General features: G+C 38.7%; 2 protein-coding genes across 4 annotated transcripts; one reads left to right on the top strand and one right to left on the bottom strand.

The window, feature by feature from the left end:
- Window positions 1-6,282: 6,282 nt before the first annotated feature.
- Window positions 6,283-20,241, bottom strand: MLC1 (modulator of VRAC current 1). Of its 3 annotated transcripts, XM_058805597.1 has the most exons (12): window positions 20,156-20,232; window positions 19,296-19,479; window positions 17,100-17,189; window positions 15,026-15,079; window positions 14,775-14,876; window positions 13,093-13,194; window positions 12,122-12,193; window positions 11,536-11,652; window positions 10,761-10,817; window positions 9,496-9,618; window positions 7,926-8,093; window positions 6,283-6,773 (listed from the first exon to the last, which is right to left on the bottom strand). In XM_058805597.1, exons 2-12 carry the CDS (start codon window positions 19,473-19,475, stop codon window positions 6,699-6,701), a joined length of 1,140 nt encoding a protein of 379 aa, XP_058661580.1. In that variant the 5' UTR covers window positions 19,476-19,479; window positions 20,156-20,232; the 3' UTR covers window positions 6,283-6,698. The 3 variants fall into 3 exon arrangements, with proteins under 3 accessions (XP_058661580.1, XP_058661581.1, XP_058661582.1); XM_058805598.1 differs by lacking the exon at window positions 15,026-15,079 and having other exon boundaries at window positions 14,775-14,861; window positions 20,156-20,241; XM_058805599.1 differs by lacking the exon at window positions 17,100-17,189 and having other exon boundaries at window positions 20,156-20,241.
- Window positions 20,242-24,749: 4,508 nt separating this feature from the next.
- Window positions 24,750-71,122, top strand: MOV10L1 (Mov10 like RISC complex RNA helicase 1). Its single transcript, XM_058805954.1, has 28 exons — window positions 24,750-24,828; window positions 25,921-26,112; window positions 27,285-27,309; window positions 28,140-28,279; window positions 28,683-28,795; window positions 29,595-29,785; window positions 31,807-31,947; window positions 32,840-33,066; window positions 33,198-33,393; window positions 35,849-36,043; window positions 37,389-37,503; window positions 38,808-38,985; window positions 39,590-39,660; window positions 40,035-40,126; window positions 40,875-40,933; window positions 41,493-41,596; window positions 42,682-42,712; window positions 43,820-43,998; window positions 44,507-44,653; window positions 45,427-45,548; window positions 46,343-46,442; window positions 46,821-46,985; window positions 48,428-48,601; window positions 49,342-49,491; window positions 51,001-51,108; window positions 51,815-51,952; window positions 52,707-52,798; window positions 71,035-71,122. The coding sequence occupies exons 1-28, from the start codon at window positions 24,750-24,752 to the stop codon at window positions 71,120-71,122; spliced, it is 3,612 nt and encodes a 1,203-aa protein (XP_058661937.1).
- The last annotated feature ends 455 nt before the right edge of the window (window positions 71,123-71,577 follow it).

The raw sequence follows: 71,577 nt of genomic DNA, 5'->3' as shown, positions 1-71,577 counted from the left end.
AGCTTTGGAAATAGGCATGTTTTTTCAAAGCTCAACACCACCAACTCTGAGAGCAGGGCAGGAGTGAGTCACAATACCTCAATACCTGTCAGCATAACAGGATGCCCAGGACTGCCTCTCTGGGTGCTGTGTTTCACACAGTCCCACTGCCCTTTGTAAGGAACATGTCAAAAACACACTCTCTGGTTGGTGTGGAGACCACATGTGACATGCCTAAGGGAGTTTTCCTCCACAGAGAGGGCTTGCTCACCACTGACAGACATCTTTCAGTAGGACCGTGCCAGGGCCCAAGTACTCAGTGCTCTTACCAAACCTTTTACATCAGTTACAGTGGGGAATTTACAACTAACAGCATCTCCTGGGATCTGGCTTTATACATAACATACAATGTCTACTCAGCCAGTGTATCTATTGCACTTGTATTTTAGATACCTCATGTGAGTCCAGTTTGCCAATTTTCCAAGAAGACTTTATTTTTTAGATAAGCACCACCAATCACCATACTGAATAAAATGTAATTTAAATGTTTTGGTTGAACAAAACAATTAAATTTTGTCATCTTATAGAAGCTTGGACATTAAGGAGTTACTTTGTTGCTATGCCTCAAACTCTGATGCTGATGGCCACTCAAGCAGGCAAGTTAGAGCAGGTGGTGGCTGGAAAGGGGGGCCCTGTGGAGGTAGGGCAGCACCTTTCTGGGGCCCACTTCCCTCTTCTGGTCCATGGTGACCACATAAAACACAGAGGGGATGACAAGAAGGAGTCAGGAGCTATTGAGAAAGGGTCAATCCAGAGGAAGTGGATTGAGACCACCTAAATACCCTCAAAGCCCCTGGCCCATTACCAAATAGATCCAGAAAAACTTGGATCATGGGCATCAATGAATCCTGACTAGTCATAGAAATGGGATGTGACATATCTATGCACAAAAATACTCAAGATCAAAAATCTGCCCAGTCCACTCTCCTGTGCCTAAGAGGACAAGAGGATGCTTAGAAGAAATAACAAAGTTAAATATCCTACTTCCATGGATTATTTTAACATGCATGCTGACAAATTGCAATGACCTGGATCTGACAGATTTACTGAGCCAAAAGCCACGTGCACATCACTGATTTTAACAGCTGCTTCTGAAACTCTCTTAAATGTATTTGTAAAACAACTCCTTTTATCTATTTATCCTTTCAGTTTTCAAATCTCCTTGGAGCTATGAACTTTACAATTAACCTGTTTATTTTCTTTGTTTGGATTTTAAAACCGCTTCCAAATAGTTCAGTTGGATTCCCCCTTGTTGCTTTAAAAATACAGAATACCCATTTCCATCTCACCTTTGCAAAATAGTCACAGCTTTTTACTATATCCTTTTGTAAGATGAAGGTCCTGCAGACAACATTCAGGAATGACCTATTCAAGGTTGTTTTACTCTCTAGCAAATGTCATTTTGACTCTCCTTAGTGTATCATTTACCTCCATTTTCCACAGAAATTAATGGTGTGACTTGCCTTAAGAAATTTTATTCTCTTACTGTTTCTGGTATTTCTTAGGGCACCTCTGTCACATTCTGAATAAAGCTGATCAAAGCACGGACCTAACAATGTACTCTTTCTATGCAGGAACTGTGTTTCAGTCAAGAGAGTTTCTGAGTGGACTCAAGCTGTTAAGTTCAACAGGCAACAATTTTATTGTTATTTGCTTCGCTTGAACTTTTTTTTTAAATCACGTCTAAACTAGCTACTTTACTGTTCCTGCATGATTTGTATCCTGGAATTACTGTGTTCATCCACTGTTTATATTACATCAGGTTTCAGAACCCCCATTAAGATTCTCACTAAAAGCTGGGCAGTATAATTGACGCATGCCACACTTTTTTGAAAACTATCAGTTATGTAGAAGCATGCATTTGAAATTCACAGGGACAATATCTCTTAGGCTCCGTTCTTAAATGGGACTCCAATTCTTGACCATAAATTTGAAATTTTTTTTCTAACAGATGTCATTTTATCCTTGCTAGTCACTATACCTTACCTATATTTTAATCCACATTTGTCTTTAGTTTGATACTTTCATTACTTTATCCCTGAAGATAGCAAAAAGTATTGTTCTGTTTCTACCAATGCTCCCTCCATCTTCAGAAAAAAGACCCTTTAAAAACCCTTAATAGGAAGGGCCTTCTTTTGCACTTTGGCAATAGAGATATTTTGCACCCTAGATCTTTATTAAAGCACTGGTCAAGAACACAGAAAAGCCAGAATGTAAACATTTCAGTCCAAGAAGGTTTGGGTCCAAATCTTTCACATTTCAGGATGGTAGCTTGGTGGTTCAGGGTGTTTTTAATCAAATGCACAGGTCAACTTTAGAGTACAGAGTGAAATCCAGTATTTTAGATTCCCCATTTTCTCTTGGGTCAAGCTGGATCTCTGGACCATCAGCTCATGTACCTTTTTCTTAATTAGTCAAGTATTCTTGGATACATACTTGGCCCCCTTCAAAAGAGAAAATCATTCCAGCACTGGTCAAGTTTGTATGGGAAACGTTTGAAAATGAAAGTTAGGACAGATGTATCACCAGACATACCGAAGCAGCCAGCAATGGATGTTGTGACCTGATGTGTTGGAGTTTAAGCACAAAACTCCAAAGAGATTTCTGCTTTGGCTACATTACTTTTTGACTTTGTTAAATTAACATCAATGTCCATGCTGGAAGGCATGTCCCTGTCACATCCATGTTGGAGAAGTCCCAGCCTTCTGTGCAGCACAATAGCCACATTCACACTACATTTTGCAAGAGGATCCTGTGAGATATCACTATGTTCTTCCCAGTTTCACCAACACAGGCACACATGCAATACTAGAACAGTCCCCTGGCTATTATTTTAACCCTGTGTGCAGTTGTATTGATTTCTCCAAGCAACAGACATTGTGCCTCCAGATCACATACATCAAACATAAGATACTGTAACTTAGCTTCTTGTCATGCTCTGGAGTGGAGTGGTGTGAGGTGCTACTGTCATCACAACAAAATACTCACAAGGGATTCAGAGCTGCTTGGGAACTGCACTTTTCTGGGACTGTGTCTGTATCTCCTGTCCGGAGTGAGCCTGTGCAGCCAGGGCAGGTGAGCAGCAGAGGCACCTGTACCCCAGAGAGACACAGACAGGCTGGTGAAACACAAGCTGCCCAGGGCTTCTGGACTCAACAAGTTACTGATTCACAGTCCAAAGACAACCACTACTCATTTCATCTGTGTGATTCAAGGGGACCCTCACTCTCCTCACCCACCATCCCTTTCCTTCAAGAGTCACGAGCATTCAGCAATGACAGCAAACATAGGCAGCACCTTAGCTGCCCTGCTTACGACCCAGGCACAACCCACAGATGCTGAAGACTTCCTAAGATTGGAATCATACAATCATAAAGTGGGAATTTTAAAGATATTATAGTTCTAAATTAGGTTGTTGAAAGTCCTGTGTATTGTTAAAGAAATAAAATTAAGAAAATGTATTTTTAAATTATTAAAGAAAATAATTTTAGACCCCTCTGAAATTGTTAATAAAATTATTAAAGAAGAAAATTAAAAACTTGAGTGTTAAAAAAAATCTGCTTAGAAAAAATTAAAAGAATAATAAAAAATTATATTCACAATTATCCAAAATTTTTGTGGACAATCTATACTTTTATGAACTTAAAGCTCAGAGAAACTGGAATTATTAGCACATGTGGAAGAGTTGCAACTAAAAGTAAATCATTCATGCACCATGTGCACACAACTTATTTTTTTTCAGGAGGTGCTTCAGTCTGTTTTTTTCATTTTACTCAGGTAGAATTTTTCTTAGTTTTACCTATGTATTTTTTTTAAGCTAGGAACCTAACTCCTGGTATAAGCTAAGCAGTCAGCCATGGCATTAATTCCAGTGATACCCAAAGGCAGGAAATGGCACATTTCCAAGCAGAAACCCTTCTAACATGGCACATAGACATTTCCCTCACCAGGCTGACCTCAGAGAGGGATATGATTTTTGTCCTTTAACAGGCTTTCTAGCTTTGCCGTGGAAACAGATCATCTACCAGCAGACACTAATTAAAACTTCAAGCTATCAAGATTTACTGTGTCAAACATCAATACAAAAAGTCCTTTGGTAAAGAAGGATGGGGGTGCTGGTTTGAGTTACGAAAACATTGACACACGGAGTGAGATTTACAGTGAAACTTTCTCTGCCTGAGAAATGCTTTTCATTTCAGCAGCCAGCCCTACATTAATTATGATTTTAAAAGGTTGCCTCTTGCCTCCATGATTTTTCTTCTTGCAGGGTGTGAGAAAATTCAGCCTCCAGAGAGGTATCCATGGTTGGGGCTCCTTGTTTACCAGGCATGCAGGGAGATTGTCCAGTCTCTGCTGTGCTGAACAGAGCAGGAAGGGAGCCATGGCCAGGCAGGGAGCCCTGGGATGTTCATCTTCACTGGAAAGCAGAATCGATGGCTGGCAGCTCCATTACAACCTCTTTTTTTATTCCCATCCCTTGCTAATCTAAGATGACTAAAAAACCTCAGATACACTCATATGTCTTAAATATTTCTTATCTCAGGTTCAATTCAAATTTTAACTCAATCATCCTGTTTAGGCTATTTAATTTTTCTCTCTTTTTTTCATTAATGCTATTTTCTTCACTTCTTATTAAAACACTTTAGTTCCCCAAGAGAAATGCAAACATCTCCTATTATATATGCTTTGTTTCTTCATAGTCACTCCTGACAGAAAAAAAAAAATTTAAAAAATCAGGAGCTGTTTAAAATGCTCTCACTCTTTAGAAGAGAGCACCTCAAGCCATTTGACTCAAAAGGAAGTTAAAGTGCCTTTGTCTGCTTTGTTGATATAAGCATTTTGTGGAAAGGAAATTCCATCACTTGTGCAACTTCCCTTAATTTCTTTTCCCACCTAAATCATTTACAAAAGTAATATCTACTTATATCTAACCTGAATAACCAATGCCCATCTTCACTTGACAGAAAACATAATCTATTAAAGATACAGATTTAGTTAAACAAAGTGTTTTACCATATAAAGTAAAACAAATCATCAAGGAAATGGTTAAGTTATAGTCACACTATTCTACATATTAATCTCTTTTTACTTTAAATGATTCATGAAGAACTTCTACACTGTCTACAGTCTTTTTCCAGTTTCATGCATGAGATTTAGGAAGTTAGATGTTTATTTTTAGGTAAAACTGTAACTATTCCTTTGCAACTTTCAAAAAAATAGGGTACCATCAAGCTAACTTTTCCTACTTGTAAAATTGGTAGGATTGTATTAGATATACAATTAATTACCTGTTACATTGAGAGAATGGTCACACAAGTACCACCAATACAGGCATGAAATTTTGCAATATTTAAGAAACAGCAACTGCAGCCTGTGGTTGTTGATGTAGTAGACTGGCCCAAAAGCACACCCTATTGTTTTTAGGTGGACCGGGAGGTTGCTGTATACATGCTCTTAAAAAGCACTGCTCTAAACTTGAAAGAGTACCCTCTATGTATTTAATTCCAGAATAAATGTCAACTTTCCCAAAATGAAAATAAACATGTTCCTGTGCCTGAAAGGCTCCACACACTACACACCCTTCTCTCTTTCTTTCCCCTTCTCAAAGAGCGAAGCTTTGCAGCATGCTCTGAACAAACAGAATTATTTCACCTTAAAAAGAATGAACTTCAAAGTCTATAACCTCTCAAAACCCAACAATAAAACAACAAAAACAGGAACAAAATAACCTCACCACCTTGTCAGCAGCTATCACCCTGGTTACCCCAGAATTCCTATTAACTTGGAAATTCTAATAGAGTTTGAAATCTACCCGATCGTACCCATAGTTCAGCTACAAGAAAAGGTCACCTGTATGGGGGATGTTCCTTGTTTCAGGGCAGCTAAGTTAAATAGGTTTTAAAAATAGTTAGGAAAAGAAATAAATGAGAAGTAATATATCTAAAAATAAAAAATAAAAAAACCCTCTTTCAAAATCAGTAGTATCTACTGTTATTTGGCCAGTTTCTTTCTGTTTGTTGGATGTTTTAGTTCTGGCTAGCAGCTTATGTGTCCCAGCACTCAGAAAAAGCCTCTCCCCCCTTTTAATAGCCCAGAAATTGAAGTTTAATAGGAAAGAATATTCTGTTTTCACCCTTCAGATAGGAATGTCAATCCACATTCTCAAGTTTCCACATAATAAAGACTTTTATTTATATAAAAGCAATAAGATGCAGAACACTTTACAACTCCTACAAAAGTGAAGTATAAGCAAAAACATCAATTATGACTTGTACTCATAACTTTACAAAAGCATTTATCAGTCACACTGACTGCATAACTGCAGTTACAACAATCTCTTGCAAATATATGAAGCCTACTACATATTGCAATATTTCACTTTGCCATCAGCATAAATCCATGTGACTCATTACCTTTTTCTAAAGGTATCTTCGAAACACTAGACTACAGATACCAACAGAAAAGACAGATGTGTTAAAAATATTAACAACAAATTTTAAAATTATTAGACAGATACATCATTTACTGTGTTATTCCATGGCTCCTACTGCTGCAACTATTAAACTGCTGTTTAAAAATTGAAGTTTTTAAACCTTCATTCAAACAGTTGATTTATTTTATTGGATTGTGCTGTGTTGGCTGCATTTGAAGGATCCAAACTACTGAGCCATCTGCACCACAACTGCTTTCCAAGCTTTATCTTTGTCAAAATCCTTTAAGGTATTATTGGAAACCTAAAAGTAAACAAATTTCAGACAAATGTAAACATGAAAAATGTTTTGATTAAAAACTGAAGTTCAAGCAAATAAACACCTGAGAAAATCTAGCAGAATGCAAATGTGAATAGGTACAGCCAGAGCTATTAAAATATTCTATACATTTGTAAATTGTATAGTTTTGGATATTACAGAGTTTTTATTTAGGATATAACAGTGTAAATTGTATAATACTTGAAATGTTTGGGTCTAAGAAACTTGGCCAAATTCCCACTTTAAACATGTTACTTAAGACATTTTTTCAAGACCTTTTCTAAAATATGACTGAAAGCCTTCACACCTGAACCTTTAACCCCAAAACCAGAAGCAGCCCCCATGGTGCAACTGAAGCAAGATTTACCTACATACATGCAAGCAAAGTAAGGTCTTGCCTAAGAACACAGACTTCTGAGAAGCCAAAGGGACTTGCAACTTCACCTATAACATTATTCATGTGTTTAAATACTAAAAGGTAAGCAAAAAAGTGTTGCTTTTGCAGAGAAAGTGCTCCTTTTAGCATTTAACACCTAAGTTCTCAGTGACTCACAAACCAGGAACACTTTTGTCAATAATCACCAGCAGAGATCTCTTTAGCCATGCCATGACCCATGCTCCAAAACATGACTTGCAGCAGTGGAAGTGCTGCTGTGCTTCATCTTTTATACAGAACCTAAGGCCCAGGACACAGAGCCAGCAAATAAGCAACCCACACCAAATATCCTCAGCAGCCTGAAGGGACATAATTCCAAAGCTTTCCCTTTCCATTAGCAGATGTTTACTAACTTGACTGATTTCAGTCTCTGCTCCCAGTGCTTTCTATCCAGTGCTAGACTGAATCCAGCACTCTCCTTCTAGTGAAGTAAACATGAGTTACTCTCTGAGAGTCTTTAAGGATACAGGGTTTAGCTCTGTACAACAGAGGAAAGCCTAAGCAGTACAGTTCTGTGTCCCATGTCATGCCCAGTTATCATCTAACCAGGAAACTATTATCTTGATTACAAAATTAAGTTTCATAGAACAGCTTTTAATTGTGGTCTGAATTAAGATCAGAATTTAAGACCACAAAACATTATCAAAAAAAGTATTTTAAAATAGGCATTTTCAAATTTTCTAGTGGGAATAAATACAAACCTCTGTTGTTCTGTATTCCTGTTTCTTAACCTGTGATGGTGTCCATGCTGAATCTTGTAGTTTCATTTTTGTCTTGTAATTCACACACTGTATTACAGTTCCAGTAGTAAGGCATGCCTGAATTAGCAGCATCAACATCAGAAGCAACAGAAGTACATCATAAGATTGCTGAAAATAGACATACATTGTTAATTACTTGAATAAAATATTTGATAATGTTCCCATGTCTATACTTTAAAAATTCCTATCTAGACTTTTTTATCAAATTATAATTTACAGTTTATTTCAGCATAAAGTTTCAACCAAAATTTAAGTGCCTGAGTTTGTTGAAAGTAGAAGAGATCTATAGCTTCTAAAAATATGTTAATTTATCAAATTATCTTTTCCTTTGGAAACAGAACAGAATTGAGGAAACTATCTTCTAAAATAGTGTCCTACTGCTGGTTTTGACCTAAGCAATGTCACAGCTATGCTTGGGCCTGGCCCTATGCCTTGCTGGCTCTGACCTTGCCCTGCTGACCTGAGTTTCTGGATGACATTGGATTTGCTTCAGTATTGTGGACTTGCCTGGCAATCACTGCACCTGGCTACTATGGCTGGACCTGCCTTTCTTTACTATTTTTTGGGATGCTGTAGGACTGCTCTGCTTGCCAATTAAGTTTCCATTCATTTTCTGTCTTGCTGTTTCCTCCTGCTCCATAGTTCATCACCCTGTGCAGAGCAGCCCATTCTTGTAACCACACACAAAGCAGAGTGAGAATGTAAGAAATGCTCTGCAGGGCCACACCAACTGTCTAGACAGTGCAGTCATCTGTCTCCAACATGGGTGACAGAAGCTACTTAAAGAGGGGATGTGAAATGTCACCATTCCTGAGGTTCAACAACACAGTACACTCCTCCAGAATAACAACAGGATCACAGAAGTTGATTTTCCAGTCCCTGAGACATCAGTTTATTAAACATTTTCTCTCTTTCCTTCTAAAGTTACAAGACTACTTAATGACTAGTGGAGACTCTTAATGACATTGGTCTAATGCCCCTAAGTGGTTCTTTGAACAACATCAGGGATTGGCAAACACTTTGCCAGTAGAGCACAAGAAAGCTCTTCAGCAATGCACAGGTAACATTTCATACTGAAATGCTTTAAACTTTGCAAACTGTTTCTTCTCTGCCCAAATCCAGACTTTGAATAAATACAGGTGTAATCTTACAATCCCAATGATTGGTAAGCATCCTAAGAAACAGAAAAATGTACTCTTCAAAGACTCCTAGAATCTTTAATTTAAATACTACAAATTATAAAAGTCTCAAGGAGTCTAGCATACTGTATATTATTTTTACTGTGTCTTTAGAATAAAATCCTATTTTAAAACTACAATTTCAGGGTGCCAATAGATGTAACATAATTTCAATTATATAATAAGTCAAAGAAGAGTTTTTAAATAATTTCAATAACATTTCGTTCAATCTTTATAATGCAGTACCTTGTCTTCATATATTCCCTGATTTGCTACTGCCTTGCTACTGTAACATATAGAAGTTCATTTTTCAATTGCATAAAAACACATACTTTAACAGCAGGTGGATAACTTTTAAAGATGTCAACAACTTGCATGATACTGAAGGATAAGTATGCAGAAGCAGTGAACAACAAAGGAGAGGTAACACTGCTAATGGCAATCAGGACCTCAACCTAAAAAATAAGATAATACATGTTAAATAATAATCTAAAAAATTAACTCTGGTTTGTGAGCCATGTCTCCTTGAATCAAGCATAACAGAAGTGCGTAAAACTGCGTAAGATTATACACAAAAGACAAATACTAAGAGCTATCCACATTTCATGAAGATACAGAAGCAAGATTTGTATAACCTAAATTTCCTAGCCAAAACACTGCTGGCTTGTAATTCATATTTCATTCAATACAGATGATGACATTTTTGCTTTATTTTGTAAGAGCCTTTGATACACACCTAGAGGAAGTAATACCCAATCTAGAGAGCCAGTATAGAAGCCACCATTTATTCCTCAATTTATATGAAGCAATGAGAATTAAAAACAGATATTGCAGACTTGCAACCTAAAATACCTTAAGCAAATAAATTTGAGTGTCCTGAGGCAAATTTACTGCCACACAACAGCAGCTGAGCTTCACTCAAATATCACCCCTACAGGATTATACTCTGACTTCAGTTGTGGTTATGCCTCATTACTCACTTAAATATGGTCACATGACTATTAATTAGAACAGATATTTTAGGGAGCCTTAACTGCACATCTAGAACATTCAAGGAATAAATTCACTCTACTGAATATTATTAGTTCTTGCTGCTAATCACAAAGATGAAGAATTTGTTTAAAATAGGTTCTAGGTCCAGCACAGCCTGCACACCTAATTTTCTTCTTTCAGAAACCACAACAGATAATGAAAGAAAAAGGGAACTTCATCTCAGGAGCTTGAAAGCAGTTCTTGCCATACCATATGAGGCATGTCATTTTTCTATAGTAGTATCTTTTCCCACAGAATTGGTACAAAATATCCAAAAACCAAAACAGAACAAAACAAAAAAAAAAAAAAAAAAAAAAAACAAACAAACAACAACCAACCAAACTCTTCAAATTCTTTTCTAGAACTGATTAAATGAGGCCTCCAAAGGACCTGCTGGAGTTCTTTTAAGGGATACCAGCTAACACTCCTGCTACATATTTATTTGTTACATTTTGTAGAAGCAGCTAAAAACAAGTGAGCAAACTTGATTAGTGCCCATTATCAGGCAGATTTTCTTAGCATTATTCCACTTTAATTTAGAAGTCCAAGTATTTTACACACTTACCAGACATTTACTTGGATATTCAGCAGCTACATGACTTGCAATAGCACTTGGAAAGCACTAAACAAAAGAGTGCAACAAAATAAGTATTTATTAACTTGAAAATTACAAAAATTATCATTGAATTACAGTAATTCCCACTATTCACAGCTCTTTTCTTTTGTGAATTTTGAATGCTGAAAAGCTTGTTTATGAACTTTTTCCACTTCATGCAAAGGGATTTTACAGACACATGTATAAACCTAGTGGTCATTGTCTTCTTTCCCAATCAGTTCCTCTGTGGCAAGCAGGGTGGCACAACATCCTTTCTGAATCCACTGCTCCTGGGTACAGGCTGTTATTAAGGATAAGGGTTACCAATCACAGTCTCAGACTTTTAAAACAGGTAAAACTGAGGTTAAATAAGATATTCTAAGGATTTTACCATGCTAAAATGAAATGAAACTTTTCCTTTTGCAGCCTGAAATATTCTAAAACCTATGACTTTTTTTGACAGAACACCTCACTTCAAATACACTTGTTTTAATACTCATTTCTGTTTTACTGAATTGAGGACTGAGAATGTATCAGAACGATTTACTGAAGCATTGCAAAACAAAACAGATGAAAAATATTGCATAAATATATTAAGTAATTGAAGTTTTAATTAATTTGCTAAGCAGCAATTCCCAAACAGTATTAGAGCCAAATAAATACTCCACTGGGGAGGAGAAAAGTGAAAAAAAAAATGAATAAAAGCCATTGTTTTAAAAGAGTAGCTTCTATTTGCACTACTTACAGCAACTAAGATCCAAAAGAATGTTACTGAGAGGTATGGACCTGAGACTAGAACATCCATATTCAAAGCAATTATTCCACCAAATACTGATGAAATTCCAATAATCACCTCAATTACCTAAAACAAGTAAGAGCACACAAATTATTAATAACATATTTGAACATGAAATTTCCTACTTGCATATAGAAAGGACCTCAGTGGAAAGAATAAAATGCATTTATGCTACTAGCTAGGCATAAAGTCCATGTTTTCCAGATCTAAAATGTGGCAAAACACTAACTAGTTTAAGTAAAAACAAGATCAGCTTCATTATACATATTTATGCTTTCATTTATTAGCTCCCCTGAACAATAGTTCAGTTTACACTATTTATCCTTATGTCATTATGTAGTCTCCTTCCCATAATAAAAAGCAGTTGTGATTTATCTTGCAATCTTCTAAAAGGAAATATTTTACTATATATCTCTCATTTTTGTCTTTATTCTTTCAATTCTTAGCTACAGTGATCTCTTCCTGGCTTTAAAGAACCTTAGCACTGACAGAGGTGAAATAATAAATTGATTCAATTAAACAATGCTTTTCTTACTGAGTATGACTTAAGAATTCGAGCAGGAAAGCTGACATTGCTCAAAACAATGGCACTGTCGTGTGCAGCATTCTAGAGGGGAATAAAAAAAGTCGTGATAAAAAATGTACAAAATACACAAATACACATTTCTTTCTACTATCTTATACAACCTCTTACAGGTCCTAACAGTGGTACTTAATATCTGATTGGCCCAGAAGAGGTGACAGTGACACATCACAGTGTCCTCCTGGGTAAGACCACATCAATTACATTAAAACCAAATTAATTAGTATCAGATTAGCTGTTCTACAGCCACCATTCAATAATGAAATATTTTCATCTTGTCTCCTTTTTCCACCTTCAAAGAATATACTTTTTTCCTGAGCCTTCAGATTTTACAGATGTGGATTAGCACGAGACAAAGGAGGACAGGGCACTACACAACTTTATCAGCCAGTATTTCCAGTGTAACATCATGTTTGCTTCATTCTAAAAGAAGTACTGTTGTAGAAAAATGAGGGTGGGGTTTGGGAAAGCACTAGTGAATAAAGAAAATTTTATCAATAGCCCCAAATCCTGAAGCCAAGAGTCATTGTGCAGATACCACCAAACCAGCATACAAGACAAATACTTTCTCTACATCAGGCTTCAAAAAGGTATTGTTTGCATACATACAAGTTGTAGTACTTTAATATTTCAAACATCAAGTTTCATTCTACAAAACAGAAATAAAACATTTGCCATACCCATTCATGGGATATTCAAAGAACTCTGTGCTATATAATTTTCAATGGGTAATTTTGAGTGGGGTCATTGCACTTTTAAAAGCTAAAAGAAGAAATAACTGTTTAGTATGGTACTTTTATTTGTAGTTCAAATATAGCTTTAGCATGCAAAGTTATATACTGGTGATGCCAATAAATTTTCGGCACATGTAATACAGGAAAATGGGGAATTTTTTACCATGCACAATCCTTAAGGGTACCTACTTTCTTTCTTGTACAGCAGTCTTCAGTAGACCTAGCTGAAATGATCACAGTAGTTGCCATGAAGATTTCCAGCAGAATAAGTAGAATCAAGTTGAAATTTATCTGTCAGTAAAATCCCAGACATGAATGAGTTATGTCTTCCATATGAAAAATAAAGGAAGGGGCTGAGTCTAGCATGATTAGGCAGGTTGTCTAGTTTCTGTCAGATTTAGACACATCTACTGATAACATACTTTGTTATCTATTTTCTTGGCTCTTGACAAACTTCAACAACAACATAATACTCAGAATGCCTAATCTAAGAAAGAAACATTTACTTCATTTATGGAAATATTTTGCCTGAAGATTCTGTCACTGTCTTCCACTAATGGAACATTCTCAGGGGAAGGAGGGCCACAGGTCACAACTCCTAGGCTGCAATCTCAAACAGTGTGCTACCACACTGGACACTGAATGAAAACACAAACCAAAGAATCCTTCACCAAGGATCCCGGTTCTGTGCCCTGCTCAGTGCTGGTAAAGCCTTCACAAACACTCTTCATGGGTTCACGATGCTTGCAGACTACATTGCAAAACCATGGATGCTGCCGATGCTCATATTCAAGAGACTAATAAGTGAATGCAATACTTAATGTTGCTTTTTTGTTCCTTATTATTCTCATGAAAAGAGACACCTACACTGCATGGACTGAATCATTTCCTAGAGGCACACAAGTTAGGAAGAGTGGATCTCCCTATCTTGTCTTCAAAAGCGCCATGTTTTTCCATCAGCTGCCCCAAAAAACATCTGGTAGTCAGTCAGGCCATTGGGGCAAAGTACCAAAAGTCTAGCAAGAACTGACACCATTCCAAACCTATACAATTACAGCAAACCATTATTCAACAACTCAGAACAGAATGATATTGTTTCCTCATGTCAGACCTGCTTTGTTGATGATGAAATCTTCATCTCTCTCTGACACATATCTTTCAGCACATGTTTTTTGAAAAATGTAGTAATTGGCAGATTTAGGAGGCTTTTTTGGACACTGAAATTCACTTTTGCTTAGGAAATGATAATTGAAACTATGTGTTTTGCTGCACCCAACAGACTGTACAGTTGTACTAACTCTGCAAAGAGTGATAAATGTCATTTCTAGAAATGACATTTCTAGAAAATGTGGTAAATTTCTAGAAAATGTGCTACAATAAAGAATACAGGACTTGTTAGGCAAAAGAAGAAGTTTAAATGTGTGGCCTGCAGAAAAATTTAATCCAGATTTAAAATTCCCATGATTTAGACATGTTTTGACACAGCATTAACACTGGTATGAGCTCGCAAGGCCTCACGTTATACTTGGCAGTGCAGTGCCAAGTAGATGCACAAGTTTGAGTCCAGAAGCACTGTAACTAAACTGATGGACTATCACACTTAGTCCTAGGTACAAGAAGTAAATAACAAAAATTGAAAAAGTAAGAATAAATAAATTATATTCTTGTCAACATTATTGCAGGTAACTAACATTGGGCAAAGAGAAATGTAAAGTTGCTGCTGTATGATCTCTCCTCACAGACCAAGCAGGAATACTGGGATATTGGCAGCAAAGTAATGACATGTGATCTCCAGCCACCTAATGTCCTCCCCACCTTGTTTTTTAACAAAGATAAATGTATCACAATTAGTAATTGTTTTAGTAACTTACATTTATAGCTGATGGATTGAGGACAAGTTTGCATCCAAACCAAACTAAACATGTCGTTGTAACAGCAAATGTGGAGACAAAGAGAATCTGAAAATTTGGTATCTGAAAAACAGTTTCAGAATGGGTTTTTTCTCTTATTCTAAACATGGGGGGAATATGAACACACATACAGATATATAAAGACAGATTATATAGATAGATCTAGATATATAGAAAGATACATAAAATTGACAATAAAGTTTCATACTTACCACATTAATTTTATTCCTTGCTATAGCAAAGCTCACAACTGCTGAAGGAATACACTGGGAAAATTAAAAGAAAAGACTAGTGGGATCTTCTGCACAATGAATTTTATATATACTTCTATAGATGTATTTTATGTGTCTGAATTCATACTCAGTACACTTAGAAAAACAGAAGATCAGAACCTCTGAAGAAAAAGTTTCACTTGACTGAACTCATTAATCACAGTCAGTGTCTGAGAATTACAAGAAGTTTAAATATACCTTCCATATCCCTCAGTTTTGCCTAACTACCCAGCAAAATGTGATGAGTAAAAGAAAGAAAGTCTTTCATGAGGTATTTCATGCCTTTGCTAGTTTAAATCAACTCTAGGAGGCCTTGAGCAGGAGAAAACAGTGCTACTCCCAAACTGGACCTGCACATTCTTTAGACAATCATCCTCACTGAGTATGCTAAAATTTGCCCAATCTCAAAACAGTTCTGAAGAACCTTGTGAAAATCTGCTGAGTCAAGACACACTTGGAGAATTGTGCCTGGGATGTCCTTTTGGCTCACTGGGAACTATGTTTCCCTACTTGAGGACATAGAGAAATGGAAAAGTCATGCACCAATAAAAAGTCTCACAAAGTAATTTCTCTATCCTTTCACTGTTCCCCACCACAACAGACACGGTTCTGTTACAGATCCAACTCTGTTTTACACAAATGCCTACTAAAATTATAATAAAAGTGTTATAGCATTATAATAACATTATAATAAAAGTTAAATAATGAATCATGCAATAAATGCCACGTTTCTAATTCTCTTCCCACACACCTGAACACTAATGGCTTAACAATGGAACACTATGAAGAGATTAATACTGATATGTAAAATTCTTGGCAGCACTTCCTCAACACCTAAATGACCTTTACTGAACATAATTAAAACATTCTTCTATGTCCTGGAGTTCCTAGAACACTACAGGACTATGTTTAGGCAACTTAATGCAAGTACTAGTCCAGATGGTGACAGTCTAGAGAGCAACTCAGCTTTAGGCTAAACGAGACACTTGGTGGCCAGCTGGCTCCACATCCCTCTAGGCTCTTCTGACTGCACCAACATCACCATCTGCAGCAGGAGCTCCAACACCTTCCTCACATACAGACACCAAACACACACACACCTTCAAACCCAATGTGATAACCTGCTGCAGCCAAAGTTCTACCAGGTCTTTGGAAATTTTCAAACGTGAAGTTCAAAGAGTCAAGATCGGGGCAGAGAAAGAGACATCTCAGTAACCAAACCAATGCTGCAGGGAATGAGGTATTGTGAGGATACTGACTTAAACTCTTCCAGCTTTAACACCTTTTGTGGAAACCCAAGTGATAACTCACTCACAGAGCAACTCCTGGGACTTGTTTGTTTCAAGTAATCTTGGACCTAACTTAAATATATAAGTCAAGTTGAGAAAATAACAACAACAGAATACTGCCACAAACAAAGCAAATACATGAGAGTTATTAATATCTAAAGCACAAACTAATTATATATAACACAGTAAATGTATATGTGCACCTCAAAGTACAGAAAAAAATACTGGGCTCTGGAAAATGTCAGCCATCTTCAAGGCATATTATTTTACTTTAATGCATTATTTTACTAATAAAATAATACAATTCAAGAGAATTTTAGTCTGCTTCGGTACATGGATAATATGGAAAAATAAACTGAAAACTTAACACTTTGAGATATAATATTAAATACATTTTGATAGCATACAGCCAGAAACCTTTCCAAATACATAGCAAGAAAATTTTTCTTAAAATGAAGCACAGAAAAACTGCTCAGCAGATTAACCTTGCATTCCAGTAGTGAGCTGATTAACAAAAATGGTAGCACAAACCCAGTTGTCTTTATGACAACAGTTATTCCTTTAACCATGCAACAAAAATCCATTTAATGAACTGTTAAATATAATTAAATCTTCCATGAAGAAAAGCAGTAGAAAAAGAAAGAATAAAAGACATAAAACCACAAAAAATATTTTCTATTGCATTTGCTGTCAAACAGCCACAGCAAATAATTAAGAATGCTTACTGAACCTGCTGCACAACGTAAATAATCCATTTCAGATGGAAAAATATTTCCCAGATAAAGTGAAAATCCAGAAGTAATAAGGAGGCAAGTCTGCAAAGCAACAAATAAGATAAATTTATATGAACAAAACTGTTTAAAAAAAAACACTAGTCAGGCATAAATCAGTAATCAACCCCTTTCAAATTGAGTTATTTTTAAGAAAGCAGTTTTTGTGTGAATAAATTTGAAGAAAAATATCAAAATACGCTGATTTCTGAAGATATTTTGCTGGTTACTAAGACCTAATAATGAACAATGTTCATGTTTAAATCAAGAATTTCGTCCTGACCTGGCAAATACCTCAATATAACTCAAAAGGTAACTGCAGTGTTTAGTGGTAAAAATGTTTCAGAAACCTCAGCTATGTCTCTACTTTGCATTCCCTGCTTGAGTCTACCAACATTCATTATGCGTATGGGCAGCTGGGCAATTGCCAACTAGAACACAGCAGTAAAAATAGTATTGGGATACATTAATGAAGTTTCTTCCACTGTATTCTTACATCCCTCCAAATTCTCTTCCTGTCTTCATTCAGTGGCACATCCAAAAATGTTCAACTGCTCCTCTTACCTTAAAAGGTTTATTTCATAACTACCACAGTTACACACTCTGCAATAAGCCATTAGTGTCTTCTACTAACATTATTTTGGTTTTCCTTGTCATTCCTATGAGTAGGCATTTCTTTGAAGGAGCTAGGAAAGGTAAGAGACAGAACTGCTCTTTTGTTTTATTTGGTTATTTTTTTTTCATGTTGGAAAATTATTGGGGGTATTTAAAGAGTCCTTGTCAAAAAAGGACAGAAAATAAGGAAAGTGTCTGTGCATGTACAAACAGAGAGTTTTGGCAGACTGTTAGAACAATCTATGGAAGCATGAGTTGAAATTGTGTTTGATGCTCATCAAATGGTTTCTGCACCAAACCAGCCCGTCAGCCACTTTGATGTCACTGTACAGTTGGCAACTGCTCCCTGAAGTAGATGGTTCTGTTCACTCTGACTTACAGTGGTCAGCATGCAGACTTTCTCTTCTGGACACTGTCTTTCAGAAGGGTTGATAGACACTAAACACTTGGAAGAAAAATCTAATTGGAACTTAATCTAAGAGTTTATTAATAAAATTGCATTTTCATTTTATTTTCATTTCCCCATGAAATTAATTCTCCTTGATAATATGACTTCAGCAAATGATCATTAAATATTATTATCTCCAAAAATTTACAACTACTTAGTAAATTACAGACAGTTGTTCTTTTGGACAATTAAGTGTGAGAAAATTTAATGCAAATATAGCCAGCGCTTCTTTTCATGTGACAGTACATCTGAAAGGAAATCCAAGCCTTGCTTGTCAGAAAAGAAAAAATGCTCAGCTGTTTCCACAAAAATAAGGCAATACTTTTATTCACTGTGCATAAACAAGCAATTACCATATTAACAGTGGGACAATCTTAGTTCTTAATAAAAAGTACGCTTCAAGACACACAAGCTGACAGAAAAAGAAAAGATCAAATTTTAATTGCAATAATGAAGTTTAATTAACTTGGCCCAGAACATGCAGAAGCATATGATGTACATGCAAGATGAGTATCCTGTGATTCTAGCAGTGAACACAAAAATTCAAATCACTGTGTTGTTTGTGTAAGAAGCACAAGTATATACCTCATCACACTAACGAGTATACCAAATAATTATGTGGCTATCGAACCCTGATAGATTAATGTGGCAATCAAGTACCACACATCTTTTTAATGCCAAAATGCTATCATGGGAGCCAGAGTGCATTCAATAGTTAGAAGTATTTTTAAAAGAATACATATGGTCTGCATACTTTATATATTCTACCAAAAGGCACTGCTTATACATACACATGGGCTGATATTTACCACTACCAAACTTATTCTCTACTTATATGATTAATATCAATGATAAAAATAAGCCTTCATGCACCACCTCTGATTAGTAAAAAAATAGTCAAAGAATACCAGCAGTCTACATTCCAAATTTGCTAAATATGTTTCTATTTTTACAAAGATTTTTTTTCAATACTATCAGTGATGAAATTCTTAGTCTTCAAATGATGTCAAACAGAACAGAGAACTAGGCACTAAGAACAGGGCACTAAGGCCTCTATTTTGAAATTTGCTATAATTTAAAGTACTTACTCCCATCAGCAAAGAAAATATCCATGTTTTGTAACTAAAGCAAGGATGCAGCCTCTTTGACAGCTGAAGGTCACTGGATTTGATATCTGGTATATAATTTCCATTCTCTTGTTTTCCTCGCTCCAAAGTTGGCATCCTGTCATAGCTAAATTCTTCTCTGTAACCTTCTTCCCTGGTCATAACACTTCACAAAGGCAATTAAATAATAATAATGCAAGTTACAAAGAAAGAGAAAAAAACATAATTTAGACCCTTCACATACCAAAATCAGTGTTCAACTAGGTTTTTTTGTATTCAAGACGAAATGAATAAACACAATGTTTAGCTACTGGATGTATTTACATCTCAAAATACGTAAACTTTCTAACAACTTACTTGCATACCTTAACTAAATTTCATCCTACAGCCACAGTTCATAATGACATAATAAAAGTACCAACATATTTAAAGTTTGTGTATCTATGATACCTCAGTAAATTTCTATATCAAGATCTAAGAACCAGTTTTAGAGGTGTTTAGTTAGTGCATACCTCTATAACCAAAGCTTTTTTCTTTTTCAAGTCTAGGGCAGCAAAGAAAATCAAACAGGTTTCAATATAAATTCCATTTGATTTCAACACTTTTTATCAGCTATCTAAAATGACAGACTTCCCTATGAGTCCCATGAACACACACACCCACAATAACTCAGCCACAGCAAACTGTTTCTAATTTTCCCTGTACCAACCATTTATCTTGTTCACTTCATCCTTTTTTGCTCACCTCTCTGCTCCCCAGCCTCTTAAAATACCATGAGGAGCATCTTATATTAGAATTAAGGTACTGTAGATTTTTCAGCAGTTAAAAACCTTGGTGCTTACCTTCCACTGAGAAGTGAACTGTCAGTTTAAAGCAGCCCTGTGAACACAGCTGCCTGTACACTTTGTGATATTCTCACCGTTCAGTGAGTCATGCCGGCTTTGAAAAGTTCTCCCTTACACTTTGGCTTTCAACAACATCTATTCAGATATGGAACAAAAGCACAGCAAGAACTTCAGTTAAGCCAGGGAACAGGAAAATGCCTCCTGAATTTTAATTAAGAGAACACACTAGAAAATGACTGTACTACATCTCGTAGGGCTGCCTCCAAATCAGACCAACAAATTAAAAGTTTCATGTCCCTTTTTTATTTGAGTACTACCCCTTACTTAGCATCTTAAATAAAAGTTTCCTCACTTTTCCACTTTTGGCTATCATAATACCCAGTGATCACAATATCTAACAATTGAGCTCCTGTTTCAAAATAGCAAAATGCACATACAATGCAATATTCTCCTAGAAAAAAACCTACAGATAAAAGTTCAACTATTACAGTATCACAACAAGATGGGAAGCTCAAAAGTTAGAGGTTAGAAATCTATCAAGATTATTATTTTCACTGTAGAACACTCCTCTTTTTCCACTAACCCCAGTTTTCTGGAGTGCTCAGACAAAGCTGGCACATTTCAATCGTGCCATCACTCGCACTCACAGAGCACCCAGATGACCAAACAACATATTTTCAGCCCAGCAGGCAGCAGTGACATGCAATGGCCAGCGTACCTTGGACCCAGTCCTCCTGCTTATTAAGCAATGAAAAGAGGGAAAAAAGGACGTTTTTATCTTGAAGATGTTGGCACCTTGACAGCTACAGCAATGACAGGGTCTTTTGTCTAAACTTTAAACACTCTTGTAACCAAGACACAATTAAATCTTCAGTATTCTGAAGGGCATCACCTTCAAAGTATGCTAGAAAAACTTCTGAACAGCACAACTTCTCAGTTTGTACAGAGCGTAGATTTTCCTTTTTTCATAATGTCAGCCGATACTGAAAGAATATGAAAATGTTACAGTTGTTTTAATAGATTTAAACAGGGCTTATAGTACACCATACATAGCAATAGACACATCTGTAAACTGTGCTAGAAAAGAGAGGAAAAAAGATTGTACAGTCCAGCAGAACTTTCTGAAGTAATTAAGCCTTACTGTTCCTCTGCTCATGGAAGAAACACTGCACAACTATTTCCATTATCTGTTACTTTCCAAAGACCATGGTTTAATGGAAAATGGGTATTGCTTATCTGACAGCTTTTTCAGTGAATACTAGGAACTGATTGACACAAATTACCATAGACACAAAACACAATCATATTTTAACCCTTTTGATCAGTTTAGGGAGAAGGTTTGTGGGGGTTTTTTTTGTTTTGTATTGTTTATTTTTTACACAAAATTTGTGAGATAGGTATTTAGTTGATCTAATCTCTTTGAGTAAAAAGAATTTATAAAGTCATGCACCACTGACCAGAGCAGAATTCAAACCCTAGAACAACTTGTTCACAGTTCCATGTGTTTCAGCCAGTATTGTACCTGAAAGTTCCCTCTCTCAAGCATGGTTATACAGTGTTTTCCCAGGTTATTGTGAAATTCCTCCTACCCCCTTTCCTGTGTACTTCTCAGTATTTCCCATTTCCCTTTTGCACAGAGGTTCATTGCATAATTAATGCATCCTCTGCACTTGGCATCAGCATGAACAAAAAACACTTAAACTTCAAAGTTCAGTTTCTACTCTAAAAATTTTCTGAGGCCTTTATTTTAGGTTCCCTTCACCTCATGTTCCTGATTGGAGAAAAAGTCTCTTTTTTGTGCAAGATCAGAACCTAAGTCATTGACTAAGACCTTCTAATACTAGATAAGGTACAAATGTGGTGTACAAAGAGATTCCTCCTAATTCTAAAGAATGCATAGGAATTTTACACAAGGACTGCAGCAAGTATAACAATTGGAACACAACATGAGAAGCTTCTGAAAAGGATTTACAGATTAAGAGTTTTAATTTTAAATTAGGCCAAAAGATGTCAAGGAATGACAATTAAATCAAATAATGAGCAGCTATGATTAACTACATACTTCCACCACAGGACTGACCACTGAATAAATGCAGCTGCCTGAAGCAGCTATAGCAGATGCTTGGTCATTTGCCACAGGCTGTGTGCAATGTGAGCATCCCCCACAGTAATGACAAAAGATAAAAACCAGATTACCAGTTATAACTCAAGTGCCAAGGGACAATGTGACATAAAGGCACATAAACTTGCCAGAGTCCTAGTTTTGCTAATAAGGACTAAGGAAAAAGCATTCTGTCCTGGGCCACGTTCCCTAGCCCTGAACAAAGGTTCACACACACATTCCAAAATCTAAATGAACACCACACCTGAAGCTCTGGTGAAGTTTACATTTAGCATTCTGACCAACTCTTCCATTTTCTGATGAGTTAACAGCTGCAGTGTGAAAAACACTTCTGTGTTTTTTCACACAATATTTAATTATGCTACTTTAGTTCATTACCTGTATTCCTTGTTGAGTATTTTCACCTCTTTTAAAACCAGCTCTTTAACCTGTTTTGTTTCTCTGAAGCTGTTTCCTCAGTCCATGTTTCCTAGCTCATGTCCTGAGGCATGTACTGAACCAAGATCAAAATGTAGATCAAATAGCTTCAAACTGATGCTTTGCTCCCCTAGAATAACATTTGCTCCCCCAGTATAATACTTTGGATTTAATCCTTCATTTAAAACATCATCTTTTCCAGAAACACAATCTCTTCATCCATTACATTTTTGCCAGCTAACAGTTCCCTGTCAGCACTCCCACTGGAAACTCAGTGAAAGAAAACAGTAGTTAAAATTCTTTAAATCAACGTATCCAAAAGAGGCTAAGGCTCTCTCAGCACTTTTCTAAAACCAGCACTGACTACAGACACTCACATTTCTCCTTCCAATGGCATCATGATAGTTACTTCAGAATGAGACACTGGAACCTGTGTGCAGTCACTGGCAACCAGAATTTATTCTGCTCTAGGAACTGTACAGAACTCTGTAACAGTGTTAAACCATCTGAAATGCATTCCTAGCCCTTCTTTTCCTAAATAACGCTGAGTGAACCATACAGCCAGAACCTAAAAATTTGCCAAAGACAACTGCTGCTTTAGTCACACAACTTAGGCAGTGTATTTTGTGATTTCTACAAAAAATTACACACTGCTCTGCTCAGCCTCCTGAAAGCATCTCCTGGAACAGCTTTATATGGCAGCTCCTATTTAAACTACTGGGACGCTGAGCTCATCAACCCAAAAAACTTTGCTTTGTGAAACAGCATTTGTTGAACAAAATGCAAAGAGGCCTTATACAAGATACCCGAACTGCACTTTGTGAAGAGAACTGGTGTGAAAAACGCCAATCATTTGTTTTTAGAATTTTTTAAAGTTTAATAGTAATAAAATGGTTAAAAAAATAGTAACACAATTAGAGTAATAACAATTTAGACAAATTGAATGAAGACGATATGAGACAATAAAAACAAAGAGTTACGGACGTCCAGGTACCTTTTTCTGGGCATCACGAGCCCGAGAAAGGACACCCGTTAACAAAGGATTAACCATGAAGAACAACAGCCCGATGCATATTCATACACTTCGTATATGATGCATAAATTCCATTCAAACACAGGATTATATCTGGTCTTCATCAACTTCTTCCTCATAATCCTAACAGCACCTTCGAGGCGGGAAGAAGTTCATTTCTTCTGATAAGAAGGCAATAAATTCCCTTTCTCTGAAAGATTTAGGTGTCCTGTGGCTGCTATTTCGCTGCAAGTCCTTTCTTTTAAACAAAGCATCTTACATAGCATAGTTTCTATTTTAACAATTTTCATAACCTAAAACTATATTAAACACAGTACTTAAGAAAATTAATACAGAATTACTTTCTGACACAACACATATCATAATCATTTTAATATTTGCGAAAAGCCAATCATAAAATACATTTTGAAACTGGCTGCTGCTGAGAGCATCACAATCTACCAATGTTCCATATGCATACTCTCCCAAGCCCAGCGTTTCACCACGCTGGAGGGACTCCGTGCCCGGCGTATTCCCAGAGCCACGGAGAGCTCAGCCCAGGGGAGGTCACAGCCGGTCCGTGGGTTCTCCCTGCTTCGGGCGCCCCATCGCAGGAACGCTGTCATACACTACGACCACAATTTCAGACAGCACCACCAGCAAGCAACAGGCTGCACACACCCTCTTCCTTTAAGCTCTTCGTGGTAGCCTCGCGCGACTCCACCTTTCCCGCGCCCTCAAGCGCAGCCGGCCGTGCACCTGCAGAGGGCAGCCCCGTCCCGGCCGCTCCCTGAGGGCAGCGCTGAGGGCGGCCCGGAGCCCTGAGGGCCCTTCCCGCCGCCGGGGCCGCCCCTGCGCGGGCCTGCGGGCGCCCCCGAGGCGCGTGGCGCTGCCACGTGACCCGGAGCGAGCGTCGCCATTGGCCGTGGCAGCAGCGCGGGCTCGAAGCGGCCGCAGGGAGACGTCGCGCCCCGGCTGCGCCCGCAGTGCTGGTTCTGAGGCCATCCTGGGGCTCCGGCTCCTCGCTGAGGCGCTCCGGGATGCTCTCTCTCCTTTCTAAGGCGGTCTCCTACTTCTGGAGACGCGCAGGTGGTGAAGATGAGAGAGGGGCGACCTCTGGTAGGAATTCCGGGCCTGTTGTGGGTTTGTGGTGTAGCTTCTGAGCCGCGAAGCGTGCTCGTCCCCCACGTGCCTGGAGCTGAGTGCAGCCCTGTTTCCTTAGGAAGGGATGTGAGGAGGAGATTGAGATGATAAGGCATCATTGTGACTCCAGAGCATGTGGAAGTTTTCCCGGAAGTACTTTTTTTGCCGTTTCCTGGGTAGGACAGGTTCCTGTTGCTGCTGAGTATGGAGTGAGGAGTGGGAGTAGTGCCCGGGCAGCCATGGGGGCCGGTCATGTCCTGCTGGGGTGCATCAGGCACTGCATCCTTGGTGTGTGAGGGAGGGATTCTCTGCTCTGCTCTGCACTGGGACAGCCTCACAATCCTCTGTGCACTTTCAGAGGCCTCAATACAAGACCTACATCAAGCCATTAGAGTGAGTCTAGTTGGAGGCTGGGCAAGACGGTGAAAGGTCTCGGGGGTGTGACTGAGGAGGAGCAGCTGAGGTCACTCGGCTTGGAGAAAAGAAAGCTGAGGTGGGACCTCAGCACAGCGCACACCTTCGGGAGGGTGCTGGTCTCCTATCTCCGAGTACCAGTGACAGGACACAAGGACATGGAAGGAAACTGCATCAGGGGAAGTTTCAATTGGACAGTGGGGAAAGGCTCCTCACTGGCAGGGCGGTGGTCACTGGAACAGGCTTCTCAGGGAAAAAGCACCAAGTCTGTCAGAGTGAAGGGGCATCTGGATGATGCACTGAGTCATATTGTTTAGTTTTAGGTAGTCCTGTGAGGAGCAGAGAGTTAGACCCCCATGATCCTTATGGGTCTCTTTCAGTGTGAGATATTCCATTAATTCATTTTTTTAAATACAGCTTTAAGCCTGTTGGTTTTAAAATATTTGTATTTAACTAGCTTTCTTAATTGGTTGAAACCATAAATTGCCCTAAGATTCAAGACTTAATTGTGAAAATAATTAGTTGGCAGCTGTTGCTATTTTCATTTGGCCTTTTGACAGAATGGATGTCCCTTTTAATAGCCTTCATAACTTTTTGCGTAGTTCTATAAACAAGTAATTTGGGTTTATGTCAACACTTTTCCTTTTGATGCAGATGAAAAAGCATTGAAAACAGTACAAGGAGTAGTGACAAGACTTTGCCATGATTATGGGATGATAGATGACACAATAGTCTTCACAAAGGATGTTGTTACAAAAAACATGTTGCTGGCTGTTGGACAAGAAGTTATTGCCACTGTGGAAGAGGATAAAACATCAGGTGGCCTGAAGGCTGTCAGGGTAAGAGGTGAAGATAAATAGTAGTCTCACTTTCTCCTTGAGTACCTTGAGGCTTTGTTTTGGAAGTTACTATAGTTTTAGCCTTACAAATTCTACAAAATAGGAGAAATTGCAAGCTGTTCACCTAGAGGGGATAAGCTGGGGTTTGTGGGTCATTTTATTGTTTCATTCCATTGCCTTTCAAACTATGTTTAATACTGATTCTCTGAATACAGGTGTAGGTGTAGTGAACAAGAAGCTATTACTTGAGATTATCAGGTCAAAATTTTAGTCATAGCTACTCCAGATCTGTATAACTTTTCCAAGAACATAAATAAAAACCTAAACCAATCTGTACTTTGTGATGTATTGCCTTACTTTTCATATACTGGCACAAACTTGAGATACTCTGAAGATTTGATAAAAACAGACAACAGATTTGAATTGTAGTTGTTTTGCATGGTAGAGAATTAAGTCCACTTTCAAACCCCTAGTGAGAGGAGAAAATTTAGCTTCCTAACAAGCATAATTAATAACTACTGTACAAAAAGATACTTGAATACCAGTATCCAAATAGTTGAGATATTACCACTTTACTTTTTGTTTTAAGTGAACTAAAAGGTACTCCTCTATTGCAGACAGGAGCTCTGAAGCCTGGACACTGCCAGTGCAGTTTGGGGCAGAATCTGGAAGGTGCAGTTCAGACTTTGGTGGTGTCAGTGTGTTTATGTTACTTGCTTTTAGGAAGACCATGGTCAGCTCTCTGCTCAGTGTGCTCTTTGGAGCTGCTGGCCATGTGGTTTGGAAAGATCCTGGCTCCAAAGTTCGGATTTCAGTTTATTTGAGGTCCAGTCCTAATTAAACTCTGCATGGAATGATTATAGGTTTGTAGCAGGCTTTAAAAACAGGCTGCTACCAATGGTAGCAGGAAGGCCTTTTTAACCTAGTATGAGAAAGAACTTTAGTTTTATTGGTAGAGAAAAGTTGGGAAGTATCAAAATGTATGTTGGGAGTTTTAAGGTGTTATCTATCATGTCTTAAAAACATTTCTTTAGGTCTGCAAATTACTTTCAAGTGTAAGTGCATGTGCAGTTTGCATGAAGTGTCAATTTACTAATCTTCTGAGGAACAGTTTGCTTATTCATGTTCTATCCAAGTGAAGCCATAAAAAGCACTTTGGAGAAAGTTTGATATTCTTAGATATTCCTAGTGAATGGGAAGATATGTCTGTCAGACTGGAACAAAGTATAGATTTTTCTTTCATTTTTTTACAGTAACTTTTCATGTTGTCAAGTATTATGTAATAGTAACTCTTTTAATGCAATAAAACAGTATTGGCTAAAAACAAAATAGCTATTTATAGTCAACTAGTGTTTACAAACCTCAGAAGTATGCATAGACTTACACTATTCATTACTATTGCAAATGGTAAGCATTGTGTTCAACAAAATAAATCATAAAATTTAGTAGGATAGTATGCTTCAGATTGGGTCAGACTTCAGTAAACTCATAGCTGAGGTGGTGATATGAAGAGTCTGTTAGAAGCTGCTCTAGGGGTTTTCTTAATCAAATTACTAAAAAGTGACTGGGTCAGTCTCTATATAAATACATGTAGTGTTTATAAATACCATCTTGAAAACATATTTTTTGCTTTCTGAAATAGTCATTTTCTACTTCCACTTTTGTACAGACAGATTGCTGGATATGGTGTTCCTGTCAATTGAAAAATCTTAAGTAGACCTAGAGCAAGGGAGGTATGAGAAAGTTTGAAAAATCAGCATGTAATTTTAGCAGTTGTCAGCACTGCAGCATGCATTTGCTCTTTAAAAGAGAAGTTTTAAAGTTTCTCTTTAAAAGAGACGTTACCGTTTATTATTTACTCTTTTTGTGTCCAAAAAGTAACAGCTATAGTAAGTAATTGTGTAGTAAGAAGCTTTGTCTCCATTAGCAATTGAAATTTTGTATGTTTGTTGTAGGAATATGTATTTAATTATAAGTGTCAACTGTTTAAATGTTTGGGTTATTTTTGTATTAACAGGTAGACACCATCCAGAGTACCCAAGAAGAGTCCAGTCCTACTTGTGATGCGTCTGAACTAAATCAGAAAACATTAATTGGCAATATTACCTCTCTCTCTGTGGATGGTGGCTATATTAATCAGAATACATACTTTGCAATGGAAAACGTCTGGGAAGGTATGTAGGGACTTCTTGTTTCCTATTTCTTAATAATTTTGTGTATACAATAGAAATATCTTCTGACAAACTTGCAGTTGTCATCCCAAATAAATTCTAATGGAATATGCAGTGAAACATAATGAAACAGCCAGGCATGGATGGAGAAAGCTGCCAGTGCATTCTCACTGAGCACAGCCTGCATTTAAGCATAAGTCACATGTTAGCAGGTGGATTTTCAGCTAGCATCTCCTATGTAGTTTGCCACAACCTGCAAAGTAAAGGACTGCAGAGAAAACTTTGGACTCAGTGGGTCTGAATAATGCATTGTTCTGGCTTTTATTTAACTCACACTAATTCTGTAGTGGAGTAATGTAAATAGTATCAATAGTAATTAACCTTGAGAAATGTTCTGTTTGTATAGATTTCAGACCTTGTGAAGGTGACTGGGTGCAAGCTAAATATTATATTAACTCGACAACATGGAAGACTGAGGCAGTTGCTGTAAGGCCTTTGAGGTATAAACAAGTAAACAAGGTAAATGTTCTGCATGTTGTTTTTGGCAATAGGAATCCTGGGTGAAGTGGGGTTTCAAATTGGTTTCAGTTACAAATATTGGTAGATCTTCTATAAAACATCTTTAATTGAAAGATAAAATGTATTAATTCATCCATTTAGAGCATGTGTGTAAAATAATTTTGTTAAAAATAATAATTTTGAAAATGCATACATAACTTCCATTGAACAGAAAGAGTTACTAACTTACCTATTATGAATTGCTGGTTTGAATTCTTGCTATTAGTTATAATGAGGATGTGTCATGATTGGGAATTTATTAAGTTTAATTTATTCAAGTGTTTCAGCTTAAAAACAACCACAGTCTCTTCTTTTTATTTTAATTAAAACATTTGTTTGCTCTAGTAATGCATATGCTATACTAGGTTTGTGGTTTATTGTCTTTGTCTTAACTCTATATATTGAATATTTGCACATCAAGCATAGGAAAAAAAATGTCTCATTACTGCTAGTATGGAAGTGTAAATTAGTTAAGTTGAGATGTCACAAGAAAGGTATCATGGTTGAGTCTAGTGCATGTTGTAGCATGCACTTCAGTGGAACTTAATGCTTATGTGAAGTACTTGTGTTTCTTTACTCTTCTAAATCTGAAAGCAGGCGCAGTGATTCTGGGTTAGGGCTCTGTGTTTATCTCCTATGAATAACTGAAATTTCAGAATGCATTTTTGTTGATGCTAGAGGGGCTGCTTCAGGTGAAAAATGGTATGTGTGTTAGTTTAAAGAGATAATATCAAGTAACAGTGAATACAAACTATTACAGGTTTGCATTTCCAGCATCTGTGGCAGAGCTGGGACAATAGATGACAGTATATTTTTCACTTTGGATTCACTGAGACTTCCTGATGGCTACCTACCTCGGAGACATGATCTAGTGAACACGATTGTGGTGGAGAGCAGCCAGTCCTGTTACATTTGGAGAGCTCTCTGCTTGGTGCCAGTCAGCCAGGATGGGTAACATTACTTTGTTCTCTTTATAGCAGTTAGAGACCTGGTGTAGTTATGTACTTGACATTTTACTGCATGTGTTCAGCAAGAAATACTGTGACTATTTCCCTAGGTGACTAGAAGGCATAATAGACCATTGGTAAAATCAGAGCATGAGATGGTTTGGCCCTTGTTTGGGTTTTTATCTCCTTCCAGAAGGTGGGAACATGAGTGCTACTAGAGAAGCAAAACAAATAGCAGCTGCTCTCCGGGATATTGCTAGGCAGGGAAGGAGTTTTTTATGTATGTTAGTAAAATGCCAAGTTCATTGTGCTCCTCTAGTAGGGACTTCACTGTTTGAAAACAAATCACAGCAAAATTCATATAAAATACATGTTTCTTTAATCTATTTGTCTCAAGTTACAGTGATTGTTCGGATATCTGTCTTAAAAGGAAAAGTTTCATGGTCTAAATAATGGATTAATTCAACCTGCAAGTATTGATCTGAGAGGTTCTGCAGGCCCTTTAGATGTTAAATGTGGTATGAGGAGGATTTGGATACACTGCAGAAGAGGTTGAAAAAAGTAGGTGATCCTCAGTATGGAGAAGAAGCAAAACTTAGGGAAAATACACAAAAGTAAAATGGGCAACAGGTCAATAACAGACCTCAGCAAAGATCTGGAATTTGACTTTGGAGTTTAAGTGTCTGTACTGTGAAACACACAGTTACCACCTGAATAAATTGATATTTTAACTGTAAAGTCACTTTCCATGCTGAGGTCTTGGCAGGATTACATAGTCTAACTCTGCTGGCCAAAAATAACTTGTCAATTGGAAAGTCCAAGGGGAGAGCATTCTGATATCTTTCAGACATCATCTTTGGGAGATCTCTAGGAAATTTAGCCAAGGTCTTATGGCCATATATATGTCTTCAAAGGATCTACAAAGAATGATATAAGCTGTTTTGTTTTCTCTAGAGATAACAGATATAGTAAGTTGCACCTAAATGAAACTTGAAGCGTTTACATGATTTTGCAAAACAGTACAAATTGTTCATAATTTGTTTTTTCCAGTTGCACCTATTTTTAATTATGCATTTTATATAGAAAATTATTACTGAAGCCAAATTACAAAATTACACCTTAGGGTTGATTTCTCAGGTTTAGTGTACATCTACCATATCAAAAACTGCAGCTTAGGCTGCAGTGGGAGACATCTAGTGGGCTTGACTAGTAAATTGATACAGCTAATGAAAAGCAGCTGCACTCATTTTCTGCTTCAGTATGTCAGATAACTCAGGATTAATGAGGGTGTGTACATATTAGTGAGATTATTAAAATATTTCTAAATTATTTCCATGCCACTTTATCTAAATTAATAGTTTCTTAATTACAGAATAGGAACTATGTGGAAATTTGTTTTACAGGTAGAAGACACCAAGAGTTTAGACCTGTGCTCAGTGTTTCAGACAGGAAAGAGCACATGCCTGGTTTCATAGGCCTTTTTCATTAGTTGTGTGTAATAAAAGTTTTCGAGGGTAATCTTTGGTTTTCAACTGTTTGTTAGTTTTGTCCTCAGCTTGCTGATTTCAGATAGGAACAGTAAGCAGAAGACACAAGTGTATAGGGTGAAACACTTCCAGTCTAGTCATTTTATCTCTTAGCTGCAGTGCTAATCATGACTCTTGCTAAGGAGCTGCTCTTTGTTGTGTCTTTGTTCAGCTCCCAAAGAGAGCCATGGAAATTAAATTCCTTCACACATTTGATTTAGTTCTTTAGCAGGGATTTGTTAACTCCTCCAATCATTTTAGTCTTGCATCCAAAGTTTTATGCTGGTTTATGCTGACAAAAGACTTGTTGCTGCTTAAATTACTTAATCTAATTTTCTTGGAAGTATAAATGGCTGAGAAAACAAATGAACTATCTCACCTGCTTGTTTCTAAATATTGTGACTGTGCCTTGGTATAGTTTCCTAACCTTGTGCCGAGTCAAAAATATTTCCTGAGGCTATTAGTGTTTAAAAACTGCTACTTAAAATTATTTTTGCAGACAGTCTCACTCTAATGAAGGTAATGTGGATGAACCTTATGAAGACATAATGAGAGACAAAGGAGAGTTGAAAGTATCAAGAATGACTGACTTTGGAACTCTGAAGCAGGGGGAATCTAAAAGAATGATGGTCTGGATAGAGTAAGCCTTTCTGATTGTTTGAAGATTTCTTTATTTCTATCACTCTATCTGTTAACCTGTTTTACATTCAGAAGTCTTTGCTAGTTGAGCCTTGTGGTTTGTGTTATTTAAGTAACCTCCAGTTACTATGGAATTAAATTCACACTGAATTTTTAATGTCTGTAGGATAGCCTTTTTGATACTGAGCATTTATCTTGCAGACAGTGTTTTGAGATTCTCCAGTTCTGTATCTCTTTTCAATCCTAGTAAAATCTTTCCTAAAGCAAGGATTGAAGCAAAAGCTTTTACTTGTGTGTTTAACTTAAGCTGCAGATACTCTGCCATCTTCAAAATCTTAGAACAAGAGGACTGTTGCATATTTGTGTATTAAAAGCAGAACAGGATTTTTTTGTTTTTTGTTTTTTTTTTTTGTTTTTTTGTGAACTTGGATGCTGAAGAACTATTCAGTGCATCCTTTGGAGGGTTTTGTTTTGGTGGTGGGGGTTTATTGGGGGGTTGGTTGATTGGGGTTGTTTGTGTGTGGGTTTTTTTTCACATCTGGGCATCAAGGCTTACATGAAGACAAACCTGCATATCCATTCTTTGTTATTTTGTGTTCTTTCCTAAGAGTTGGTTACCCAATGATGAACTTTAAGCTCCCATTGTTTATATTATACATAGTATTTGTATATGCTTTAATGGTAATTGATGCGACCTAGAAATATTAACATAAAGCAGAGGTTCTTGTGCTCATTAGTTGGAAGCAGCAGTGCAATTTCTTTCTGATAGCAGTTATGAAATAAGGGGAACTAACCTGCTGCAGACAATTGGATTTGACTTCAGGTAGAAATAAACTTCTCAAGAACATTCACCCTGCACTTAATTATGTAACTAATCATATAACTACTTCTAGGAATAAAGGGAGCATACCACAGTCCTTAATCAGCTGCAGATTAGCTGGATGGGTGAAAGACAAGCAATTCAGTATTGAGATTCCTCAAAACTGTGAAAACAGTCCATCTTTTCCAATAAATCAAGAAAACTTCTCAAAAGCTGCAATTAATTCATTTAACAACAGTGAAGGAACAGCATGTGAGTCATTGAACCATACATCCATTATGAAGAATGGAGTCATTCCAGGTACAGTGAAATGAGTGTTTGAGTGCTGAATGTTAGCTCCTCAGCAGACCAGTAGGTTTGTTTGAGAAGATTTGCCTGTGTTAGCAATAGAAATTGTGATAACAAAGTTTATTGTTATACATTTACTCCAGAAGGAATTAATTTTCAAGATACAAATTTATCAAGGACAAAGGAAAACAATTCCTTGGTGAAAGATGAAAATATGCAAAATGGAGAAAGTGAGCAAAAAGACCATGTGGAGCAACCAACTAAGCACAGCAATATTACTCCAGAAATTGTGATAGCACCAGGTGAAAAAATATCCATAGTGATTATATGCACAGCTGTGTAAGTATTTCTTTCCCTTATTTCTAACCAATACAATGCCAAGAAGTAGTGAACATAGACTTAGCAGTTCTTTTCTGAGCATAGTTATCTTCTTGGCATGTTGTGCTTTAACCCCAGCTGGAAACTGATCCCCATTCAGCTGCTTGCTCAATCCTTCCAGTGGGACCGTGGGGACGATGGGAAGAGTAAAAGTGAGAAAACTCATGCGTTGATATAAAGAGAATTGATAAGGTAAAGCAAAAGCCACATCAGAAGCAAAGTAAAACAAGGAATACATTCACTTCCATGGGCAGTCAGGTGTTCAGCCATCCCCAGCACAGCACGGCTCCATCACACATGATGGTGACTTGGGAAGACAAATGCTGTCACTCAGAATGTCCTCCCTTCTTCCTTCCCCCAGCTTTATGTACTGAGCATGATGCCCTATGATGTGGAATATCCCTTGGAGCAGTTGGTGTCAGCTGTCCTGCCTGTGTCCCCTTCCAACTCTTTGTGCACCCCTGGACTCCTCAGTGGTGAGACAATATGAGAAGGGGAAAAGGCCTTGACTCTGTGCAAGCCTTTTTCAACACTGTAGAAACATCCCTATGCTATCAACACTCTTCAGCACAGATCCAAGCCAGAGCCCCATACTAGCTACTATGAAGAAAATTAACTCTACCACAGTCAAAACAGGCACATGGTGTAGTATAAAGTAAGCCAATACATATTAGCAAAACATCTGGAAATGTATGTGACTGTGAAAGTAGTTACCATTTCACTGCTTGATTCTGAATTTTTATTGAAAGAAAATTGTAGTAGCTAATGAAGCAATATGAGTGGGAGTAGGTTGCATCTCTAAAATGACACAGTGAGGTGAGGATAATGCCTGCAGATGGATATATTCTTAGTAGTAAACCCATTGCTCCATGAGAACTAGAGCTAATGCAGATTTCCTCTGTTATGTCTGATGCATTTCTTCTAGTCTTTAGTATCTCGTATTGCTACATGCCCTGATCTCAAGTTTTCCTGTTCTGTGATGGGAAATTCAAGCTATGTATGCTGAAATAGAAAAGAAAATGCTTTCTTCACTGAAGGTGTAATTCACAGAGGAAGTGGTTTGCAAATCTTAGAAAACCCCTGAAAAAGAAAAAATACTCAGCTGCACAAAATACTTTCTTCATTTAGTTAAGAATGGAAAGTGGCTTTGTGGGAGCTCCTGCATTCAAGTAGGAGTATTACATTTGTGTAACTTTCACTCACTTCCAGCTGCAGCTCTACAGACTTTGTGTTCCACAGCCATTGATTCCTAGGATGGTAAAGGAATAGTTGGACAGAGGAAAATAAGGTTTAATTCATTGAAGTAATGCTGCAATAATATTCACACTACTTCTCATTTTAAATAGTGAAGTAAAGGGTAAAAAATTTCTTAGGAGGATGATTTAGCTCTAGTTTGAAAGATAGAGCTGCAGGCATGGCTTGCCTTCATGGAGATAAACATGTAGAAAGGATGATTTATATTTCGCTGTAAAGCCATAAAAGACACAAAGTCTTAGAGTCTTCTAAGAATACAGAATAAGCCACACAAAGCTTCATGGGAGGCTGCAGCATGAAGTTAACAAGGGTTAACTGGGTTTGCTGGCCGCTTAAGAGGCCAGAGAGACTGCAAATGTAGACCATAAATTTGGACAGTTTGGTGTCTGTTTTGAGTTTTTATGTCAGAGAAAACCAGGATATAGTTTTAACCTGAGCAGATAGTCTTAGTTGGCAAAAGTGGTTTTCCTGCCAAAGAGAAGGTAACCTGGAATTCTTCTGGGATGCATTTGTTTCCAGCACTTGGTAGCAGTGTTGGACCATGTAGTTAGGGTATTGCACTGTAGCAGTGCTTAGGTTTCATAGAAACCAATTTGACCAAACCTCCTGGTTTTGTCCCATGTGTCACTACCCAAGCAACACTTGCAAATATAAAGTATGTTTTCCAGATTTAGAGGATTTTTCCTGCTTTCTCCATTCATGTCTTGAAGTTAGGGTTCAGTTTTGAGTAGCCTTTCACAAGGTGCTGCAGAGCAGTTACTGCAGACAGTGAAGGGATTTGCTTCAGGTTCCTCTGTTGGACCTGTTTGGCTCTTCTTTTGCAGTAGCAGTAATTCCAAGATGTTCCTTGTAACAGAAGTATTAATTCTATGCCCTAGTAGGTGGAGTGGAGGGATTTTGCATTTTACCCAAGATTTTGATGAAATTGTGGGGTTGAGATTTTTTGCTGGGGTTTTGAGTTGATATTTTTTGGTTGAGTGGGGTGGGTGGGTTTTTTTAATTTTTTGGGATACCTGGATTGAACTTGAGGTGGGGGAGCGTTGAGGAACTACCCTAAATTAGCAATTCTCATATATAACTGAAATGAGAATTTATCTCATGGCTGGGGAAAATTAAGTGTGACCATGTTGGTTTTAAGAAGATAACTTCTGTTTACTTGAAGGATTCATGGGTACAGTAAAGAGCTCCTGCTGCTTGGCTTTTCTGATTTTACTGTTGGCCGCTATGTTGAAGCCACTGTAACAAATGAAGAAGAATTACTTATAGCACCTGTACAACCTTATTCTCCAGGAAAGCCTAAAAATATTCCAGATTCTCAGCTAAGGAAGACAACAGTGGCTGCCCCTAAACAAAAAAGGTACTGTCACTTTGAGTATAAAATAATACTTACCTAACACTGCTCTGTTTGGTATTGTTATATCTTTTCTGTAATGCTGAGAAAGAAAATGTGAAACTGGGAGAATCTCTACATGTTTTTACATATGCATGTATATGTTGTAAACAAGATGGTTGTGGACATTTCTGATAGAAGAGGTTGTTTAGTAATTAACTGCTTGATTTCTTTGTAGGGTTTTCAAACCGAATTTCTAATGTGCAGTATGGTAATAAGATAAAACACTGTTTCTTTAGTTATCTACTTAGTAACAATTGTGTTATTGTGGAAAAAAATGGGAAACTGAGAATAGTTTTTTGAGATCATAAGCTTCTCTAATTCATTACACAACTTTAATGTCTACATCTGACTAATGTCTCCCATCTTTCATTCAAAACTTTTGTTGGTGGTTGTCCATCTTTCTAATTGGTGTAGGTCTCTCTTCAGCATTGCTCTGCATCTGAGGGAGTTCTCAGCTCCTCCCTATTTAGTGTCATTGGCAGACTTACTCAGCATACCTTCAAATGTGGCTTCCAAGTCATCTGAGAGGATGTTGACAAAACTAGCCCTAAGGTGGAGCCCTGTGAAACCCCACTAGGGACAGGTCACCAGTCAGATGTCACCCCCTTCACTGTAACCCTTTGTGCCCAACCTGTGAGCCAGTTGCTCACTGTCACATGATGTGTTTGTCCAGCTGTGGGCTGGATATTTTGTCCTGAAGGATCCTCTGAGACACAGTATCTAAAGCTTTACTTGTGATGACATCAACCAGGCCTTTGAGTATTCAGATGAATACCGTCAGGTCCCATAGACTTAGAGCAATCCAGCAGCAAATCCTGCAGAAGTTCAGGTTCAACTTGGAGTTTATCATTCTCAGTCATCACTCTCCAGCTAAGGGCAGTGGCACTCCCTTAGCCCCTCATTGATGTTGAGGACAGAGACAAAGAAAGCATTAAACATCTCAGCTTTGTCTGTGTCCCTGTGTGTGAGGTGACCATCCTCATCCTGTAATGGGCCAATAGTACTTTTTGCTATTGGCATATTTTTAAAACATTTTTGTTGTCTCCCACAGTACTGGACAGCTTCACCTTCAATTGAACTTTGGCCACGTGCATTTTTTTCCGTACAGCATCAAGGAGCATCTTCATAAGATCTCTTACCTTTCTTCCTAGTATAACAAATTTCTCAGTTGTCACTTTGACGGAGTCACTAGTCTGTTGTGTCTGTGTGTTTTGGGTTTATAGTCATGGTGATGTGGCATGTTAATCAGCTGGTTTTTACGTACATTACTTGAGCAAGCTAAATGTAATGTTGTACGTTTTCATTTTAGAAATAAGAGAAGGTGGTGTTCAAACTTTCTCCCGCATTTTACCATACCAGATGAGTTAAGAAAATGTGTGGAACAGCAATTAGACATACTGACCTTTCAGCCCCTCCTAGCAGAGGTATGTAAGTGTAGGTTTTATATAAAAAATACTTTTTGATATGGTGTTTTTGTTCAAGCACCTTTAACTTAGGAAGAATGTATAGTCCTTAGTGTAGGAGAAGATGACATAACACTTGTCAGGTAGACTTAAACTTCAGTTTGGATCCCATAACTTCCATGGGTTTCAGTATGTTACAGAATCCAAGCTTACAAAAGCATAAATGGGAAAATCTGAAAAGAGACTTGAAGTGTTTTGGGGGTTGACATCACAGAAGCTGAACAAAGATTTCTCTGTATTCTCACTTTTTAGGCATCACTGGAAGGGGTTTTTTGAGATGTCAGGAAAGTTGTTATTTCATAGAAAATCGCAATCTCTTGAATTACTGCAATAACAGAGGATTCTTTTCTGATTGTTAAAAATTTTTTTTGTAAACATCTTCAGATGTAATTCACTAAATCTTGTTCAAATTCTTCCCACAAGTATAGCAGTTTCAGAATACATATAAAACACCCCCAAAAAAGCTGTAAAGTCTTAACAAGAGTACTACAATGATTCCTTCTCCAAAACTTTGCTTTGATTTCTGGTAGAATATGGTTGCAGCTCACATGTTTTTATAAATTTTAAGTACTTACAAACTGGAGCTGACACTTAAAGTAAGAGGCTATATTGTCTGCTGACTAAACATCTCACATTAAACTTGGGATCACAGCATTAAATTAGTAGGTTAGACATCCTCTCTCAAAAAGGAAGATAAAGCTCTGTAGTGTCTATAATAATTTTACAGTGAAGGCCTGCCATCAATGGTTACTTTTTTTAACCACACCCTAAGCTTAAATAGAAGTTGGTGCTGTTGGAGAATACCTCTGCAGTGAGATTCGGTAAGCTCTGAGGGAGAAAATTCAGGTTCTTTGAGCTCGCCGTAAGTTGCATGATCATCAGCCAGGGCCAAGACTGACATGACTCTCTCTTTTCAGCTGTCTCTGTCCATCTGTTTAGATTTTTTGTTCTCTGGGCATAAACTGAGCCTAGAACTCAGTCTGTAGACTGCCCCTGAATTCAGATGGTGAAACTGCTGCAGTAGTAGGGAGAGACTCTTTAGCTGAGGGGCTATTGTATTTGAGCTCAAGGACTATACTAATCTCATTTTGGCTATTTAGCAGGTTTAAAATATTATCTAGTGCATGGATGCATGTATTTAGATATCTTATTTGGCAACCCAGTTGCTGTGCAGTCTGTCTCAAAAAGTGTTTTGTTTAATGTTAGCAATAGTGGATTCTGTATCTTCGTGTACAACAATAATGTCTTCTGGGGTTTTTTTTCAGCGTCTTAATCTAGATAATTATAAAGCAAACTTTTCTACTCTTTTATGGCTTGAAGAGATCAAAGCAGAAATGGATTTAAAAGATTACTACATGAGTGGGGTTACTTTAAAAAGGAATGGGAACTTGTTAGTGCTGGAAGTGCCAGGAGTAGAAGAGGGCAGACCTCGCCTGATTCCAGGTAGAAACGAACGTGAGATAAAGTCAAATGTTGATCTATGTTTTCACAATGCAAACTGTATTGTTTATTCATTTGTTTAAAGAAGTCTTTCAGACGTTTGAGCACAAAGTTATTCATTTAGGCTACTGGATAGGGGACTCAAGGACACTATGTTAGTGTCTCAGTCTTACAGTGGCTGCTATCTGAAGCAGCATTGCATGTGTCTGTTCTTACAGATGTTTCAGCACTTTAGGATTTTTCTTTTACAGTAATCAGTGGGACTTTCAGCAAAAATAAACTGTGCAATGTAGTAATAGCTTTAAAAGCAATAAGTATAGCAAAAAGACTGGGAAAGCAGCTAAAATTAAATTTAGAATTTCAAGTAATATACAAGATAGTGTTTTCAAGAGGTGTTGCCTGATGGCATCAATACTAGATACCTTTTATAATATACAACTACATATGGCATTTCAAAACAGTACTGATGGATGCAGCAACTTTGCTGAAGTTAGCCTCTTCCAAATTCCTAGTTTAAACATGCAGGAGGGAAGGAGAAATTACATGCTGCAGTGAAAATGTTATTCCTTGTAACAGTATTTTGCCTTTTAACTTTGTTTTCAATTAGGTGATAAGGTGATACTGAAAAGTCAGGTCTACTCAGATCATATAATAGAGTACATTGCCTATGTCTCTGAGGTAAGCAAAGTGTTTCTCCTCTTGAAAATACCATGGTCCACAGGTTTTATAGGGGAAGCTTGCAATTCCTGGAGTTGGAGACTATTTTAACCTGACTTCTGAGAAGATAGGTTTATTCTATCTGTATTTGGAATGGTGATTTTGTATTTTTGTTGTATTTTTGATAACTCTGGCTTCCGTATTCTTTTGAGGTTATAATGTTTGCCTGCTCGGAAAGCACTTTTAACATAATCTAGATATGTAATGTGTTGTTAGTAGGTAAATCTAGATTTACATTTTGGAGTTGGTGGGGGGTTAAGTGCTTTCAGAGGTGCTTTTTTATGTTTAAAGTACTAAATCTTCATCAGTATCCTGATTTTTTATCTTTGTAACAGATATGTGAAGAAGATGTTACTCTTAAGGTTAATGCTGACTTTGAACGTGCTTACAGCTTGGAGCCCATGGATGTGGAATTTGTTCATTGCAGGTGTTTTTATAAGCTTCCAGAAAGCTGTGTTTAATGATTGCTCTAGTAGAATGACTTTTAAAATATGACCATCAGCTGTTTATTTTGGTGGACACAGAGAAAGACATAGTTAAGATCTTGCCAAGTTTTTCACTTCTTTTCCTCAACCCACCTTTGCCACCATATTCATGGTTAAAAGACTTGAACTGTACAAGTGTCCAAAGAGTTGTTATCTTAATCATTTCTAGATAGCCACACCAATGCCAGATAGAAAAATGGGGAGGAATGAGGTGGGGTGTTTGGGGGTATTTTTCTTAGGTTTTGGGTGGTTTGGTTTTGTTTTTGTTTTTTTAATGTACTAATATAGCTGCAAGACTATGCAGGAAGTAAAAGTAGCTGGTGATAATCTCCCATTCTTTTATACTTTTGTTTAATTCATGGGATGTTGTTACCTGCTTGGAGTTATGTAATAGATCTTCTCTGTAAATTCAGCCTTGCAAAGAGCTTCCTTGAAAGCGTTGAACACCAGGCTATCTTTGTATCACTGAAAAGCCAGAGACTATGTGTGTCAATATTTTTCATAGCTAAGCTGTTTATATCTCTGCAACATATTTCTCAGTAGATTCTTTTTTGTAAAAACACACATTTTTATATAAAACCTTTTTTTTATGCACAGTAAAAAGTACCAGGTAACTCCTAGGAGTGTGCTCTCACAGTATATGGAAATGTAAGCTTTTACTTTAATTACAAATCTGTATTCTGGTTCCAGTATTCCTAGCAGGCGATGCCAGTTGGCCATTCAGCAAGCTGTGTACCTGGGTGAAAAAGGTACATTTCATTTGACTGTTAAGCTGTCTAGAGGAGTTTCTTTGTGCAGAGTCCTGTGGATTTTATTGCTTTCACATCAGGGCATACTGGGAAGAATGCATTGTAATTTGTTCTTACAGGAGTTTTCCATGCCTTGGGGGCTTTTTGTTTTCGTTTGGTTTTTAAGAAGAAAAAACAATACTGAATGTGTAGAAGGTTTTGTCAAAATTATTTCATCTGTTGGCCATCACAGGCAGGAGGATAGGAAGCAAACTTTGTGAACTGTTAGAGCCAACAAGAAATGTAGGACTCATGCATACTGCTGTAATAATAGCCACTGAAATGGCTGTGCTTTGTATTACCTCAGAATTTATTAAAAACCACCGATTTCCTGTTCCATGGTTGAGTTGAACAATGCATGTGAACTTCACTTATTACCACCTTAGTTCTTATAAACCAATTTTGGCAGCTCAGACTAAGCTGATGTATCAACAGTAAAATTAATCAGTGAAATATGCAAAGTGTTTGTTTGAAATTTCTCTACTTTCTTTTTCTCTGCTTAATTTAGTGTTATTTCCAGAAAGGCTTGTGTTACAATCACCACAAGCTATCAAGACCCAGAATGCTACAGAGTATTGTGCTGTTGATGATGGCCTTAAACAACCTTCACAGCAGGAAAGTAAGGTAACTATTCTGTAAATGTTCCTTAAAATATTCCTTCATTCAGATGGGTACCAGATACTTACTGTACAGCAATTGCCAGAAGGGACTTGAATAATGGAGTATCAAAGAATCAAAGTTGTATTCTGCTGCATTCTAATGACAGAAGTTTTTGTTTGCTGCCTGGAGATGGGAGATTTTATGACAGCTGATACTATAAAGCTTACAAAATGGAAAGTGCATATTAAAAAAAGTGTGTGATTGTGGTGGAAATTGTCAGATTTGCCTTAGACTAGTTCTCATAGCTACTGTTGAGTAGATACTGTAAGTCCAGTTAATGTTGCAGGAAATAATTTTGTAATAGAAGAAAAATCATCCTTTTCTGAGTAGATTTACCCAGGCTTAGCTGCCACTTATAATATATTAGTAAAATGTAGAAAGGACTTTTGGAGGCTGCCTAATTCTCTTTCCTTTTTGAAGCAAGACTGTCACCAGCACTAAATCAAGTCAGCCTGGGGGCATGTGGCAGCATTTCTTTTTTTTTTTGTCTAGACTTTTCTCAGTGTCTGCATAACCTGTACTTCACCAGCTTTACACTCAAGATTTTTTCCTAATTCCCTAATTATTTCACCTGGAGTTTGTGCTTTACAACAAGGAGTAATCAATCAATCTGATTTGGAACCAGTATTTTTAAGATGATATCCAGAACCTTGCCAACACCACATTCCCTACAAGCAGTTTTCTCCTGTGCTGCCATCTAAAGGGACATGTCCACCAAGGAAGATGTATCTTTCAAAGTGGTCTGGAATTTGACTGCTGTTGTGGAAGCAAACAAGTTATGTAATCATGGCTTCAGAATCCTCATCTGAGCCTGCAGAGTATTCATGAAATAAATGTCTAATGTTAACAGAGCCAAAGTATTGGAAATCTTAAACTTAACATGGAAATTCCTGCACCTTCTCCTACTGTTCTTACCTTTCTGTCTTAACAGTAGGTATTCCACTTAATGGGAAAAAAATTAAAGCTTAGCAAATTCAAAATTATCAGGGAAGATAGTTGCCTGTCTTCATAAGGTTATAAATGCATTTGTCTTCACTTTCTCTTTGCAGATCAGAAAAAAGCAGAACAAACAGACAAAAGGTATGACATCAAGGGAGGTGAACATAACAGAGGTGATGAGAGTAACTCTGCAAAAAAGCCAACTTGGTATATTTTCTGTGCTTAAATAATAAGTATCGCATCAGTAAATCAGGCTCTGCCTTTAAAGACAAACTCTAGAAATACTAGCAGGAAGTTTCTATGGAGGCTTTTGGTGCATGACTTAAACATCTCTAATTCACAGAATCTAGAATGATTTGGGTTGGAAAGGACCTTAAAGATCATCGAGTTCCAACCTCTCTGCCATGGTCAAGAACACCTCCCACTAGACTGGGTTGCCCAGAGTTCACCCAGGCTGGCTTTGAACACTTTGTTTGGGGGAAGGGGGAGCAAGCATCTGATATTTTGTAATAAATAAATAGTTGTTTCCCAGTCATTTACTCATGACTTTTTGATCATATTCAGAGTTTTCAATTTGTTATTGGGATGCTGTTTCTCATCTTCGGGAAAGTTTTGCTAAAGATGCTAAAACTTTTTCAAGTATCCCAGATTATTCCTATGCTTTTTTTTTTTTTAAATATGACTTTAAATATCATTTTAATGAAATGCCTGAGAGGAGAGTGATCATGCCATTTTTTGTCAAAAGTATTTTTAAGAATTTCTGAGAAATTACCTAGAATGCACTTCTGTCCAAAGGTTAATAAGATTCTACTGCAAAAAGCTGAAGTTAAACTAATTCAGACAGGATTAAGAAAAAAAAATTCTAGCAGTTGTAGCAGAGGGCTGATCATGTAATACTGGTACCATTCCCAAAGTGCCAGTTACTGGAAGTTTCTCAAGTTTTGCTGTTCTAGGACAAGAAAGTGAACTTGATTCTAAAATTACTGAATAGAGTTTTTATTGATTGTTTGGTTATGTAATCAGGGTCCTTTTCTGCTTTTCAATAAAGAGCCAGTACACTTTAGAAATATGAATGGCTTATTTTCTACTTGGTATTCAATGAAAATGGAATTTTAGAGAAATTCATTGGTTGTTACCACAAAAGGAAAACAAAAAATGTGCAGAAGCATATTGTGAATTGGAATTGTTTTAATCTACTTACATTAAAAATATATGTAAATTTCTGAGATATGCTTGTCTCGATTACAGCTGGTGAAACTGTGGCACTTAAACAGAGAGAAGGTGAATTTTTCAATCCTGTGCTGAATGTGCAACAGAAGCTGGCAGTGAAAAGGATACTGAGTGGTGAATGTCGCCCAACACCTTATCTTCTCTTTGGACCACCAGGAACTGGAAAAACAGTCACAGTAATTGAAGCTATTTTACAGGTAGTAGTAAATAACAAATCAGTCATCTCTAGTCTTTTCCATGTTGGAACATTTATAGTATTTCTGTAAGTGCCAGCATATTTTTTTCCAAAGGCATTTTCAAAATACTCTTTTAAAATAATTTTCTACAGCTCCATAGAATGAGGAAAATCCATCTTCATATGGATTTAACAAAATTTTGAATGGCTTATTTTCAAGCCTTTTTGTCTTTAAAACTTCAGTGAACAGTATCTACCTTGTGGTTCCAGTAGTGCATAATGTATTAATGAAGCACAGTGTACATTAATGTGAAAATCATTAATTAGTTCTGTTATGGGTACACTCAGTTTGAGACTACTTAGTCATGACTGTTGGCAGGAGCATTTCTGAACTGCAAAAGAATGAATGGAAATCACACATGTGCAGAACTCCTCTGGGTTCTGTATTCAGTAAAATAAAATGGGAATGTTTGCACTACTGCTGCTTCTTAAATAAGCTTTTTTTTTAATATCTGTCTTCTTTAATGTAGATACACTTTACTCTGCCAGACAGTCGGATTTTGGTGTGTGCACCATCAAATGCTGCAACAGATCTGATTTGCTTGAGACTGCATCAAAGCAATCTCTTAAAACCAGGAACTATGGTTCGAGTTAATGCTGCCTTCAGGTCAGCAGAGGTAAATATTAGAGATGTCTGCCACTTAAGGTTTCCATTTTAATATTTTTACCTTAAAATACTGATTTAGTATTTTAACTCTCAGTGGCTATGAGGCTGCTTAGGTTTGCTTAGCATCCAGAGTATTACATTTCTTCAGCTTTTCCAGAAGATTAACTGGAAAGTTGATCATAATCCTTAATTTGATTGTATGAGCATAAGATCTTCACCTTTCTCTTGCTATGCATTACTCTACAAACAGCAAATAGGCATTGGTGGGGATTTTTGATTTCATTTAGGTTTTTTTTTGTTACCAGTCCAGGTTAAGACTGCTTACACATAAAGTAAGCAAGTAGGATTGTCATCTCTATGCAGGGCACACACCTTGTGGGTTCATTTCATATATATACATATATATGTATACATATGTATATGTATTTACATGTAAATGTGTATATATAGAGATATACATTTGTATGTATATACATATGTGTGTGTATATGTATATATGCACATATATGTTTGTATATATATAGATGAGTACATAAAATAGCCAAAAGTTCCATTTTGATCCTTACAGTAAAGCACAGATATCTTCCATATGTACTATTTTCTTAGGAAAATTAGTTCATTCATTTTGGTGTATGAATGGGTGTTAGTCTATGTGTTTTGCTCAGCTTTTGAAACAGTTTTCAGAGAGCTTTTCTATTCAGATTTAAAATTTCTGTTTTAGGCTGGCAAGTTGTTTTACCTTTTTTTTTTTTTTCAAGTTTTTTTTTACTTTTTTTTGTGCAGCAAATTGATGACATGGTGAAACCTTACTGCAAAGATGGTGATGATATTCAGAAGGCATTGTGGTCCAGGATTGTAATTACAACATGCAGCAGTGCAGGATTGTTTTATCAAACAGATACACGGTACAGTACCATAGATAGCAGTATCACTGAAGTGGCTGAATGACACAAACCCCAGAGCTTTTACAGGCTGACTGACCTGTAACTTGGGCTGTTTTAATAGTTTATTGCATGAACCTGTATTGTGTTAGAGAGCACTTGGTTTGAGTAATGTTTAAGCAGAAACTTTCCTCATGGTAAATTTAAGAATTATCTTGAGAAATGTTTAAGATTTTTGAAACAATAATGTCTCCTCTGCCCCCTGCGGGAATTACATTGCTCTTGACAATCACTTTGGCTCAAAATGATTGCCACACTAAAAATTACCATGTATTTGGTTTTTATCAAGTCTCCTTTAATAACTGTAAACAACTGTCATATCCAGTTCTTTTAACCAAGGTTGTGTCTGACTTGGATTTTAATTTCGGAAAAGGACAGTCTAAAGCTTTCCTATCTCAAGTTGTTTGGCAGAAACAAAGCTTGGGGATTGTTTTTGATGTACCAAGTGCCTTGTTTTAATTCAATATCTTAGGAATACTGAGAATAAGGGAAGCTTTTCTAACTATCTTAACGTTGCTACAATGCTTTAATTAAAGGTTGTGTATATCAGAGTATGTAAGTGAAATCAAAGAAGAAAAATGAAAGGGGATTGTTTTTTCTGTATTTCCTTCTGGAAATACCCATCTTTGCTCTGTGTCTTTGGGTTGCCTGGCACACTTGACAAGGATGTTAACACAATTGCTGAGGTCAACCACAGGGTGGCAGAATGAACTTATCTGAAAACAGCCCTGTTTCAGGTTAATGTTACTTAATTACAGGCTTGGACATTTCACTCATGTGATTCTGGATGAGGCAGGTCAAGCAAGTGAACCAGAGAGTCTCATTCCTATTGGGTTGATTTCAGAAGCTGATGGACAGGTAATTCTCTTAACATCATTTACTGAAAGGGAAAAAGCTTGTTTATTATTTTCATATTTTGTGGATTATGTAGAGTGCAAGCAGCCATTTTCTGGTAATGAGTTTTTTAATAGAGATTATTCATGCATAATATCAATTCTCAACACTTAAACAAGTTTCTTTACCTCTAGAGCAAATCTGTGTTGGGAGGACTGGGTCTGTGTGGGAGATACCACAATAAAGGATGTGTTCTGTTCTTTGCAAACAAATGTTTGAAAGAAAGCAGAATACTTGATATGAATTGGTCTTTGAATTCTGAAACATGTATGTCATTATAAAATGAAGTTTCAGTAACAATTATTTTAATCTAAAATGGATGTTTTTAAATTTCATATACAGATAATTCTCGTTGGAGATCCGAAGCAGTTAGGACCAGTAATAAAATCTAAACTTGCACAGTCTTTTGGATTAAGTATGTCCTTGCTAGAAAGACTGTCATCAAGAGAGCTATATCTCAGAGATGAGGATGCTTTTGGTGCCTGTGGAGCATACAATCCTTTGTTGGTGAGTTAAGCCTTCCATCAGTCTTTTTCAGCTCAATCAGAAAAGGAGAACTTGTGGTTTCTTGCCACCGTTTTGCTCCCTGATGCTTAATGATAAGTCTAGCTTGAGCATGAATTCTCTAGAAAAGCTTGATTAATTTGCATATGTGGTCTGAATAGTAAAGATGCTGACTCTTCCATCATGGTAAAACTTTTCTTTGAAGAGATCCTCTCTTCTTAAGTATCATAAGTCAAAAATGGTGCACAAAGCACAGTTGTAAATAATAGCTTAAAATTCTCTTTCACGTTCATAGTCCAGGTTTACCATTACTTCATTTTCCACAGATGAAAAAGTACAATTTCTGCTTTTACCATAAAAAGACAAACAGAGTATCTTCTTTGAAGATTAATTTTGCAAACATCATGTTTCACAAAGGAAAGAAGAGAATTTGTTCTTATTTCTGTATCATGTCTTCATTTGAAGGTTAGCTTCCCCAGATTTCTGTATGGGCAAGTACCTAAAATCTATGTTAAGTAGCAGAGGTAGCATAGTATATAAACAATTACAGATGTTTGAGCTGCTTTAATTACTGTCTGAATCCCAAACGTAGGGCTGATGTTAAGCTTCCTAAGGTGCCTTCCTATTCTCATGGTAACATACTTCAAAGGACTAAACTGAGAGCAAAAGATGACTAAATGACCATGGAAATAGAGAAGGGAGGAAATCTGATGGCACATTTAAGGGTGAAAGTGAGGGTATTTGGACCTAGGCTTTAGGTCAGGTTCAGCCTGCTGAAAAACCTGTCACAATTCCTCCTAAAATCTGTTAGCACAAACTCTGGTTGTTGTGTTCCTTACGTGGTGCTTGAGGAGAATTGGCATAGTGAGAGATCAGGAAATGGGAGGGCTTTAAGGGTAGGTTTTGACTGGAATATCCTATGTTATCCCTTTTACAGGACTGGGGTTTTTTGAGCTGGTCATTACTTTCTGGAATGCTTCCTTAAGATTATTTTTTCATTTAAAGACCTTTAAAACACCTTTTAGATGTTTTAAGGCCAGCTTCTGTCAGCTGTTCCGATGCTCCCTGTTTGCCTGTCAAGACTTTCTCAGAAAAAGACATTGTATCCATTGAAATCCCATGGAAATAATCTGACTCTTAAAAAAGGAGAATGTGTCTATGCATCAATGTTTCAAGAAACTGGAGAATGTCCCATTTGTCTATCATGTACATTCAATTCTCTTTGTTTCCCCTTTGGAAGGGAAGGGAGATGGTCCTTCAAAAAACTGCTTTGGTGTACTTCTTACTTACAGAAGACCACAACTGCAGTTTTTGCCTTGAATACAGTTCTTTGGCAGCCTTAGAAATGCTAAATGCTAGTGGATGGTAAGGTAGTAGCTGTGTTCTGAGAAGTCTGATGAATAATTACCTGTTTCAGTTACAGATTTTGGATTTTGTCTTTGCAGATCACTAAACTCACAAAGAACTACAGGTCACATTCTGCGTTGCTTGCCTTGCCATCTAAATTGTTTTATCATAAGGAGCTAGAAGTTTGTGCAGATACCTCAGTAGTGACTTCTTTCTTGAATTGGGAGAAATTGCCCAGGAAGGGATTTCCATTAATTTTTCATGGAATAAGGGTATGTGAAATGTTCATACAGTGAACTAAATGTATAGGCTTGCTAGCAGCTTGCTGATTTCTTTAGAATAAATTCAAGAAAGGATATGAAAAAAAGCTTAGTATGCCTTTCACAGGTAATGTGACTTCCTGACCATCTGATTTTAAAAACAAATACTTAAGTCACATATTTGCTAGGAACTTGAACAACTGCCTCTTGAAATGGCGACATTTTCATGGAAGTTTAAATTCATAGCAGATGACCAGACTGGTGTTACCATCAGCTGCTCTAGATTGCTTTTGATGAGAGTTTCCTACATTCAGATGGATACAAGCCTCTAAAACTAAAGGATCATTAGAGCTTAACTTGGCAGGGGAAAAAAAAAATCCTTGAATCTTCCAAGAAGTTAGTAAGAAGTGGTAATATCTGCTGCTTGGAGAGGCTTGGTTTAGAACTCTTCCACCTTGAAAAAAGCAAGATGTCAGCTTATTAACATGTTATTCTGAGTTGAGATATAACTCCTTTGTTGCATACTTAAAATACTTTTGTTATAGTGCTTATATTTATAAATGTATAAAAATATATATAAAATGTCAGGTAATACTTGTTCTCTCGAAAAGGTGTATAGAGAGGGAGAGAAATTATATAGAATATTCCATCACTTTTTTTGCATTCAGGAGGTATAAGAACAATGTGTTAATAAGTACATAGTCATTTCTGCACCTGATCTCCATCATCTCATTTCCTTTCCCCCAACACAGGGCAGTGAAACACGTGAAGGTCGCAGTCCTTCATGGTTCAATCCAGCCGAGGCAGTCCAAGTAATGACGTACTGTTGCCAGCTGGCCAGAAGTGAATACTCTGCAGTGCCGGTGACAGACATTGGAGTGATTGCGCCATACCGCAAACAGGTACAGTGTTCAACAGGTCTGATGTCTTCAGAGCCTCAGAGTTGCTGTATTCTCCGTTCTCAGCCTGTTGTCTCTCCCTGGTTAGGCATAGAATGGCCTTGGGACAACCCGCGCTCCAAAGGACGAGTGCACTCTTCAGATTTTTCGGTCTTCAATATTGTTTATTAATTCTTATCTACAAAGTCATCTCCCAGCCTGACAGAGGTCTGCCCAGCAAGACAGCCATGGGCACACTGACCTCCCACTGGGCAGTCGTCTATTTTTATACTAAAAACTACGTATAAGACATTTACCTTTACCTTCCAATACCTTTTACCCTTATTAACAAGTGCACATTTAATGTGAACCAATCTTAAAGTGCCAGCATCACCACCAAAGATGGATGACAAGAAGAGGAGGAGAAGGACAAGACACGCCCTAATTCCTCCATCTTGTCTCCTAAAAACCCCCCTGTACCAAAATCCCAAAACTTGTATTTTCACCCTGTGAATAATCAATTCCTTCACCACTTATCCCCAAGTGGTGAAGGAATTGGACACCTCTTGTCCTCACAGAGGTGGCACATCCCGTGCAGGGTCAAAATCCAACCACCAAGCACTTCTGGCAACATTCCAGGATTTCCGAGCCCCCAAAGGGTTGTCTCGGTAACTCTGGACATCAGGAGTGATGTGCTGAGTTCCCACACTGTATTTCATCCCATGTATTTATATGGTGGCTGTGTTTACAGTTATTTGTTTTTTCAAATATTCATAAGTATTCATACTGTTGATGTTGCTGAATTTCTTACACTCCATAAACAATAATTTCATATGATTTAATGCGACTTTGTCCTTCATCTGCCTATAATACAAGGCATATGATAGTAATGTCCACATTAAAAAAGTCACTTTGTATTGCAGGAACACTGATTAGAAAGTAGTCTTTGACTGTAATCTTCAGCATAGTCAGGCAGGATTTCTTCTTAAGTCTTTTGGAGCACTTCAGTTATAATCTCTGAACAACTTTTAGCAGATGGCAGTGCAGTAAGCCCATATGTACCAGGATCCCAGTGCCTGCGACTCCTTGTTCTCTCTCTCTTTTGGTGGGTACTTAAGATCATACCCCACATCTGCCTGTCACTCTGCATAATGCTCCTGGCAAGCAAAGGTGGAATCTTTGTGGTCATCTTCTTCAAGGGCTAATGGAAGCTGCTTGTCCTTGGATCTGTCATATGCATTGTTTTGGATATGATGCACACTGCAAAAAGAGGGTTTAAGGATCTGAGTTATCTTTAAAATCTGGACTACTAAAAATCTTGCCTTCTATTCAGTTTATGGTAGAGAGTACTCCTTTACCTAAGTTGTGTATTAGCTGTGATACTTTCTTGTAGGAAAAGTTACTATGTTATATGAAAATCTTACTAGTGAATGATTGCGTAGCTTGGTGTATGTGGTATGGTTTTGGTTTTAAAGCAGTCCACCCTCAAATGTAACACTAAATTCCCTCAACCACATTTTTTTTTCTTGATAGGTGGAAAAAATTAGATTTCTTCTTAGAAGTATTGATTTGGAAGACATAAAGGTTGGCACAGTAGAAGAGTTTCAAGGGCAGGAGTACATGGTTATCATCTTATCAACAGTGCGTAAATTTACTGTGGTACTATTGAGAATTTTTATGTGTCTAATTTTCTGTGTTTCATTTTTGATATAGGCCTTTAAAAAATTTAGAAGCTATATTTTTGTCAGTCTATCACAGTATTTGAAAGCAGAGCTTATTAAGTGCATGCTTGTTTAGTTGCTCTTCTCTTTAAAATATGGATTGTTAAAAATCTGTTGCTTTCTGTTTAAATAATGGTAGTAGTACTTCATACTTGCAGCTTGGAGGAAGAATCCAGGATTTTCTCACTTTTTTTTTTTTCTTCCTGAGGGCAGTGGTACTGTACTTACTTTCACAAGTGGTATGATGATCAACATCATACCATAGCTTTTCAGTCCACTATTAGAACTCCCTTAAAGTATTTCTAGGTATGTACTGCACTCTTATTTATAAGAACTCATTATTTAGGTAATGAAAATTTTCTTTTTTCAAAGATAAGTTCAAGTATGGATGAAAAATGGGTAAAAAATAATGAGTCATAGTTTTAGCACACTACTTGCTTTGGCTGTTTTTCCTATGCTAAGACAAAGTACACTGATGAGGCTACTGAAGAAGGCATACTGAAAGACACATTGTGAATTGTCATTCAGCTGAGTGGATTTTTGCAGTAAGGAAATACTATGTTAAAGTTACACTGTGGTATGTTGTATTCTCATCATTTTATTTCTAAAACTATCCTTAATTTTAGGTACGATCTCAGAAAATGGTAATTGATGATGAAAAACACTCTCTGGGCTTTCTCTGTAACCCAAAGAGATTTAACGTAGCAATTACTCGAGCAAAAGCTTTGCTGATTGTCGTGGGAAATCCTCACATTCTCGTGAAAGTAAGTTTTGGGTTTATATCTTTGAATTGCATATGTTATTGCCCCAGCAGTTGTATGATTTTGTGGTTAATCTGATGTGAGGAAGCATCAGAACATGTTAGGAATATTGTCCTCAGTCTGCATTTGGGAGTATCTGATATCCATGTGTTCAGTACAAACAGACAGTTCAGGCACACACACAGTAGATTTCTAAGTACAAGGGAAATCCTGCTCTGTGCATACAGACTCCTAGCTCCTTTTTGTCTCCAGCCTGGAGGCTCTGACCTCCTCTCAAGTTCTCCAGCAGCATGCAAGTCCATTAAGCATGTTCTGAATGACCTCACACAGTTAGGTTCTTCACAAAATGTAGTTGCATCACTTCAAGTGGAGGGTGGCAGAAGTGATTGTTCCCAATTAATGCAACAAGTGCCAGGGAGGAGGACTCCTTTTGGACTCGTGCATGGTCCTTCCACAGGAATAAGTTCAGCTTGTCTTAATATCTCATTTTATGTCTGACAAACAACAAGGAAAACAGTGTTCCAGAAATGGTCTGAATGAAAATTTAATTCCCCCACACCTAACATGTAACTATGTGAGAGCAGCTCAAGAAGAGGTACCTTCCTCGCATTTTGCACCATACTTGCACCATTTGTAGAGTTCTTTTTCTGGAAGAGATCCTATTAAGTCTCTTACATTCATGTGCCATGTTAATTTGTTTGGAAATTTCCTTTTCAGAGCACCATGATTACAGTTATATATTAATTTTCTCTTGTAGGATCCCTGTTTTTGTGCACTGTTAGAATACAGTTTAATGAACAGAGTTTATATAGGTTGTGACCTGCCCACAGAGCTGGAACACCTGCACAAGTAAGTGTCTGGTCTTCAGTTTAACCTTGCCAGATATTGATCAGTTTTCAGTATTTTTAGAGCTGGTGTCATTTGGAAGATTGATCAGTACAACAGCCTGGGTTACCATAGTAGGATTGGATTTTGCATTCCTAAGTAAACATTATGTAAACATAATGGTGTAATGTAACCCTGTTTTCTCCTGCCCCATAAAAGAATCTGACCATTAATTATTAAATAAGAGCTGTTGTTGAGTTTGGTATCTTATGTATCCCCAAATGATAATGGCATATTTGATCATCATTAAGGTGGAGGGTACAGCAGAAGTATTTAAGGTGATTTCACTGTAGTTAGCAACAAAGTGCTTGATATTTTAAATATGTTTCTTCTGATAACATGTAATGAATACAGTGTTCAATGGGTATTATAGGGTTCAATGATTATATATAATCACCCTAGATTATACTATTTTTTTTAATCAAAACTGTTGTTTATGGGAAAGGTAAGCAAGATTTTTATGTTACTTTCTTTAATTGACAGGTGTGACTAGTGTTTTGGTATTCAAGATGCATTCAAGAGTTTGGTATTCAACTGTTTTGAAAATAAAAACACTTATAAGAAATTTAGTCCTGAGCAGATCAAGCACTTTTTGTCCTCAGGGAGAGGCACATGTTCTGAAATGGATAGAAGTTTCTGCAAACAAGATTTTTTTTTTCTTTTAAGAAGTGAAAAAATTGAAATTATTACTGTAAAGTAGTAGTGGCACCTTATTAGCTTTTCTGTTTAAAATGTGTATTAATGTGCTTCTGCAAAGAACAGTATGCCTGAATCCGTCAGACTTCAGGAGAAAAGTATTGAAGGACTTCTACATCAGCTTTTCTATATTCCATAATCGTTTCAACTTCTCAGTTTTCTCAGCCTTGTGTAGTGCCACCTAAAACTGGACTGTCCCAAGAACATAAATGTGTGTCATTGTTGTGGGAGCATTACAGTAATATATGTTTGATGTGAACTGGAATGATACATTAAATATTTCCACTCAACTGATACTGAGTACCTTAAGCCAAAACCCTACTTCCAGTTTTTAAGGCCTTTGTAAATACAGCTGAGATCACACAGGGTGTTCTTGCTTTCCACTGTAGTTTAGCCATCTGCTGTGGTGCATGTCAGAGCAATGCCTTAAGTGGTGGGTTAAAGAAAAAAAGAAAATTAAAACTGTTTTGCCTTCCTGTAAATGTGCTATAAAGTATTGTGTTTATTTTGGCAAAATTAAAACAGAACCATAGATTAGCAGTATTTCTGCTCTTGGCTTAATTTGGCTCTGTGCTTTCCCATTAAACAGTATTTTTGTCTCTTCCTTGTCCTTTCCTTGGTGGTTAAGTCTTGCCAGACAGCACTTCAGGAGTAGCACGACAATTAGACACTGTGTTTAAAAATTGCCAGTACAGCAAGATGGCTTTCTGTATCAAACAGAAGTGTGTTAGATAGGAGTATAGGCTACAGAGAAACAAATAAGGCAGGGGAAAAAGATGGGAAGCTTCTGTTTGTCTTGTTTACAGTCCTTTCATGCCACTTCCATTCCTGGTATGCACTGTGCTTCTTTCCCTTGCAATGCACAATGTGCAGCTACTGTAACTTATCTGCACTCTTCTTAAGGAAAGGTGATAGTATTGAATCTGCACATGGGTGCTAAAGGTGCTGCTCTAGCTGGTGGTGAGGGAGCTGGGTGGTGATTTGTGGCTTCTCAGTTCTTTCATAAAAGCACACAGGTGATAATGCAGAAGGGAGGTCCATGAGACATTCCCTGTCTGTCAGGTCCTAACATGCTTGGGCATGTCTTTATTAGCACAGTAAAGCTAGAGCCCCCAAAATGATTTTGCTTCAATAAAAGTTGGGTATTTGGTGCTATTTTGTGAACAGAGAGAGCTCTCTGTTAATGTGCCTTTTAGTGCAATGATGCTTAGTGGAAGTGTGAGTTTTCATAAGAGATCCATGTATTCCTAACAATATGGCACTTCCCCATCCCTGGAAGTGTCCAAGGCCAGGCTGGATGGAGCTCTGAGCAAGCTGGTCTAGTGGAAGGTGTTCCTGCCCACAGAAGGGGGCATAGAACTAGATGATCTTTAAGGTGCCTTCCCACTCAAGCTATCCAATAATTCTGTGAGGCTCTGTCTGTCGAACAACAAAACATGTCCCTGTATGACTGTGGGAAATGAAATCTGTGTTGTCTTACTCTTCACATGAGACTAAAAATAGAATGAAAGTTTTTAAAACATCTCTCATTTGCCCCATCTCTGGATCAGAAAAGGTTTAATCTGATAAATGAGTACCAGAGAGATGCTGCCAGTCACTGACAGCTTGGAAAGTGATGGCTGTCACAATATATGTGTGTGTTAAGCAGCCTAAAGAGCAGTGAAGCTACTGTAAGGGAAAGGGGACACAGTGTTGTGCCTCAGAGTGAGACTTTTTAACCAACAGCATACCTTGTTGACACAAAGACAAAACTGTGCTCCAAAGGACAAGTGCTAATGGTGCAAAATTATTATTTTAATTGGTCCTTGACAGTAGAGTGGCCCTGGGGCAAGGGAGGGTGGCAGGGCCTGCAGCATGACCTGGCAGAGCAGCCCAGCTGGAGCAAGGTGCAGGTCCTGCTGCACTGGGATGCCTGCCCTTGGCACAGAGCAGGTGGCCAGGCCAGCTGGGACAGAGAGCTGAGCCAAACCCATACACAGCCCTGGCAGCAGGGAGGGCAGAAGCATGAAAATATGCATATTGTCAGCTCTTGGCATTTTGCTGAAAACACCTTTTGGGAAGTCAAGGGCCTTTGGTGGTTTCTCTTCTGTTTTTAAGAGCTGTGCCCTGGGCAGTGAAGAGGATGAGGTAGTGAGAGCAGAAGGGTAGTGAAAATCTCCCCTTTGGGTTCCTTTAAATTAATGAGCAAACTGCCCAGATGGCCTAAGTGAGGCAGAAGAAGAAATCCAACATAAACAATTTATTTAGACTGCCTAAAATGAAGACATCCTTTGTGTGGAACAGAATAGTGACCAAAAGGCATTTTCACCTTGTGGCATTCTGTTTTGGGAAGAGCTCTCTCTGCAGAGTGTTCAGGTCTTGCTGTGGAAAAGAACTGTGCCTGTAGCACTCCAGATGTGTATTTCCATCCTTGAATTAGCATGCTTGTTTTAATAGATTCCCTATCTCTGCCACCAGTCCAACAGCCTGTGCAGAAAGGGCAGGTGCTGGCATGGTCAGAGCCAGTCAAGTTCAGTATGTGCTGTACTGTCATTTTTCTGGCAGGTGATGCAATTTCTTCTGTCCAAATTTCTGTAGTCTTGAGGTTGTGCTGGAGTTGCATCTTGGAAGACTTGACATTTATCAGATGTGGTGATTTTTAACTTTAGAGCCAAGGAATTGCTGGTAATAGGGTAGAAAATAGCTGCAGTTAACTTTCTCAGGATGGTCATTTATTTTACTTAAGCCATCACCCATTTTTAGAAACAATTTTTTGACCAGTCTTCTGTCAGATTTCTTCATCTGAATAATACAATCAAGGCGGTTTTTAAGTGTGTTACACTAGGTACTGCTAGCCAGGGAATAAGTCATTCCAGATACATTCTGTCCTGTTTGAACTGAAAATGGTAACAGTAATATTATTCCTTTTTACTTCATTATATCTAGAATTTAAGTCCTAAAAATGATTGTGTGCTGCAACCATGTGTGGCCTCTATGGTAGTGCCCTGTACATGAACCTCATTTGTGTATGGAGACATTGCTACCACCACAGAAGAGTCTAGCAAGAGAAAACTTCAAAAACAGATTTTAAAAGAAAAAAAGGGACTCACAACAGATACACATGGAAAGAAACATGTAACAAAAAAAAAAGGCTCAATTATTTTTTTACTGAATTTATTAATAGTAGAAATAAAAATAAATTCATTACAAGCAGATTAATGCTATGTTTTATATTGCTGTGTAATCTTTATCCAGATTAATCTGCATATCTGCCTGGGATTGAAGTTAACAAGATTTGGTCTGGATTTAAAAGCCAATGTGTATTGTCCTGCTGCCTGCTTGTAGAGAAGATACCCTAAAACAAGTTACCATTGTTTCCTCACCATGAGAAATGTGAACAGTTCAGCATAGTTTCCCCTCTGTTTCCCGTGCCCAAGTGTTTGTGTCACTCTTTGTACATCCAGGCCAGAGCAGAGTGCTGCCTTTAGTCATAGACTGCTAAGGAGTAACTCTTGATAAGAATCAGCCTTGCACCATCATATCGCTGAAGAAACAGTAGTGCAAGCCTGGTGACAGTGGTTAGAACTGCATGTTAATGTTCCACACATGTTCCTTCTATAAATGATGTTTCAGAGAGTTTTAACAGTAAATTTTCCAGTGAACCATGTGGAAAATTCAACTTTTACCTCATAGCACTGTAGGTACATTTTTAAAATATCTCTTGAATGTGGTAAAGTGCTAAAGTGCTTTAAAATTGCATTCTCTCTTTACTTCTGTTTGTCCCCAGTGCATCAAACTCCTCATTATTTCCTACAAAATAAAATTACGTTTGCAATCCAGGAGCAACCTGTTCCAAAAATATCTATTTTAGTAATTCTTTGTGCTCTTACTGTAAAATGAATTTGCCTTTTTTTTTTTTTTTTTTTTTTTTTTTTTTTTTTTTTTTTTTTTTTAATACCGGGAGTTTTTGCACTGTGCTTGTGGCTGGAAACCCATAGCACATCAGACCTTGTATCAGCAAGCCTTCTGCTGAATGATAAATCCACTCATCAGGAACTTACCTCATGCAGTCTGAAGATAGGGCTTAGATACAAAGAAGTAAATTCACTCTTCTCAGCAATGCCATTGAAATTCAGATATTTTCCTAGACAGGGCTGAGTACTCCATGCCCAAAGAGGAATGTAATTTAAATTTTTGTTTTTGTCCACCTTGTGGACTTTACAGAGTTTTTGAGGCTGTAGATCTGTTTAAGAGTTTCAACTTTTTTTTTTCCCTGTCTCCTTTTTGTGCAATAGGTAGGTATGTATGCAGAAAGTCCCACAACATGTGAGGAGGAGGTTAATGCAGTACCCTGAGTGCCCTTATGTAAACATAGACAACTAATGTATGTTAAAAGTGTGAATCAACTCACCATTTCCATACAGCCAGGCCTGTGGAGATGTGGATTTACTTACCTCATGTTAAAGACTGGGAAATGCAAAAATGTTTAAGAACATGAGGAATGAAACCATCCCAGATTCTCTTTAAAGGTAATCTCAAACATTAGCTTCTAAAAAATATCTGTGTACTGTTTGCCCTAGAAAATTAACTTCTTTCTTATTGAGTTTTTTTCTTACTTTGAAATGCAGCTGCTTTATGCAGTGCAGATACAGGCTCTGTGTAAGGACATTCTCCATTCTCCACTGACTGCAAAGCTAAAAATCCCATTAAAAGCCCAGGAGGTAATATGATTTTTTTTTTCATGTTCACAAAGTGCACTGTCTCTACATCAGTGTGTATTTGCATGCATGGGGCTGAAAACCTTTCAATGATGACTTTCAGTCAGGTACACATTGAATCTCTTTCTCCCCTTTTACCACAATATTACAGTTTCAGTGTGAATTTTTGAGCAGCTGCTGCCTATTTTGTGGTACATGTAAGCAGTGTCTTGATCCATTAACACCTCAGTGGTTCCATTAGCACAGATAGAATGAGACAGGTACCTCAGCAATTATTCCACCTCACTGACATCTTGTGCATCAGCAGTGCCTGGGGAGGCACATACCTTCCTGTCCCTGGCAGAGCAGGGAATTACTGCACAGCCTCTGCAGAGCCACAGAAGTGTTGTGTTTAAAGAAACCATGGAGCCTGATCCAGCTCCTGCTGCCAGCAATTCCATGCTGTGTATTTCAGATTTTGGTAGTGACTTCTGCTTTCCACTGTGTGATACAGAGCAAGTTTTATACAGCACCTTGTTTCTTTCTTCAGAAAATAGGCTTTTGCAGGTTTTACTAGTTGACATTCCTTTAACACTATTTTCTGGTTTTATTTCTTTTACTAATCAAAAATGTGTATTTGTCTTACATTCACATAAGAAAATACACTGGGACCTAATATCATAAAGAGTAATTTTCCTTTTGTGGCTTTAGAATCATGATGAACAGCTACAGCTCGCAAACAGCTGAATGCCCAGGGGCAGTATTATATTTTCTGCAGATATTACCTGTGCTGTTTGACTTGACTGTTACTTTTTACTTTCATTTTTCTTCTTATGTGAAAATGTCATTATATCCAAATTTAATTCTGCTCCAGCAGAAGCTTTATTTAATAATATAATTTATTTAATAACATATGTGTCTAACCTTTCTTCATCAAATATCTTTCCTGTTATTGTCATATTTCCAGCAGCTTGTGAATAAGCATGAAAGTTATTCATATGCTGTAATTTTCAGTATCAAAAAAACTAACAAATACATACTAAATATCTTAGAAAATCCTTCAAAAGAATCTAGTACATCAAATAATTATTTCTGAGTATATCAACCAAATTTGTCATTTTGTCCAAGTGTATTTGATACAGTTGGCTTCAGATACGGCTTTCTGGGTTCCTGGTATAAATCCTGCTCTTCTCTCTGGTTTCTACCAAAATGCATCAGTTACAAGAAGCTGTCCAGCATGGTGAAGAGCTGGAATGCTTTCAGTTCTTGCCTGCAGAAAACATGACATGATCTGACACTAGCAGGGTTAGGAAGAAGGCACTCCATTCCCCAGCCTTCATCCCAGGGGGTGTCTGCCATTACCTGGTTGGTTGGTATTAGCTGTGACACTTACACAGTCTGATCTCTGCAGGTTCTCTTCAGGCCAGACCACATGGCCCAGAGTTCCCCAGGTATAATGGCGGAAAGGGATGTGTTCCATTTTTAATAGAACTTAAGGGTTCAAGCAGTTAAGTTGAAAATAGTTCAGATTACTTTTTAATTAATTCCTTAATAAACAGTTTGCAGACTGTTTCTTTTAATTTGGGGGGATTTCATGTGACTATTTTTGAATAAGCTCTAGTAGAAAATGATGGGATATAAAGTATCTCCCTGCTACTTTCCAAAGAAAATGCTAATTTACTAATTTAGTGTAACTTTATTTTCTGCATCAGGACTGACAACTTTACCATCCCTGCCCACTGTCTACCCTGTCCAGCTCTCAGAGTTTCATCTGTTGCAAGTTTGTATAAGGAACTTTACCTCTTGTGTCTGTCTGGACAGACAAAATGGATTTGATCCATAACTTCAGCTTCTAGCCTTAGGCATGCTGTAGCAATAGGGGCTTGTGTCCAAATTAGTATTTCATAATATAAATTCAGAATAGTGAGAAATGATGCAACCACTGATATTTACTGGTCAGAGGTAAGTAGTTCACCCAGGATACTCCTGGAGATGTCCACATTACTACACCTAGGTTACAGAGCATTCAGCAAGAGCCCAATTGCTAAGCCATGCACAAGTGCAGATTGTTTACACACACTTGTGCAGTGCTGTAGCTTTACTAATGAGAGTATTTCCACTTCTGTAAGTGTGGCTGGCTGTGTAGAGCAATAAAGTTAAGAAAGTGTGCTGGGTTATAGAAGCAAGGAAGTAGCCATCAGCGCCTGCAGGTTTGCCAAATATAACAAAACGCTGCATGAATTTAAAAAGTTTTGCCCAAGGCTTCACTCATAGGATTACAAGAAAAACCTCTTATGTTGATAGATGGGAGACCAGGTCTTCATTACATGTGTCGCACATTACATGTCCTCCTGATAGCTCTTAGGGGGAACATCCCTTACAAAGCTCAATGTTTGCAGCCAGGAATGGAGGGACGTGATTTGTAGCTACTGTACAGCACTTAACAAACACTACATCCCCAAAGTATATTTTTTTTCTGGGTTTGGGCATCTTTCCAGATGTAAGACAGACATGAAATGCTACCTGTGTAGCATAAAGGCGTAGAAGAGGTTTAGTGTGGAAGAGACCTCTGGAGATCACCTAGTCCGTCCCCCATGTTCTGAGCCTGTCCCAACAGGGTCTGGTTACTCAGGGCCATGTACAGTTGGATTTTTAGTAGTTCTGATATTGCTTATTGCTTTTAAGAATTTACTCCTTCTCTCATATATTTGAGTTCTAATTTTTTTGAGAAACACTGCAAGAATTTTCCCTTTGTCAGTTCTTTACTTCAGTCACTTCTTAATCTCTGAGCTGAAACTAAGCCAAAATATTCTTGTGTAAGCAATAGTCAAAGGGGAAAAGATTATGAGTTCTTGAATAGTAAAACCAGATATTTTAACTCTTTCTCGTTGTTGCTGTATTATTACTCAAAACTGCTATATTGTAAACTTGCCAAAGCACTGGTTTTATTGGGAGTTTTTGTCAATCTTGTTGGACATGTGTATTTTGGCATCTGTGAGAAAATAAGCTTACATCTGGAAATTAATGCCAGGAAATGGAGATTTGTACATGCCCATTTGCAAACATTAGGCAGCAGAAGCCACTGAAGATTGTATTTTGGTTCTGCATTACCTTTTCTGGGATATGAAATGAGGAATGTCACCAGCTGAAGTTCCTGGACACTAAGTCCTTCCAATATCATGGAACATGTCTTGTGGGTAGACCAATGCCTGAATTCATATGCAGGCAGCATCTGCAAAAAGATGTGACAAAGGCTGCCTGACCCCCACAACTGAATATACAAGAAATAATTGACCGTACGAGGTAGGTAGATGTTGGCAAGTATCCACACATCTGCACATGTGGATGCCAAGCTTGAGACAAGTACATTACCTTGGCACCATGCCTGCTGTCATGCCTGACAGGCTTCAGGCAGCAGCCCTCATGGTCCTGCTGTGCCTGTGACAGTGTTGTGGGAGTTGCAAGGAGCGAATCCGCCCTCCTCCATGGGAAAGCAGAACTGCTCCCAGGGGCACACGTCCCTGTGGTGCATTGTGAGGCTTGGTGTTTTGTAGCAGGCTCGAGGGCAGAAGTTTGTTGGGCTGCCAAGGCATATGGCTTTGCAGGGCCTGCACACTGCTTGTGTTTGCTGGCAGCTGTGGCTTGAGACAGTGGATCAGAGGGGCAGTTCATCATGATGTGAATTCACTGAGTATGGAGACTGAACACAGACCATACAATAAATCTGGCAAACAAGGCAAATGCTGCATTCTCATCCATCAACACTTGGGGAACAGTGGAACAAAACACGGCCTGGTAGGTGGGATGGTGCTGCCTTGCTGACATGGGATGACCAGTAAAGGCTCCACAGTGTCTGGAGGATGGTGTGGCTGCAAGGGAGGTACGCCAGCCTTTCAGGGCCATGGAACATCACTGACAAAGTCCATTCAAGTACTGAAACAGCTCTCAGCTATTTTACTTTGCAATCCAATATACTTAGAAGATGCAGAGTGGGGCTGGCCTGTGCATGTGGAACACAAAAGTGAAATGGTATTGGCTTGAAAATCACCTGGATGTTAAGACTGTACATACAGCTGTGACTTGGTTTTGTTACAGTCTGTAACTGCAAAACTAGACGTGTTTTACAGATAACTTACAGATTTTTAATGTTCTTCTGCCTTTTGGCATTTTTTTATTTGAGCACTCCTGGGATGAGGGCACTGTTAATCTTTATGGAGTATTTTGTGCTTAATTAATTGTAAGGACTTAGGTAGCTGAGGGCTTTTATTTTTCTTTACAGAGTAAGATATCAATTAAAATGTAAATCTTTACAATTGCCTTCTTTGGGACATGGGGATCCCTATAATCGAGCTGTGTAGATTATTCACTGTTTTCAAGTACATTAATAATAATGTGTTGGCACAGCCACTCCTTCTTAATTCCTTGCAATTAAATGGACAATGCTAAGTGTTAAAAACAAGTAATGACTCATATGCACTTTGTCAGTTTATGCAAAGAAGGTTAAAATAATGAACAAAAAGTGATGAAAAATGGAGGAGGAGCTTCACTTACTTTCTCATCCCTTCTCATTTCCTTTCCATTTTACATGTTTACTTGACTATGTGATGCAGGGATAGCTAGAGGCTACCTGGATGAGACTTGTTTCTCCCCTTCATTTGCTTGAGCTGTCCTCCCTGGAATGGCCTTCATACTGCAGTAGCAAAAATGTAAAGGCCAGATTACCTCCCTGTTAAGCATCTGCACAGGAATGTTTGCAGTGAAAAGTATCTGCCTCTCTCCTGAATGAGGCAGAGACTTCAGATCCCCACTGCAGGGAGAGGGGACTGTGTACTCATAACCCTGTCTATGAGATCCTCATAACAGGATCACAGACCCACAAGAAAACTCTCCTGACTCCACAAACCTGTGTTAAGTTCTCTTCTGTTAGTCCTGCTTGTCTCTCCTTCCTGGAACACAGCCTCTCTCTCTGCCTCTGCAGCACAGTGTTCCACAGCTCTCCTCCTAAGCCCACACAGGGTAGCAGCAGGATGCTCAGCCTTCTGGCAGCACAGCTCTTCGTGCAGATCTGAGAGCTCCCTCCAGAAGCCACCATGCTAGAATTCCTTAATAAACATGCAAGAGAAGGAATCCTTCCAGTAATACTTCTGTATGTCAAGATGTAGAGTTAAAACCTTCCTTTCTCTTAATATACCATTTATTTGAATGTCAAAGAACGGAAATAGCAGGGTAATAATTGATCATAACAGAACGCTCTGAGCAACTATAAAATTGCATTAGCATTTTCCTTTATTTTTCATTGAAAATTCTGAAATCTAGTAGCAGAGGAGACAGTGTGATATCCTAGGGATTTCTCACTTATCTTTGGAAGTGAAAAACCTGAGCCTTCTTCAGCCTGAAGAATTTGAATATGTAGTTCTCAATAAAATGCCTTATCATGCTATGAAATAGGCTACAGCAATGTTCTCTGTCTGCCTTGCTGAAGCAGAACCAGAGTGCAGCACAGTGCAAGATTAATGGGACCAGGGAGAGGGGACACGCTATAGGGGACCTCTGTGTAGTACAGCAAGATGAGGACTCCCAGCAGTTTATGAGTTCCTTGGCTCCAAATTATATTTCTGTATTTTAGCTTGTGATGCTCAAACAAGCAGGACTTAGAGCAGATATGAGGGCTCTTATTCCTTCACTTAGGGCTTAACAAAAAGAACCATCATCATCTCATCTGTGCTTCCTTCTTCATTTGCATTACAAGTTTACTTCAACTTTAAACACTCCTTGCTACAGTGAACTGGAATTATGACTGCCTTCCATGTGATACTTAATACCACCGTCTGGCAGAATGAAGCCTTCCCTTTGCAAGCTTCAGAGTGGAATTTCAAAGAATGTTGCTGATTGCAGTCTGTACTGAGAGCAAAGCGTTCAGTGTGTGCTTTGCTTACTTTGGTCAGAATTTAAAATTTTGAAGCAAGAGACTAAAACAAGAAACAAGCTCTTCTCTGTCAGCAGAAAGATACAAGTATAAAGACCACCCTTAAGTCAATATTGTCATGGTTTAACCCCAGGTGGCAGCTAATCCCCCCACAGCCACTCACTCACTCCCCCAGTGGGATAAGGGGGACAGTTGGAACAGTCACAGTGAGAAAACTCATGGGTTGAGATAAAGACAGTTTAAAAGGTAAAGCAAAAGCCATACACACAAGGAAAGCAAAGCAAGGAATTAATTCACTTCCCGTGGGCAGGCAGGTGTTCAGGCATCCCCAGGAGGGCAGGCCCTCATCATGTATAGCAGTGCCTTGGGAAGACAAACACACTCTATCACTCCAAGTGACCTCCCCTTCCTGCTCCTTCCCCCAGCTCTAGATACTGAGCATGATGCCCTGTGGTCAGCTATATCCTTTGGGTCAGTTGGGGTCAGCTGCCCCAGCCGTGTCCCCTCCCAACTCCTTGTGCACCCCCAGCCTCCTCACTGGTGGGGCAATGTGAGAAGGGGAAAAGGCCTTGTCTGTGTAAGCACTGCTCAGCAACAGCTGAAATTTCCCAGTGTTTTCAGCACAGATCCAAATCAGAGAACCATACTAGCTACTGTGAAGGTAATTCACTCTATCTGAGCTAAAACCAGCAAAAATACACAATATATTATGTCTTTAGTCTCATTTGATGTAATACAAATTGCCAAAATTAAATTCAAATAAATTTTTAAGATGCTGTTTTCTTGGGGTTTTTTTCCCTTGGTATTTATTAGTTTGTGTACTTTCAGTGGGCTCTGGCTGAATGTCTCTTCAGTCTCCCGTTGGTGATTCCATCCCCAGGTCCCATGCTCTACCCTGCCAACCTTTCTAACACTGTGCACATTTCTGGCCACAAGCAATCTGTATGCAGCTGCAGTCTCTGCTACTGAAGTGTTTCAGTCCTGTGTCTTCAGCTGCAGTATTGAGCCCACTCAAAACTTTGGGCTTGCACCACTGCAAACTGTCTTGGTTCAATGATCAATGTTATAATGACACTGGGAAAAAAGCATTAAGCCAATGCTCAAAAAGCCCCACATCACAGGACAAAAAGTACTGCCCATTTAATCTTCTTCATTGTTGGGGATAATCAGAAAGTCTTGGGAAAATGAAATGGTTTTAGATTTTTGCATATAAAATAGCTTTTAAAATAATGATTGTGGTATCTTATGTGTCTGACTCTGCTCCTTTAGACTGGAGACCTGATAATGTAACTAATACTAAAAATGTCTATTGATTAGTGTGCACACCTGTAAGAGACTGATAGCACTCTAACTGGCTAATGAACAAATGTCTGATATGAGCAGGACTCACAACTGTATCACCACAAGACAGCAATTCTGAGTTACAATTCTGTGGCCTGTTACTAGTACAGCTAATTAACAACTGCTATGCAAGCTCCATCATGCCACAATTCCCTTCCCTTTTCCACTTACTTACTATTGGGCACAAGCCTTTCCCTCCTCACCCCACCCTTGCACACAAGTCTTTTGGACACAGACCCGATGAGAGTGCAGGAGGTTGTTGTCTCAGGGGTGTTGTCTGCCATCCTGGGGGAGCTGGGTCACAGAATAGCTTTACCACTGGAGGTGTTCACACTTCTAGAACCAGAATATCTCATCCCTCTTTGTTCTCCACAGGAATATTCCTAATGCCTGTTTGGTTGTTTTTTTTTTTTTTTATTTCCTGGGCTTTTTTTCCTATTTAATTAATTCCTAGTGGTTATTTTCCTGAACCTACCTTGTCACCAACCCTGCACCTTTTTTTCTCTGCCTAGGGTCCTCCCAGACAAATAGGACCTATTTAATGACATGCTTCTGATTATTTTTTCCTTAGTGGTCCCAGTTCTGCTATATCCACACCCAAATTTGGTGTTTCTAACACTGTTATCCAGGCACCTTTGATCCAATATGGTATTGCTCATACTGCTATCTAGATAGTCCCAAAACTCCCTTTAGACCCTTGTTCAAGCTGGTTACATTTCCTCTATACCATATGCTTTTTGAACAGAAATATGTTATCTTACTTCAGCCTTGACTTCCCTACCAGCTATTTAAGCCAAGCTGTTTCTAGATTTATGCAGAGACAGCTTGCATACCAGAGCAACAGAATAACCCATTTTGTGCTTATACAATCTCTTTGCCCTTGAGCAGCTTCAGTTACCCTCCAGGTTCCCATGGTGGCATTAGCTGGTTTTGAAGCCCAATGTTTGAGTCTCTGGCTCAGAGTAAGCATGTAAGGAATGTCCTTTGAGGAGCAGTTGAGTACTTCAGGCCTGTCTGTTTTGGAGAAAAGGCTGAAAGGTGACCTCATTGCTACTGAGGAGGGTAGGTGGAGGAGGAGACTCCATCGCTTCTCCATCCAGTGATAAAGTCCCATGGGAGTGGTTCAGAGCTGCCCCAGGGGAGGTTTTGACTGGACATTGGGAAGCATTTCTTTACTGAGAGGGTGAGAAAACACTGGCACAGGCTTTCCAGAGAGGTGATGGATGCCCCCAGCCTGGCAGTGTTTTAGGGGTGTTTTGACAATGGCTTTAACGATCTGCTTTAACTTTTGGTAAGCCCTAAAATGGTCAGGCAGTTGGACTATATGTTCACTGAATCTGAAATGGTCTATTCTGCTCTAAACAACCCCAGAAGAGACTCACTAGCAAGGAGATGTGCATTGCAGCAAAAAATACTTCATTGATGTCAGCAACCATATCACATCTTCTTCTTAAGAGTCACTTTTTCTTCCCAGGGAACACAGAGCCTCCTGCTACTGCCAAAATGCCAGGCTGCATTGCCAGTTGCTCCTTTTCACTATCACCTGGCATCTCACTTCACTTTACCACCAAAACCATCACCTAAGACACAGTCACAGCTCCCTGCCATCTGCCAGCTGCCATTTCCAACCCTACACAGTCCTGTCTCACTGGGAGCATTCTGCAGAGGCTGCACTCACCAAAGCTGTGCCTGCTGCTCACACAGACAGACAGACAGACAGCACCTGCACAGCCATGGCAGCACTGACTGCACACCTGCCCTGGGGAGAGCATCCCTGCCAGCACGGGAGTAGCTGGGCTGTGCAGGGCCACACCACCCCCAGGAGGAGAGATGTGATTCCCAGAGTGGCTGGTGGGGTAAAGACCACGGGGATTTGAGCCACAGCCTGGCTGAAGGTAAGAAAAGCCCCACAAGTGGTTTCTAGTCCTGCTCCTTGACAGTGTTAACAGGGAAACTGCATCCTTTACGTAAATTCGGTGTGAGGAACTGCATGAAAGATTCATGGCAGCATGACCAATTTTAAAGCCTTCATATTAAAAGGCAGCAATTCTAAGGACAAGGACAGCACACAGTCGCCCTTGGGGAAATGGCTAAGCTAAGACAAGCTGCAATATAAGAGACAGTCAGTGGGATTCATGTGTAAACTCTGGACACCTACAATGTGTAAATGATTCATCTCATTTGGAAGAGAACATCTACGTTTGGTCACATGAACTGCACTGTTACATTTAGCTGGTTCTCCTCCTACATGGTTCAGGAATAGTGCTCTGCAATATCTCGCTCAGGCACCTTCGTGCTTGGATAGATAAATCTCACGCCACATCTAAAGGTAGTATCCCTCTGCTTAGAAGGTAAATTCTAGGTGCTAGAAGTGTCCCTGTCAGAATTTGAAATCAGTCATTTCAAATCAATCTCAGTTTTTCTCATTTGCTTTTGAATTTCTGAGCCTTCAGAACTGGAGAAAACAAGACTTAAAAAAGACCCACACTTTACCTTCAATAATCAGTATTTTCTATGTGATAACAAGTGATTTATTCAAACTAAAAAAATAATACTTCTTTTTTGATCTTTTGTTAGAACTAATTAGAATTCCTTCACATGACTTTCCACTTTGATCTGTAAATCAATTTCTGACCCTACCAGCAACTTGTGAAATATTTATTAGCACAGGAATATTATCACAGGCTGATTATTTTCTAGATCACCCAGCAGCATACATGCCAGGATGTTATTACTGAGAAACTAGACTGTGGTGTTTATCTGTAAATTGTGACAGTAATTTTCCATGTCCCACACTCTGCCTTGCTACAGGTTTTTGTTTACCCATGTTCTGGTCTGACATACCATTCCATCTTGCCTCTCTCTTTGGCTTGCTGTACAGACATCATCTTGCAAAGCAGGATTACAAAATCAATATGATTAAATCAAATAATGGCATTATAATGAAGTAAGCTTCATAGGAGAAATTTTAATCACTCGTGGATGTCACATTTATGTTAAAAGCAGAGTGTCTGATTTATGGTTAGTCTTCTATGCCCTGGATATTAAATGTGGAACTAGATATAATTTAAGGGGAAGATATAGTAGATGTCTGCAGAAGTATATGCGTCATGGAAAAGATGGGCAGGGATGGATCCAGATATGCTTCCATAGGGGCCTGTCTAATTTGATGATTTGATTACCTTTGGAGCAAACAGAACAAGGTAGGTTGGATACAACAGGTTGTAAGCCTTTGGAATTCCTTAATAAAGAGGCTGTGGATGCCAGAAATTTACACAGTCCCAACAGAAGACCAGAAAAAATACCCTGCGATCTTTTGGGGGTTATCAAACCATCACAAGCTCAGGAAATTTCCTCAACATTGTTGGAAGCTGGAACAGTTAGGGAAAGGAATCAACAATGAGGGCTACCTCATTTTAACACTTCCTTAACTGACCAGTTGCAGCCACACTTGGAGATGTAGGGGAGTAGATGGCTGCTCCTAAGTTTGTAAAGTTTGTAGATGTTTAGACCAAGGTTCCTCAGAAATGGTTACTACAGCTGGCATTATTTCTTCATGGAAAAACATGAGCAAGCATCTAGAGTCAGCATCTAGATAGCACATGAGTGCTAAGGGCTGAGGTAGGGGAAGATAGGAGAAATGCCACAGGCAGTCACTGAAAACAAGAAGCAATCTGATTGTTTTGAATTAAGTAAGTGGATGGGTGAAGGAGGATTCAAAAAGAAGATGACATAGTGAGAATTAGAAAAGTGGTCTTTCAGCTGCAGTCTCAAGGAGCAGAACGAGAAAGTCTGAGCAAAAGTTTTGCACAGCAGCTGTGCTGCCTCAGGCTGTCAGTGCCATGCTCAGCATCATCCCTCTGGCAGCAGCAGTAACAAGTGCAGAAGGTATTTTGGTTCTTTTTTGTTGGAATGGAAAGCTCTTTATTAGAGGCTGATAAAATACAAATTATTCCAAATGCAGCTAGAGCAAGAGAAATTGATGCATGTATCTCTCATCACAGATAGCTAGGATTATTGAGGCTTGCAGCCTGAGCCAGAAACTGTCCCTGTCGCAGACATTTCTCCACAGAAATCCTTCCTTTCATATTTCTGTGTCTTCGGGAGCCAGAGGCCCCCGAAGAGAAGGTAAACAATTATTATCAGCTGCTGTGGAACGCAATAGGATTCACCTTGATTGGCTCATTTTCTATGTTTATAATTGAGAGCCAATCACCAGTTCAAGCCAGGGGACTGAGTCCTTGGCCACAACTTTGTTGTGGGTTCTTTTCTATCTCAGCTTAGCTAGCTGCTCTGCAAACCTCTTCTATATTCTATTTAGTATAACTATAATGTATTATATCATATATTAATAAATTCAGCCTTCTGATCAAGATACAAGATTCACCGTCTCTCTATCACCAGCCAGCGGCCCACACAGGTCGCGGTAATATCTGGTGACCCCTCGTGTAAGAGCAAAAATTAATCTGATAAGACCAGAGGAGCAAAATTGCTGCACTGGGTAAAAATCCTGTATGTGTAGCATTTGATGGTTGCTCTGAAGCGACCTCAGAAAGTGGACTCAAGCCAGGAGCTGAAGAACCGAAGATCCTGATTTGGACAGAGTTCACAGCCAAGGCTGACCACAACAGAATTTTTCTTCTGGAAAACGATCAGGAAAGATGATGGAAAAGAGCAGCAGACCTGTGGAGCTGGCCAGAGCAAGCTGGACTCTTTCAAAAGGTACTGTTCACTTTTCTATCCCTGATGAACCAGCCCTTCGTAGCTTGTGGCTGTTCGTATGGCAAACACATGCCTTGCCAGAAGAGATTCAATTCTCCTCTTCAGAGGAAAAGCTTATTGCCCTCTGGAACTATTGGTGCAGAGAAGATGGTTGCTTTTTGTCAAAAACAGATATCTATGGGTTCTTTCGATGGGCAAAGCTTTTTGGGTTCTTTACTGATATTCTGTATGCTTTGGATGTTTTTGTCTGGGAGTGCATGGACTCGATTATCCAGTGCGTCTACCTGGAGGGATGCATGTTGCCTTCTATCTACCCAGCATTTATAAAGCTTTTCCCAGTCCTGAAGCGCAGAGCAGCTTGTTTTCAATGGATATCTAACTGTTATGGCCAAGCTCCGTTTCCACCACCCTTGGCAGAAGACCCGGTGGGGGAGGACTTCGGGTTTTTTCCCCCCCCCTGCTTCGCGGCGGGGGGGCCGAAACTTCGCGGCGCGAAGAAGTTTTTTTTACTCTTGCTCCGGAGCATGCTCAGATGGAGTGTTCTCCTTCCCCCCCTTCTCTCTCTCCGGGGGGATGGGAGCGGCCGCTCAAGCCAGCGCCGGCCTCTCAGACTCCGCCTTCAGAAACGGGGGCGGCACCGGTCTCCGAGGTTTCCTCCACGGCCCTGCTAGAGCCGTCACTCCAGGAGATCCCGTCTCCGCCTCTCCAGGAGGTCCCGCCCGCGGTTTCACCGGCCTCCCTGCCCCCGCCAGAGCCTGTGTCGGAGAAGGCCGAAGAGACAGCACTTCCGTCGATTGACCTGTTGCTAAGCAACGGCGACGCTCCGCTGTCTCTCCCAGCTCCGCTGCTGCCGGTTTGCACTGCGACGGCGACTGCGACTGCGCCTCCGCAGAGGACCCCGGAGTCAGCAGCAGAAAACGCCGTTGAACCTGCGGGACCCTCGGAGCAGCCCGCCGCGGATCCCACGATCAGCGCAGTTCCCTCCCCGGTTCCGGCTCCGTCCCCGCTGCTTCGACCGGACGTCCCAGCAGCCGCCCTGGAGGCTGGTCTCTCCTTCAGTGGAGCAGGGGCTGCCCGCCAGCTCACTGTTGTGGCAGTCCGGCTGCCGGCTTTCAAGCTCGGCGGTTTGGGGGGTGGTTTTTCGGGGATTGTCCCATGGAGGCCGCCGCCCCTCTTGTGCCCTAGCGGCGAGGGGGAGGGGGCTCCCGAAAGTTTTGCCTTTGGTTCCCAGCCCAGTGGGGGTGGTGCCGTGATGCTGTGGGAAACAAACATTCCCAGACCCGAGATGAAGATTCTCGGGGCAGCTTCTATTTCCCTGCTGCTGGCATGCCTCAGTGGTTTAGGGGAAAGGAAGCGTCTCACTACCCGTGCTGCCATTGTGC

Source organism: Ammospiza caudacuta, chromosome 5 (assembly GCF_027887145.1).
Source record: "Ammospiza caudacuta isolate bAmmCau1 chromosome 5, bAmmCau1.pri, whole genome shotgun sequence".
Lineage (NCBI taxonomy): Eukaryota > Metazoa > Chordata > Aves > Passeriformes > Passerellidae > Ammospiza > Ammospiza caudacuta.
Note: the sequence above shows the minus strand (reverse complement) of the source record. Positions and strands in the feature narration are given on the sequence as shown.

Bases quoted from the DNA above. Each gene is read 5' to 3' on its own strand.
- MLC1 (XM_058805597.1), bottom strand. From the start codon at position 19,475: ATGACCAGGGAAGAAGGTTACAGAGAAGAATTTAGCTATGACAGGATG. The intron at 13,195-14,774 runs GTAAGTTACTAA...TTTTACTGACAG, and splicing joins TCAATCCATCAGCTATAAAT to ATAAATTTCAACTTGATTCT. The intron at 11,653-12,121 runs GTAAGAAAAGCA...TACTTGTTTTAG, and splicing joins GAATTCTTAAGTCATACTCA to GTAATTGAGGTGATTATTGG.
- MOV10L1 (XM_058805954.1), top strand. From the start codon at position 24,750: ATGCTCTCTCTCCTTTCTAAGGCGGTCTCCTACTTCTGGAGACGCGCA. The intron at 48,602-49,341 runs GTATGTGAAATG...CCCCCAACACAG, and splicing joins TAATTTTTCATGGAATAAGG to GGCAGTGAAACACGTGAAGG. The intron at 51,109-51,814 runs GTGCGTAAATTT...CCTTAATTTTAG, and splicing joins TGGTTATCATCTTATCAACA to GTACGATCTCAGAAAATGGT.